The following is a 72,089-nucleotide window of genomic DNA, read 5'->3' on the forward strand; positions in this document are numbered from 1 at the left end:
TCTCTCCCATCACCGCCCGGGGAGCAGGTGCATCATGGTACAAAATCCCCGAAATGATCTGGAGCTGAAATTGTAAAAAAGTCAGTTTCATTCCGGGGTTTGCTTTTTTGAACAACAAAAAAGCGTTGTGGGTTGCAATCTGCATTAGGTAAATTGCAACCTTTTTGTACCAGGCCCTTGTCTTCCGCATAATTAGGTAGGGCTGCAGCAGCTGATCTGCCAGATCAACCCCACCCATATGCCGGTTATAAGATTTGATGCACACTGGCTTCCTTATGATCTCAGCTCTGCCACGTACAGAGACCGCCACCGTCCTCTCTGTGTGGATGGTGGTAAGAAGGTATACATCCTTCTTGTCTCTGTACTTCAGTGCCAACAGCTCCTCTTGGCGCAGAGCAGAGGTCTCCCCCCTTCGTAGCCGGGTGCGTACAAGTTGTCCTGGGAAACCTTTGCGGTTCTTTTTAATAGTACCGCAAGCTACTGTATCAAAGCAATACAGTAGCTTGAACAAAAGGACACTTGTATAAAAATTGTCTAAGTACAAGTGATACCCTTTGTTCATTAGGGGTAATATCAGGTCCCAGACAATCTTGCCAGTGGTTCCCATATGTTCTGGGCAACCTGGAGGGTCAAGGTGGCTATCCTTTCCCTCATACACCCGGAAGGCCTGAGTATACCCAGTCTCGCTCTCACAGAGCTTATACACCTTTACCCCATACCTGGAGCACTTGGAAGGAATATACTGCTTGAATCCCAGCCTTCCCTTATACTTCATCAGGGATTCATCAACGCATATATTCCTTCCAGGTGTATAAGCCTCTGCAAACCTGGCAGAAAAGTGGGTAATCAGGGGGCGGATTTTATACAGCCTGTCAAATTGGGGATGCTCCCTAGGGGGGCACAGGCTGTTGTCGCTGAAGTGCATGAAATGAAGAATCATTTCATATCTCTGCCTCGACATACTCTGGGAGAAAATGGGGGTAGAGCAGATGGGGCTACTGCTCCAGTAGGAGCGAACGGAGGGTTTCTTTATGATGCCCATCAGCATAGTCAATGCCCAGAATTTTTTAAATTCTGGCACATTGATGGGGGCCCATTGCTGCTTTGCCAAATATGTTTCAGGCTTTGCAGCACGGTACTGATGGGCATATAAATTAGTTTGGGCGACAATGTTCCCCAATACATCATCACCCAGAAACACCTCCAGAAACTGTTGGGGGCTAAAACCTGCCACATCTATATTTATGCCAGCATTTGCTGTGAAGGGTGGGATATCTGGCCTCTGGAGATGAGGCGTTACCCACTCTTCAGCGGCAATGGCAGCAACACGCCTCCTTCTAGCAGGGGGGCTGGCAGGGGGGCTAGCAGGGGGGCTGGCAGGGGGGCTAGCAGGGGGGCTGGCAGGGGGGCTAGCAGCCACAGATACATCACTATCAGTTGAGACTGCATCTAATGATGTATCTGAGCATATGGCAGGGTCAAAATTGGGGTCTGAGTCAGACATAGAGGCATCTGACTCTGACGCAAGGATGGCATACGCCTCCTCAACACTATATCTTTTCTGTGACATTTTTGTATCTGTCACAGAAAACCAAAATTAATTAATTAACTAAATGGCCTTTGGGTTTTTTTTAAAAAAAGTACAGCTATGCTAATGCCAGTGATTTATAGCGATCACTGGCAAGCTAGGGGTTAAATACTCTTTAAATTAAATTAACTAAATGGCCTTTGGGTTTTTTTTAAAAAAAGTACAGCTATGCTAATGCCAGTGATTTATAGCGATCACTGGCAAGCTAGGGGTTAAATACTCTTTAAATTAAATTAACTAAATGGCCTTTGGGTTTTTTTAAAAAAAAGTACAGCTATGCTAATGCCAGTGATTTATAGCGATCACTGGCAAGCTAGGGGTTAAATACTCTTTAAATTAAATTAACTAAATGGCCTTTGGGTTTTTTTTTAAAAAAGTACAGCTATGCTAATGCCAGTGATTTATAGCGATCACTGGCAAGCTAGGGGTTAAATACTCTTTAAATCAAATTAAATTAGCTAAATGGCTCTGAAAGGAGCGTTTAGGTTTTTAAAAAATTACAACAACAAAAATTAACCCCTAAAAAAATGCACAGACAGCAAAAATGTAGAGCTATGCTAATGCCAGTGATTTATAGCGATCACTGGCAAGCTAGGGGTTAAATACTCTTTAAATTAAATTAAATTAGCTAAATGGCTCTGAAAGGAGCCTTTGGTTTTTTTAAAAATTACAACAACACAAATTAACCCCTAAAAAAATTCACAGACAGCAAAAATGTACAGCTATGCTAATGCCAGTGATGTATAGCGATCACTGGCAAGCTAGGGGTTAAATACTATTTAAATTAAATTAAATTAGCTAAATGGCTCTGAAAGGAGCGTTTAGGTTTTTAAAAAATTACAACAACAAAAATTAACCCCTAAAAAATGCACAGACAGCAAAAAATTACAGCTATGCTAATGCCAGTGATGTATAGCGATCACTGGCAAGCTAGGGGTTAAATAGTCTTTAAATTAAATTAAATTAGCTAAATGGCTCTGAAAGGAGCCTTTGAGTTTTTAAAAAAAAATACAACAACAAAAATTAACCCCTAAAAAAATGCACAGACAGCAAAAAAAAGTGCAGCTGTGCTACTGCCAGTGATTTATAGTGATCACTGGCAAGCTAGGGGTTAATGGCTCTGAAAAGAGCCTTTGGATTTTAAATTTTTTAACAAATAAAAGAAATAAATCTCTCTCTGCTAAAATACAGGTCTCTCTCTTTCTCCAACAAAATGGCAAGTGAGGAGAGGGAGGGAGATCCACACTGATCAGAGTCAATATTTACAAATATTGACATGATCAGACAAATGGGGTATTTTATTATTTTTTTTTTTTTTTCTAAGAAGGCTCAGATTGGGTGACCCTAGCTTGCCCCTATGGTGAGACAGGCTAGGGACACCCCCAGATGCCCCATGATGCACCGGGCATCGCCATTTTGGAAGCCTCATGGGGGAGGGGGGGGGGGCGCTATATGTGGGCTTTATTATTTTATATATTATATTTTTTTTTTACATTTTTACTTTGATTTATATACTAACTAAGTGCCTCGACCCACCGAGGCACTTAGCACACTAGCAGAGCATCGGAAGCGTGTCCGATCGCTTCCGATGCTCTGCTGCACTGCCGGGCTCCACGTGGAGCAAAACCGGAAGTGATCACTCAAGGGGGAGTGATCGCTCCGGTCCCGGCACTCCGTAACAGCACTGCAGGGATGCCCAGACATCGAGGCATCCCTGCAGTACTGTAATAGTGCCTGGAAGCGATCTTGATCGCTTCCAGCACTCACTTTAGCCGAGGACGTGCAGGGTACGTCGTCAGGCGTTAACTGCCTTTTTTTTTCAGACGTACCCTGCACGTCCTCGGTCACTAAGGGGTTAATAGACAGTTGGTACATAGTATATACATCTAGACATACCCCTTTTCGTTAGGAAACAGAATCCCTTGCTTTTCACTAAACAGCCTTTCAGGAACTTACTACTAGCAAGCACAACTGTATAGCACAATTAATGAATATATTATATAATCATATGCAAACCAATTCCTTACTATTGTTTATTTTTGAATTGGTCCTTAAAACTAACCCTAAAATATTGAATTGAATTTGCCCCATTTTTGGGTTAGTTTTTATGGCCAATTCAAAAATAAACAATAATAAGAAAATACTTCATGGTTTGCATATGAGTATATAATATATTCATATGCAAATTAAATTAATTTAATTACATTTTGGGGTATAACCACCGTCTTCAGATCATACAAAGTAAAACATTCAGGTTTAGTGCTGTTGGTCTAATGCGGTGTCTGGGTTAGTGTGCCATTAAAGTCTATGAGGAAAAGAAGTTAGCACAGTTGCGATATCTGAAAGGCCTGAAGTTACCGCGCCCGACCTTTCCCTCGCAAGCTAACTTTTTACTTTCAACTTGTGTAGGAGCTAAAAGTTTGCTTTAAGTACAGTTAGCGAGCGAAAGAAACAGTTAGCGCACCACTTGTTATCTGGTCGTTTGTGTTCTAAATAAATACTAATAAAGTTTTAATTAAATATCCTGTTCCTATAAAAGTTGTTCTTTACATACCATTTTATCTTGTGCTTTTAGTAATCCTTTGCCTGCCCCTCTTTCCTACTCTCTTTTTTTTTAAACTTTCCACTGTTATCTGCGCCATCTGAACAAATGAGGCTCACTGTTTCCAATGCTTTGTAGGATATAGGGGTGAAACACGCATGTGCGTTAAGACTGCTCATAGCGTACACATCGGGTAATACGTGTGGAGTGGGTGGGAAAACAGCAGTGGGAAAACAGCATTTTGGGGGCAGAGGGAAGGATCATGATTAACATTTTATAAAGTATAAGATTTTTTATATAATGTATTTACACTGAAATGCATGCTTTATATGAATCATGAAAGTTTAATTTTGACTTTATAATTTTCAAAGTTTATCCACTGCTCCCTACTATCTTCACTCTACATAGAGAAGTTTTCTTTTCCTGCAAGGTTACTTACTAGGGTCCGTGGTATTTAAAACCTATTTGTGATAGAAAATCCCACGCATGGCCTATAGAACGGCTTCTTAATTTCACAGGTCTAAATAGTTTAACAGTGATGTATGTGGCCAGGTATGTGATGACGCTGGCACGCATGCACGTTAACTCCAAAATGTGAGCAACAGCTGATGAAACGTCACAGGAAGTGACATGGTTCGCTCTTTTGAAAAGTTTGGTCCCTTTCCAGAACACCGGTACATAGGGAATAACAATAGCTGTGCTCCTTACCTCAATACAAACGTGTTTGATATGTTCAGCGGTGAATAAATGTTAGTCTGTGCCACTCTTAAATACAGTGTGGGTTACGTGGCGCTGACGTAGATGACATCATCAGCCTAGCGTCTAGTATGGGGTCGGTGATAAGAGTAGTCATGGCAACCATAAACAAACTGCTTGCGTGTAAACATTAAATGCTAAATTTTGGTGTATGCTAGAGGTATAGAAGCCACTGGAGGTGACAGGCCACTAGGAAAACGCTAACTAAAAAGTATATATTAAATGTTGGAGCACACTACAGGGAGACTCAACACTAATGCAATGTGTATAACTTCATGTAAAGAGTCAGAGGTACAATTGAATACAAGGGATATTTATGGGAAAATATAAAGAAACAGTACGAGTGTGTGACTAATAGCAAACTGAAGTTAATACAGAGTTTAAGGACAAGTAGGATAGGAGTCTAAAATGTGTGTACTGAGGGTGCTGTATGTGGGTGTGTACAGGATCACATCATGTGCAAGTTAGCTCTAAGGTTTCTGTAAGAGACATGTGGGGGATCTCAGATAGACTAAATGGACTAAATTGTTAGTAGGGAATTGGTAAGTGGAAGATAAACACATAGAGAATGCAATATGTGTTTTTAAATTATGTATCTTTCTATTAGAAACAGTCTTGACAAAGGTCCCTGTGAGGACCGAAACGTTGACTGAACCCTTATCTATGAAAAACTAATAAAATTTATGTTAACTAACTCCTGTGAGTGCCTCTTCTTTCCTTGAAGTTTATATATATATATATATATATATATATATATATATATATATATATATATATATATATATACATACATATATATATGCATATACATATACATATACACACACATGAACCCCAAGAAGCTGTACCACCTTCAAACTGGGCGAAATTACCTCTCTTTCTGGTAGGATCCATCTTTTTAAAATGGTCGCCTTACCCATAATTCTTTATCCCTTACAGATGTTACAAATTCTTCTTACCCAGCAAGATACTAAATTAATTCAAGCTTCTCTTGGACAGTTTATCTGGAGGGGGAAAAAAACAAAGGCTTGGAAAAGCCTATCTGGCAATGTCATTACATAAGGGTGGGTTGCGCCTCCTGGATATTATTTAGTACAGTTGGGTCACTTTGACAAAGCTAATATTAGACTGGCTTGTTGGAATCAATCGTTTCACTGTCCCTGTTCTTGAACCCTGCATTTTTAAACCTATACTTCCATCTTTTTTGCCCCATGCAAACCTTACATCTTTACCACCATATATACAGAATCACATACTATATAGGGATCATTTGGGGGCCTGGGCCAAGGTCTGTTAATTGTGGGAGGTACATAACAGCGAACAAATATTTACCAATTCAAGGTAACTTACAATTTTTACCTGGATATACATTAGAAGTGTTTAGATTATGGCAGTAGAAACATCTCACTAAGATCAATCAACTTCTTAATCCATTAACCCTTGAAATTGTCTCTTCAAGATTTGCAGGTGAGCCGAAGAAATTTTGAGGTAAAATATCTACCTTTTTTACATAGGGATGTTCAAGTGATATTTTCATGTCAGTTTCTTACAGTTATGTTGCATCACTTTAAAGTGATTTAGAATATGGGTTTTATGCCCCTTTAACTACAATTGTGCTCAAGCGATCGCATTTACTTTCAACTTGTAATATGTGCGCAATTTAACTTGCCTGCCAACGAACGCGAAAACCCAATAACGCTTGCACACAAAGTTTGCGCTCTACTGGTAATCTGGCTTTTAGTGTTACTTGAAACCTGAAGGAAAGGGTTAGGGCTAGAAAAAAAATATAACAAAAACACATGTAAAACATAATAAAATATTTTAGCTATTTTTTTCTTTTGACCACTAGAGGGTATACGTTGTAAATAAATACATAGTCAAAATGTTTGTATATAATGTTACCATAAGAACAGAATTACATTGTAAGTTTAAAAGAAATATGTTTATAATAATATTTAGGACCAGATTACAAGTGGAGTGCTAAATATTGCTTTCATGAAAGTGATATTTGCGCTCCACTGTTTCATAATCGCACACGGTAATGTGTGCTGGTATTACAAGTTGTCAGCAATGCAAACGCGAGCTTGTGTTTGCATTGCTGAAAGCATTGCGCTCATGAGACCATGCTTCAATAGGCTCCAATGGGAGCCTCGTTCTGATGCTGTCAGAGATGGCATCATAACCTAAGCACAGCGAAGGGGATAAGTTGCGAAGGAATGGCAGTGAAATACATTTTTATGTATATGATTATATACATACATATTTAAGTGTTAATATGTGTGCATAGTATACATATTAACACATAAATATATGTATATATTCATATACATATATATTTACTGGGAAGACACAGTTCCCACAGACCGCAATGTAAAGGCACTTTTCAATGCCATTTTTTTCCTAACACCCCACACCCGCTTCCTTTAGCTGTTATTTTATTAAAAAGTAAAGATACTACTATGTTTATTTTTAATAAAAAAATATCACACTTGATTTTGGGAGCACTTTGTGGACATTTATAAAATGAACCAGAGATTTGATCTCTGGTTAATTTTATAAGCGCTATAATGCTACCGCAAGCTCTGGGTAGCAATAGCCAGCCACTTGCAATGGCTGACTAATTATTGAGCGCCTACAAATGGGCAAATGTGCGGGCGAGCGATAATTTAGCATTCTGCTTGTAATCTAGCCTTTAATGTCTATTTTAAACTGTGTAAAATAAATTATTTTCCAGTATACATTGCTTTCATCTGATAAAAGGAACTGAGTGGTCCCTTTAAAGGCACAACAAACTAACTAATATGGGCAATACCCAAACATTTGTCATACGCCACTCATTAAAACATTCCTCTGCAGATAGGAAAGGGGCTATGCAATAAATATTGAGCAATGCCCTTGTTAATTAATTGATTCCTATGTCAGACAAATTATAAAAGTTTATCAAAAATGTCTAAACTGCAAATTATATTATAGAAAAATTAAGTTACACATATAAAAAAAAACTATAAAAAAAGCAACTAGTATTTCCAAGTGGTTTGTGGCAAGGATTTTCATACAGGCAAAATGCATTTGAGAAGTGTAATAAAAATAAGTTATGACGTTTTTCTACCAGTTTGGAATAGGTTTGAATTTGAAAATGCCACAAAAAAGCTACGCAATTCAGTTGGCTAGGGGATTCTGATTGAATGCAATCGATACTGTGGGCAGGAAATTATTATGACATTTTACCCTGATCGAGTTAATGATATATTAAGAAATGGCATAGAGGAGAATTAAAAAATAAAGTAGCTTTATACTAATTTAATTAAACATTTATAAATGTGTTAAATAATTTATGTACATGAAATTATAAAGAGAATTTTTAAAATTACAAGATATTTCTTTACACACACACACACACATACATAAATTCTTGAATATGTATATATTGGCCTTGATATGCTCTCTAGTGGTCAAAGGAGAGAATTAGCGAGAATATGTGGCTTTTACATAGACGTGTGCATTCAGTTTCAGACTACTGTGCAAAACAATACATTTTACATTATTTGTTGCATTCATCTGACAAAGAGAAATGAGTGGTCCGTTTTAAAGCACAACGAAATAATTGGCAATGTATAAAAAAAAATTGTCATAAGCGGTTCGTTGAAACATGTCTCTGTGGATGGAAAATGGAAAATGGGATAACGATCAGGCAAATGTCCTTGTTAGTTGATTGATTCCTGCGCATTAGGGGATTACTCAAAAACGTTAAAAAGGTCTCTGCCTGTCATTTTGTCTTCATCTGCCAGCTTGTTTGCCTGTACCAGAAAGATTGCTTTGCTGAAAAAAATGATGGAAATAAAAGATGGGGGAAGAATAAAAGAAAGGATCAAATACAGAAACAGAGAACAAGATAGAATAGAGAAGAAGAGAGAAAAAAGATTATAAAAATATAAAAGATTTTTGTCCATGTGCTGCAGTACCACAGCAGGTCCAATTGTTCCCAAAATTGCCAATCTCTATATTCTAAAATTTTAATAGAGCTAGATTACGGGCCCCATCCGATATGCAGTGTCGCCCGCAAAAGCTGGGTTTGGTATCCTATATACAGCGCCGCATAAAAATGCGGCATGTATATTTCACCCGGTGGACGTAGTTTTTCCCCCCATAGACTAACATATAAAACCTGCGCAATTTGGTATCCAATATCCAGCGCAAGGCCTCCTGTGGCGAAAATGGAGAAAACTTACTCCATTTTCCCCTCACCATAAAAAGCAGCCGTAGCAGGCCTTGCGCTGAGTATGGGAGCACCGTAACTCCCTAAAATGCCTACAAAAAAAAAAACCTAACACCTAACGCATGCGCAATGTCTATCTACCTGTCAACCTCAATCCCCCACCGCAATACCTAATAAAGTGTTTAACCCTCTAAACCGCTGCTCCCGGACCCCGCCGCCACTAAATAAAGTGTTTAAATGTATTACCCTCTAATCTGACCGCCCTACACCGCCGCCACCTACATTAAATATATTAACCCCTAATCTGATCCCCCTACACCGCCGCCACCTACATTAAATATATTACCCCCTAAACCTAAGTCTAACCCTAACACCCCCTAACTTAATTATTATTTAAATAAATCTAAATAATATTAATATCATTAACTAAATAATTCCTATTTAAAACTAAATACTTACCTATAAAATAAACCCAAATATAGCTACATTATAACTAATAGTTACATTGTAGCTATTTTAGGATTTATATTAATTTTACAGGTAACTTTGTATTTATTTTAACTAGGTACAATAGCTATTCAATAGTTAATAACTATTTAATAGCTACCTAGTTAAAATAATTACAAAATTACCTGTAAAATAAATCCTAACCTAAGTTACAAATACAATTAACACTACACTATCAATAAATTCATTAAATAAATTAACTACAATTATCTAATATAAAATACAATTAAATAAACTAAACTATATTACACAAAAAACAAACACTAAATTACAAAAAATAAAAAAATATTACAAGAAGTTTAAACTAATTACACCTAATCTAATCCCCCTAATAAAATAAAAAGCCCCCCCAAAATAATAAAATTTCCCTACCCTAAACTAAATTACAAATAGCCCTTAAAAGGGCCTTTTGCGGGGCATTGCCCCAAAGTAACCAGCTCTTTTACCAGCCCTTAAAAGGGCTTTTTGTGGGCATTGCCCCAAAGTAATCAGCTCTTTTACCTGTAAAAAAAAAGAAATACAATACCCCTCCCAACATTACAACCCACCATCCATACACCCCTACTCTAAAACCCACTCGATCCTCCCTTAAATAAACCTAACACTACCCCATTGAAGATCACCCTACCTTGAGCCGTCTTCACCCAACCGGGCTGAACTCTTCATCCGATCCGGGCACAAGTGGTCCTCCAGCCGGGCAGAAGTCTTCATCCGATCGGGGCAGAAGAGGTCCTCCATCCGGCAGAAGTCTTCATCCAAGTGACATCTTCTATCTTCATCCTTGCGGTGATGAGCGGCTCCATCTTGAAGACCTCCGGTGCGGAACAGCCTCCTCGGCCGACGACTACCCGACGAATGACTGGTCCTTTAAATGACGATTGGTTGATTTAATCAGCCAATCGGATTGAACTTCAATCCGATTGGCTGATTGGATCAGCCAATAGAATTGACCTCGCATTCTATTGGCTGATCCAATCAGCCAATCGGATTGAAGTTCAATCCGATTGGCTGATTAAATCAACCAATCGGATTTTTCCTTCCTTAATTCCGATTGGCTGAATCCTATCAGCCAATCGGAATTCGAGGGACACCATCTTGGATGATGTCATTTAAAGGACCAGTCATTCGTCGGGTAGTCGTCGGCCGAGGAGGATGTTCTGCGCCGGAGGTCTTCAAGATGGAGCCGCTCATCGCCGCAAGGATGAAGATAGAAGATGCCGCTTGGATGAAGACTTCTGCCGGATGGAGGACCTCTTCTGCCCCGATCGGATGAAGACTTCTGCCCGGCTGGAGGACCACTTGTGCCCGGATCGCATATGTAATGGGGTCCAATATGTCTAAAAGTAACCAATTTACTTCAGAATTTAAAGTGAAGGTAAACTTTGATGAATGAAAGCCCGGTTTTTAAAAATACTATTAAAAATAGGGGCACTTTCATTCATCAAAGTTTAGAAATCAGCCAAACTTACCTTTCTTCTTTTCACAGCTAGAGCAGCTTCCCCCACCCGGAGATCTCTAAGTTTCTTTCTAATGACACAGTGAGTCCACGGATCATCTTAATTACTGTTGGGAATATCACTACTGACCAGCAGGAGGAGGCAAAGAGCACCACAGCAAAATCTGTTAAATACCACTCCCCTACCCACAATCCCCAGTCATTCTCTTTGCTTGTATCAGTTGCAAGGAGGGGTAAAAATAGGTGTCTGATTCTTCAATTCTTCATTATTTTTTAAGCAGAGCAAGCTTGCTCTGTTTTTCTTTGGGGTTTAGCCTTAGTCCATGTCAGTCTCTTCAGTAGAAAAAGTGGTGGCTTTCAAGCATTTTGGAACTTGTGGGGTATAATCCCCACTGGGCCTCCCAAGTAATTTCATGATGCCCTTGGTTGAAAGTTTGAGTACATTTACTCAGCCTTTTTTTTTCCACAGGTCCATGTGAGGTAGGAAACCCCTCTCATACCACGTGAGCTGTCCTGCTGCCGGACAGATTTTTGAAGTGCCTGTTTCGATATAGGAGAATTTGGCACTTTGACAGTTAATTCTGTCTAAATATACAATCAGCCTTCTAGGTTAACGGTTTATTGTATGGCAGTTTTGCAGGCACTGGGGATGTTTGGCTCAGTTTATTATGTTTTCACTTTGGTGTACATGTTTTTTGTTCGTGTATTAATGGCCATGGAAGTTGTTATGCCATGCCCACAATAGGTGGGCTTATCTGAGGTAGCAAGGATTTTTGGTGCCCTTTTAGCTGTTTCCTGTTGCTCCTGGGTGTTGCAGCTCTGTTGCATAGCTCCTCAGAGGTGGTTCAGCGTTCTCTCCGGTGCGGCTGTATGGGGGTCCGGATCATTTTCTGACTTTGTTTCCGGCAGCAAGGAAGTCAGGTAGGCACCTCAGCAGAGCTTGCTGAGGTGTGGCGGTGGCCTGTTTTTTGTGGGGCTGTTGCTCTGTTTATATTTAAGTTTATGTCTGAATTTAAGGGACTATAACGTTTGTTTCTCTTTTTGCATTCATTTTGTGAAAAATGGTTGCTGCAAGATTTATTGTGCAGTGTATATAAGGATTTTCTAGTTTAAAACAAAAAGAAGAAAAATGTCTGTTTAAAATGTAAAGGGACAGTAACGTTGTTTTGTTTCATTAAAATTCTGATTTGAACTAACCATATATCCTCAGCAGTAGTGTTTCTTCTCATAAGTCTGAGGAGGAAGATACTTCAGTAGCATCTGAGGGTAAATCCTTCTTCTGAACCTGAGGTTGTTTCCTTTAGGTTTAAGCTGGAGTACCTCCGTTTGTTACTCAAGGAGGTTTTGGCTACCTTGGATGACTCTGAGGCATCAGTTATGGTTATTCCTAAGAAATCTAGTAAGCTTAATACGTTTTTTGATGTCCCTTCCTCGTGGAAGTTTTTCCTATACCAGATTGTGTTTCAGATATTATTGCACGAGAATGAGAGAAGCCTGGGATTCCTTTTTCCCCTTCTCCAATTTTTAGGAAGATGTTTCCTATTGCTGATTCTATTAAGGAATCTTGGCAGATGGTTCCTAAGGTGGAGGGAGCAGTTTCCACTCTGACCAAGAGGACCATTATTCCTATTGAGGATAGCTGTTCCTTTAAAGATCCTATGGATAAGAAGTTGGAAGCTTTGCTTAAAAAGATTTATGTTCACCAGGGATATCAATGGCAACTGGATGCTTGTATTGTTACGGTTACTTGTGCGGCGGCATATTGGTTTGATGCATTGTCTGATTCTATTCAGCAAGATACTCCTCTTGAAGAAATTCAAGAAAGAATCACGGCTTTGAAGTTGGCTAATTCCTTTATTGCAGATGCTTCTGTACAGGTCTTCAAATTGGGAGCTAAAATTTCTGGTTTTGCCATTTTAGCTTGCAGAGCTTTATGGTTAAAATCCTGGTCTGCGGATGTGTCCTCGAAGTCTAAGCTTTTGTCTATTCCTTACAAGGGTAAGACCTTTTTTGGGCCAGGTTTGACTGAGATTATTTCTGATATTACGGGAGGGAAGGGGCATTCTCTTCCTCAGGATAAAATAAATAAACAGAAGGGTTGGCAGAGTAATTTCCGTTCCTTTCATAATTTCTTTGGGAAATCTTCCTCTTCTTCCTCCAAGCAGGAACAGTCCAAGCCATCTTGGAAGTCAAATCAGTCTTGGAATAAGGGGAAGCAGTCCAGTAAGCCTGTTGCTGACTCAAAGTCAGCATGAAGGGTCTGCCCCCGATCTGGGAATGGATCTTGTGGGGGGCAGACTCTCTTTCTTCGCTCAAGCTTGGGTTTGAGATGTTCAGGATCCCTGGGTGGTAGATATTGTGTCCCAGGGTTACAAACTGGAGTTCAAGAATTTTCCTCCCAGAAGCAGGTTTCTTCTCTCCAGGTTATCTGTAAACCAGATAAAAGGAGAGGCGTTCTTACATTGTTTTCAGAATCTTTCTGACATGAGAGTGATAGTTCCTGTTCCGGTTCAGGAACAGGGTCTGGGTTTTTATTCCAGTCTCTTCGTCGTTCCCAAAAAGGAGGGAACTTTCAGACCTATTTTAGATTTCAAGAGTGTAAACAAGTTTCTCAGGGGTCTTTCAAGATGAAAACTATTCGTTTCATTCTTCCTTTGGTTCAGGAAGGTCAGTTCATGACCACAGTGGATCTAAAGGATGCATATCTGCATATTCCCATACACAGGGATCATTACAGGTTCCTAAGATTTGCATTACTAGACAAACATTTTCAGTTTGTAGCTCTTAGTTTTGGTCTGGCAACAGCTCCCAGAATTTTTTCTAAGGTCCTAAGAGCATTGTTGGCCGTGCTTCAATTGAAGGGTATTGCAGTGGCTCCTTATCTGGACAACATTCTAGTTCAGCCTCCATCTTTTCAACTAGCAAACTCCCACACAGAGTTGTTGTTGTCTTTTTTGCGCTCCCACGCTTGGAAGGTGAATTTAGGAAAAAATTCCTTAATTCCAGCTACAAGAGTGGTATTTTGGGGACCATTATAGATTCTCTAGAGATGAAAATTTTTCTGACAGAAGCAAGAAAGTCAAAGATTTTCAATACGTGTCTTGCTCTTCAGTACCTTCCTTGGCCATCAGTGGCTCAGTGCATGGAGGTTATTGGTCTGATGGTTTCAGTCATGGACATCATTCCGTTTGGGGGTACTGGGGTGCTGTCTGGGGTTCATTAAGGGCTCAGGGTCTATGGACTCGGGAAGAGTTGGTTCTTCCAATAAATTTTTTTTGAACTGAGAGCAATTTTCAATGCTCTTCTAGCCTGGCCTCAGCTAGCTTCAACCCAGTTTTTCAGGTTTCAGTCAGACAACATAACGTCAGTGGCCTACATCAATCATCAGGGAGAAACTCTGAGTTCCTTGGCTATGACAGAGGTAGCCAAGATTATTCAGTGGGCAGAGATTCACAACTGTTGTCTGTCTGCTATCCATATTCCAGGGGTGGAAAATTGGGAAGCGGATTTTCTGAGCAGACAGACTTTTCATCCAGGGGAGTGGGAACTTCATCCAGAGGTATTTTCCAGCTTGGTTCTCAGTTGGGGGCTGCTGGAGTTGGATCTCATGGCATCTCGTCAGAATGCCAAGCTCCCGAGGTACGGGTCAAGATCAAAGGATTCTCAGGTTGTTCTGATAGAGGCTTTGGCAGTTCCTTGGACTTTCAGTCTGGCATATGTGTTCCCTCCATTTCCTCTTCATCCTCGGTTCATTGTTTGGGTCAAACAAGAGAGGGCATCAGTGATTTTTTTTGTCATGCCTTGGTTAGAATTCAGTTTACAAGTGTATGAGAGTTAAAGCGCTTAGGTTCAGACCCACCTCTGTCGCTTCAATATAAGAGTGTTCTAGCTCAACCTAATGCCACAAATATTGAACCAAATTTTATATAAAAGCGCCTATGAGGGGGTGTTTAAAACAAATCTTATTTATTTATGCAATATCCTATTGCATTGGACAATTAATAGGTGTGACAATGCAGTTTGCCTTAATGGGTTAATACTGACCTAATGTTGGTTAGAATTCAGCCTGTGTTTAAGTCTACTACTCCACCTTGGATTCTTAATTTGGTTCTTAGAGTCCTTCAACAGGGTCCGTTTAAACCTATGCATTCTTTGGATATTAAGATGTTATCTTGGAAAGTTTTGTTTCTGGTGGCTATTTATTTGGCTCGAAGAGTTTCGGAGCTTTCAGCCTTACAGTATGAATTGCCTTTTTTTATTTTTTGCTCTGATAAGGTAGTTCTGTGTACTGCCTTGGTTTTTTTTTCCCAAGGTTGTTTCTGATAAGAATATTAATCAAGAGATTGTTGTTAATTCTTTGTGTCCTAATCCTTCTTCTCATAAGGAGTGTTTGTTGCACAACCTGGATGTGGTTCGTGCATTGAAATATTATTTGCGGGTGACTAAGGATTTTCACCAGTCTTCTTCTTTATTTGTTGTCTTTTCAGGGAAGCGTAAGGGTAAGAAAGCTACTGCTACTTCTCTTTCTTGTTGGTTAAGGAGTGTTATTCACTTGGCATATAAGACTGCTGGTCAGCAGCCTCCTGAGAGAAAAATGGCTCATTCCACAAGGGCTGTTTCGTCTTCTTAGGCTTTCAAAAATGGAGCTTCTGTAGATCAGCTTTGCAAGGCTGCGTCTTGGTCATCTTTGCATACTTTTTCGAAATTTTACAAATTTGATACTTTTGCTTCAGCAGAGGCTTCTTTTGGGAGAAAGGTTCTTCAAGCAGTGGTGCCTTCTGTTTAGCTTAACTGTCTTGTCCCTCCCTTATCATCCTTGTCCTCTAGCTTGGGTATTGGTTACCAAGAGTAATCAAGATGATCCATGGACTCCCTGTGTAATTAGAAAGAAAACATAATTTATTCTTACCTGATAAATTTATTTATTTCTTGACACAGTGAGTCCATGGCCCGCCCTGTTTTTCAGACAGTTTGCTTTTCTATAAACTTCTGGCACCTCTGCACCTTAGATTACTTTCTTTCTCCTTTCCCTTTGGTCGAATGACTGGGGATTGTGGGTAGGGGGAGTGGTATTTAACAGCTTTTGCTGTGGTTCTCTTTTCCTCCTCCTGCTGGTCAGGAGTGATATTCCCAACAGTAATTAAGATGATCCGTGGACTCACCGTGTCAAGAAATAAATTAATTTATCAGGTAAGAATAAATTAGGTTTTTTAAACAAAACGGCTGCTTTCTAAACTTTGATTTTTAATTGTATTTTTAAAAAACGGGCTTTCATTCATCAAAGTTTACCTTCACTTTAAGTCACTATCGGCCAGATTATGAGTTTTTCGTATGAATTGTGTGGTGCTAACGAGCAGTTTTTTCTCACCGCTCACTTACCTACAGCACTGGTATTACAGGTTTTTACAAACCCGGCGTTAAAAGGCAAAAAGTGAGCGTAGAGCAAAATTGAGCTCCATACCGCACTCCATTACCAGCGCTGCTTAAGTCAGCGGTGAGCTGGTCGTACGTGCTCGTGCACAATTTCCCCATAGACATCAATAGGGAGAGCTGACTGAGAAAAAGTCTAACACCTGCAAAAAAGCAGTGTAAAACTCAGTAACGCAGCCCCATTGATTCCTATGGGGAAACACATTTTATGTTTACACCTAACACCCTAACATGAACCCTGAGTCTAAACATCCCTAATCTTACACTTATTAACCCCTAATCTGCCGCTCCGGACACTGCCGCCATCTACATTATACTTATTATCCCCTAATCAGCTGCCCCCAACATCGCCGACACCTACATTATATTTATTAACCCCTAATCTTCTGCCCCCAATGTTGCTGCAACCTACCTACATTTATTAACCCCTAATCTGCCGCCCCCCATATATTTAATGTATTAACCCCTAAATCTAAGTCTAACCCTAACCCTAACACCCCCTAACTTAAATATAATTTAAATAAATCTAAATAAAATTACTATCATTAACTACATTATTCCTATTTAAAACTAAATACTTACCTATAAAATAAACCCTAAGCTAGCTACAATATAACTAATAGTTACATTATATCTAGCTTAGGGTTTATTTTTATTTTACAGGCAAGTTTGTATTTATTTTAACTAGGTAGAATAGTTACTAAATAGTTAATAACTATTTAATAACTACTTAGCTAAAATAAATACAAATTTACCTGTAAAATAAAACCTAACCTATGTTACAATAACACCTAACACTACACTATAATTAAATAAATTTCCTACATTAAATACAATTAAATAAATTAAATTAGCTAAATCACAAAAAACAAAACACTAAATTACAGAAAATAAAAAACAAATTACAGATCTTTAAACTAATTACACCTAATCTAATAGCCCTATCAAAATAAAAAAGCCCCCCCCCAAAATAAAAAACCTGAACCTAAAATAAACTACCAATAGCCCTTAAAAGGGCATTTTGCCCCAAAGAAATCAGTTCTTTTTCCTGTAAAAATACAAACACTCCCCCAACAGTAAAACCCACCACCCACACAAACAACCCCCCAAATAAAAGCCTAACTAAAAAAACCTAAGCTATTGTTGCCCAAAGCCCTAACCTAAAAAATAAACCCACCTAATACACCCTTAAAAAATCCTAACACTAACCCCCGATGATTCACTTAGAAGTCTTCATCCAAGCAGCAAGATGTCCTCAAGGAAGCCATCCTTCCGACGCCGAGCAGCTCCATCTTCAAGACATCCGGCGCGGAGCATCCTCTTCAAACAACGTCTTCTTCAGAATGAATATCACTTTAAGTGACGTTATCCAAGATGGAGTCCCTTAGATTCTGATTGGCTGATAGAATTCTATCAGCCAATCGGAATTAAGGTAGAAAAAATCCTATTGGCTGATGCATTCAGCCAATAGAATTAAACTTCAATCCTATTGGCTGATCCAATCAGCCAATAGGATTGAGATTGCATTCTATTGGCTGATTGGAACAGCCAATAGAATGCCAGCTCTATCCTATTGGCTGATTGCATCTTGATTGAATTCTATCAGCCAATCGGAATTAAGGTAGAAAAAATCCTATTGGCTGATGCAATCAGCCAATAGGATTGAGCTTGCATTCTATTGGCTGATTGGAACAGCCAATAGAATGCCAGCTCTATCCTATTGGCTGTTTGCATCAGCCAATAGGATTTTTTCTGCCTTGATTCCGATTGGCTGATAGAATTCTATCAGACAATCGGAATCTATGGGACGCCATCTTGGATGACGTCACTTAAAGTGATATTCATTCTGAAGAAGACGTTGTTTGAAGAGGATGCTCCGTGCCAAATGCCTTGAAGATGGAGCCGCTCCGCGTCGGAAGGATAAAGATAGAAGATGCCGTCTGGATGAAGACTTCTGCCCGTCTGGAGGACCACTTCTGCCGGCTTGCTTGAGGACATTTTGCCGCTTGGATGAAGACTTCTCCCGGTAAGTGAATCTTTGGGGGTTAGTGTTAGGATTTTTTAAGGGTGTATTGGGTGGGTTTATTTTTTAGGTTAGGGCTTTGGGCAGCAATAGAGCTAAATGCCCTTTTAAGGGCAATGCCCATCCAAATGCCCTTTTCAGGCAATTTAATTTATTTAATTGTAATGTAGGGAATTTATTTAATTATAGTGTAGTGTTAGGTGTTATTGCAACTTTTTACAGGTAAATTTGTATTTATTTTAGCTAAGTAGTTATTAAATAGTTATTAACTATTTAGTAACTATTCTACCTAGTTAAAATAAATGCAAACTTGCCTGTAAAATAAAAATAAACCCTAAGCTAGATACAATGTAACTATTAGTTATATTGTAGCTAGCTTAGGGTTTATTTTATAGGTAAGTATTTAGTTTTAAATAGGAATAATGTAGTTAATGATAGTAATTTTATTTAGATTTATTTAAATTATATTTAAGTTAGGGGGTGTTAGGGTTAGGGTTAGACTATAGTGGCGGCGACGTTGGGGGCGGCAGATTAGGGGTTAATAAAAGTAGGTAGTTTGCGGTGACATTGGGGGCAGAAGATTAGGGATTAATAAATATAATGTAGGTGTTGGCGATGTTGGGGGCAGCAGATTAGGGGTTAATAAGTATAATGTAGGTGGCGGCGGTGTCCAGAGCGGAAGATTAGGGGTTAATAAGTATAATGTACGTGGTGGCGATGTTAGGGGTGGCAGATTAGGGGTTAATAATATTTAACTAGTATTTGCAAAGCGGGAGTGAGGCGGTTTAGGGGTTAATAGGTTTATTCTAGTGGCGGCGATGGCCGGAGCGGCAGGTTAGGGGTTACAAGTTTTATTTTAGTGTTTGCGATGCGGGAGGGCCTCAGTTTAGGGGTTAATAGGTAGTTTATCGGTGTTAGTGTACTTTTTAGCACTTTAATTATGAGTTTTATGCTACAGCGTTGTAGTGTAAAACTCATAACTACTGACTTTAGAATGCGTTACGGATCTTGTTGGTAGAGGATGTACCGCTCACTTTTTGGCCTCCCAGGACAGACTCGTAATACAGGCGCTTTGGAAGTCCCATAGAAAAAAGGGTTTACGAAGTTTACGTAAGTCGGTTTGCGGTAAGGCCAAACAAGTGTGCGGTACACCTATACCTGCAAGACTCGTAATAGCAACGGGTGTAAAAAAGCAGGGTTAAGACCTGTTAACGCACAACTCGTAATCTAGCCGTGTGGTTGCCTAGAAACCATACTTAGTAACAACATTTAGTAGAAATTAGGTATTCCAATCCTAAATCACAAGCAGGTAAGGACACAATTTAACAGTTTTGTTAGCTTGCTTTCATACTGGCTACAATATAAAGTATTTATTTATTTGTTATTATTGGATACATGCTGCACAGTGCTAGAACATTAGATTTAAGAAAGATACACTTTAGTGAGAATATTATTTTTTTGGATAGTACATCATTATTTTCTTTCAGGTTATAAGCTTTTGTTTAGGCTGCCAGTTTATCAGTAAATCCTATTAGATTGTTCTTACGCTCTGAAATGAGAAATAGTTATAATGCTCTTTGGTTAAAGTGTATATTTAAAGAAGGAACTCGTATTGTTGTACGGGGGAAATCTGCTTGATAAACCAATATGTTAGAACATAATCTGCCCCCTTGGTTTTGAACTTGTTATGTTTAACGTCAATACGCTTGGCGTCATTTCAAACTTTTTTTTTCACGTTTAGTACTTTATAATTTATTTGGCATTTTTATATTATTATTATAGTACTCTACTGATCCTGTGGGGCGTTGTCATGAGCCAAAAATAATATAATGTACAATAATACATTGTGTGACTAACTACGCTTTTAACATGTAAGATAATAAAAAAGAGCATGAAAACCAGTTATCAATAACACAGAATAACAGGAATTAACTACTTTGTAATGTTTTACAAGCCAATAAATAAAATGTATGTATGTCTTTGTTTGTATGTATGTGTATTTTTTTTAAAAAGTGGATCCTACCTTTAACCAAGCTTAACAAATCACAAGCTTAATAAATAAAAAAAAGCTCCTATACGTTTCTTTAAGGTAGAACATTAGGCTAGGTGGGTGGGGGGAGCCGGCCGTATGTGAAATGGCCGCACCTTAGGTGAGCTCCTAAAGGATCACCCCAGATTTAACAAGAAAAAAAAACTACTGAAAAGCCCAGTCTTTACCTCAAAAAATGGCATGCACCATCCTCACAGCTAACTCAACACAGCCGGAGGAAAACAGCAGCCCAAAAACACCCGTTAATGCACATCCGCAACATGGTCGGCCACCTACAACTAATCTAGGCCTCAGCTTCTTTCAGGCCTACATCGGGCCCACCTGGATAGCAGAATATCTCTACCAGCACTGGCTCAAAATGTGAGCCACCATCACAGGAGAGGTAAACATTACGAGCACCCGTGACCGCTCACCCGTAGCGCGATTGGACAGCACTCATAAATCCAGGCCCTGGCCTCATTCCAGCCTACACCGGATCACATCATCATCCTCGCCATCACTGGAGAAAAATGTAAGAATAAAAAGCCACATTTCATAAGGGGTAAGCCCAAGCCTCACCACCGAGCATTAGATGCATTTACACAAAGAGACACCAAGGCCATAAATCTAGGCCCCTGCACACCTTTGATCTGCACAACCATAACACCCATGTTTTCTGCAGCAAAGGGACATACTTATCTACTGAGGCACTGTCTCCCTATTTTAACCTTGCAAGACCATCACCCTCATGGCTACAATCCTCAGCTCTATACACATAAACTAAGTGGTGTAACATGTACTAAATTGACATTTCTTTAGCACTATCGTTGCACCTGACCTGTGTGCAAACTATCTACCACTGCTACATTATTATTATTACCACTACAGGCTAGGCTAACCTACAATCAAGGCTGCTTCAAATCCTTTCACATAATATCCACCAAGAAGTGCACCTACTAAGAAGCGCCTTATTCCATTGCTGCAACAGGGCACCTTCCACTAACCCGTTGCCTGACAGCCATTGACCCTAAAGTGGGCAAATTTTCTACAGCTATTTATAACCTTGTGAGGCATCTATACGTTAAAGAGAAATGTTACCTAAGAAACAAACCAAGCTAGATAAAACACCTAAGAGTCAACATAACACTACTACCTCAATAAATAATTTCTTCAAGCCTCTTGAAAACTCAATTCCTCGTGCAGATAACCTGGAACCAACAGATACCATACCACTGCTCTCCTCTACAACAGAGCCCTATAACCCTGACACCATGCAAGTCTCACAAGTCTTTCTAGAATCACTAGCCTCAAAACAAGACTTCACAAACCTGATTTCACAGGTTAAATCCTGTATTAAAGAGGAGATCTCTGAACTCTGATACATGAAATAGGGGACCCGGTGAAATATCTGGAAGAGAAATCTGAATCTCATCAGTCAGAAATAGCTAGTACAAGTGCAAAATACTGTAATCTCCCAACTTTGAGATAAACTGGAAGACATTGAAAATAGGAGTAGGCGACAAAATATAAGAATTAGAGGAATTCCAGAAACTGTCACCACAGAAACCCTCCACTCCTACCTGCAAGATCTATTTAAACATCTCAATGGCCCAACATACACAGCTATGATTGCTATGGACAGATACCATATAGAGCCCTGAGACCCAGACCTAAAGAATGACTTCCACCCAGCGACGTGATCATCAAATTCCAGGACTTCCAACAAAAGGAGGACATCATGAAACAAGCCAGGAATTAATCACCTTTAAGTTTCCAGGGATCATCACTATCCATCTTTGGTGACCTCTCGCTAAGAACTTTGCAATGATGAAGAGAATTTGCTCCCCTTACCACCCTACTATGGAAAAATAACATCTTATAAAGATGGGGATTCCCACGCCACCTACAACTTACATGGGAAGGTCAGAGGAAAACATGCACAGACCCTGGTGACATCAACAACTTCTGCAAAGAACTGAGCCTAAATTCTCCAGATTGCAACCATTCTCCTGTTCCCCCACAACTCAAAAAGACATACCATCTCTCCCTACGCCTGACCCCAAAGACCAACCTGGCAGATGGCAGCATCTAAAAGATAGAAAAAAGCTATGGGCCCTCATATTGAAAATGGGTGAGACCAGTTGATCTACCCTTACTTTTTCTAGGTTCTTTTTTCTGACGGTTTACAAACCAAATACATTTTATGTTTTTTACTATAATTACTATATTTGTCAAATTGTCATATTGTGCTATCATATTTACTGAGTTTTTTTACCATTAAAGGTATAACGGAATCTGGGGCATCATCAGCCCCCTTTCAAAATTTAACAGTATCATTCCTAACATTATGTTATACTCTTTTTCTTACTACATGTTTTGTTCTCCCACTTAATACTTTAAGTATGGAGATCATGTTAGCTTTCAATTGTTTTAAAAATATTTTGTTTATGAATGATTTGTTTTTAAATGTTATGTTTGAAATGTTTGCACCTCATGTACTGTTCTTGAGTAAGATAATCACAATCTGTCACAGCTTTCCATGTAGAATTTATATAGGGATCCTCTTCACAGCCACACAAATACAAAACCATGACTTTACAAAATAAGGATTAGAAATGTACCCTTATCTCTATTAATACTAAAGGCCTGAATTCTCCATTCAAAAGGTCAAGAGCATTTCACAACCTCACCCACAAAGACAGCAGCATACTGTTTATGCAAAAGACCCATTTCAAACAGGGCAATGAACCCAAATACTTCTCGTCTAACTATCCCAACCAGGTAGATACTTAGGTATATACAGACTTTTATACGGGAAACCAATAACCCTGGTTAATATCTATGCCCTGAATACAAATCAGTCAACATTCTTCCAACAGATGACGAATTCTATCCTTACGTACTTAAAAGGCTCACTTATTCTTGCAGGAGACTTCAACCTTCCACTAAATCCAACCATAGATAGCACAAATCCCCACGTAAAACTCCCAAACAACACATTACACTCTGTCTGGAACATCCTATCTCTTTTAACCCTCCAGAACATTTGGCTATACCAAAACATATTGGCTAAGATCCAATAAGGGCCAGTACCAGGATTTGGTTACAAAGGTAAAGACAACTTTTGCTGCCCCCCCTAATAAATTATATACCCCGCCATTATTGCTTTATAATAAAATGTTCTAGTGTTGTGTTAAGCAGACATAGAGAAAATAGTTTTCCATTATCATATCAAATTCTTGACTGTTAATTTGATTTATTATAACTATAATAGCTATGATGGTTAATTTCTACATCACATAACGTGGAGGCTCTGCGCAACATAGCACATCAGTGGTGGCTTTGCATAATGAATCAAACAGTGGTGACAATATATAAAGCATATGAACCAGAATGCAGGATGACCTCTTTTCTTTTTCATCCTTATACCTAGACTGATACTAGCATGTCTAACAGGAAAATGTGTCAAGCTGCAGGTGGACAAGTTCTCAAACAGAGAACCTGTCCACCTGCAATTGCCACTTGGCAAAATTTAAGACTTTGAAAGAGCTCTGTTTATTAATCCTGCTCTTGGGCAAACAAGACCTCATAATAGCTGGGCATGTCAATCACTTTCATGTTCCGGTGTATACTCAGGACACAGACCCTCGGGGCAGTGGTAGGGAATTAGAGACACCGACCCCTGACCCGGGATAAGAGTATCCTGGACGTGGATAGATTCTGTGATTCATAGTTGCAAGAAGTTATTGTAGAATTCATGGAGAGTGAAACATATGTATACAATATATTCTGTCTTCAATGGAAACATAAATTGATATTGTGACAGTTAATAAGAGTAACTGCAGGATTCATGAGTGAAAACTATAGCAATGTAAGATGTTCAGGCTTCAGAGTAAACTGGTAGAAGATTTACTCATAGATGCAAAGGTTTGTTGCAGGTTCACAGTATATAATATTATATATAGCTGTATGTCCGTAATAAGCAGAGCAGCACAGGTGATAGACAAGTTGCAAGTTTAAGGCATTAAATACTGTTTGTGCATATAATGGAGAATCACAGGAAAGCTGTTTAACTGAACACATAGATGCAGAGTTCTGAATATATTAACATATCTGCAGGAGGATATTTCAGTTATGACAACTTGTAGCAGAGAATAATTATAAAGTTCTGATTATGATGCTGTTGTAGTAATTAGAGAGTGATTACAACCAAATGCATACTTGTAATTTAGAATACATTCAGAGTCTGTTAAGTAGCAGTGTCCAGGAAACAATGGATTTATAAGGATACTTCCGATTGGATGATTTTAGGCATAGCTAAAAGGAAAGGCTGTAGTTTCAATATGCTGGTAAAATCCATGCTGGAACAGTCAACTTTAAAGCTAATGCGATGCACATTTGGCCTGAGATGGTTTAAAAAGAGACTGAGGGAATCAGGTGCATGAATGATTAATTAGGCAGGTAAGTTGAATACAGATACTGCCCAAACAGTATGATTGCCAGTAGCAGGGAAGGCAGTCTTAAAGGGACAGTGATATCAGGCAGGCATATGTTACAATCACCCTGAACAAGCAAATTTGAAGTGATTTATCTTTGTCACCTAGGATAAGAAGTAAAGACTGCTTCTTGAAGGGACTCTAAGCACTAAACACATTTCATGGGTGCTGCCTTTTTGGAACCTAGGTTACACTGCAGGTATCTGAAGGAGAGTTTCTGCACATGTGCACCAAATTACGCCCCCCTCCATTCAGGGGCCTCCTTAGGTGGTCACCTAGTCTGCCTCTTTTGTAGCACCGGCCCTGCATCCAATACTGTTGTTCTTTTGCCATCCTTCAGTTATGCTATTTCTCAATTTTACAAGTAAAGGCAATTCCATAAATCTGCCTATAACATTGACCAGCTGTATATTGTTTACATAATACTTTTATTTTTTTTACTTTCTACAGAATGAAAATGTTAGTCAGCGTTTGATTAAATTATGTGAAACAAATAACTTTTGAGAAAGAAAAATAAATCCAACCAGACTTTTTTCTAATTTGTCTGTACAGTTGATTTTGGCATGTATAGATCATTATTATTATCAGGTATTTGTAGAGTGCCAACAGGTTTCGCAGCGCTATGAACATGGGTGGTATATTAAAAAAAATGATTACAGGGATCAAATGGGGAGAGAGGGTCCTGCCGAGAGTTGCACTGTTGTAGTCAGCTCTTATGAAGGTGAACCACAAACAGCTGGGCTCATAGGCTTACATGCTATGGGGTTTTAGGGGATAGCAGTGGAGATAGGAAGGTTAGTGTAGGTTGTAAGTGTCCCTGAATAGTAGAGTATTCAGTGAGCACTTGAAGCTTTTAAAACTAGGGGAGATTCTTGTGGAGCGAAGCAGAGAGTTCCATAAGATGGGAGCCAGTCTTGAGAAATCTTGTAGATGGAATGTGAGGAGGTAACAAGAGAGGAGGAGAGTAGGAGATTATGAGCGGAGCGAAGGGGATGGGAGGGAGAGTATCTAGAGACAAGGTCTGAGATGTAGGGGGGAGCAGTGCAATTGGGGGCTTTGTGTGCCAGGGTGATCATTTTGTGTTTAATCCTGGAGGCAAGAGGAAGCCAGTGAAGGGATTGGCAGAGAGGTGCGGCAGATGAAGAGCGACGTCCAAGGAAGATGAACCTGGCAGAGGCATTAACTATGGATTGTAAAGGAGCTAGGTGGCAGCTAGGGAGACCAGAGAGGATAGAGTTGCAGTAGTCGAGGCGGCAAAGGATGAGAGAGTGAATTAAAATCTTTGTTGTGTCTTGTGTAAGGAAATGTCTAATTTTAGCGATGTTTTTAAGGTGGAATGGGCAGGCTTTAGCCAAGGACTGAATGTGAGGAGTAAAAGAAAGATCTGAGTCAAGTGTGACCCCAAGACATCGGGCATGTGAGGTTGGGGTAATGATGGAGTTGTCAACAGTTATAGAGACATGGGAGGTGGAGATTTTGAAAGAAGGGGGGAAAATAAGGAGCTCAGTTTTTTAGAGATTTAGCTTGAGGTAGTGAGAGGACATCCTAGATGAGATATGATAGAGACAGTTAGTGACACAGGTTAGCAAGGAAGGAGATAGTTCTGGTGCAGAGAGGTAGATTTGGGTATCGTTGGCATAGAAATGATAGTGAAACCCGTGGGACTTTATTAAGGAACCTAGTGAGGACGTGTAGATTGAGAAGAGAAGGGGACTGAGGACAGAGCCTTGCGGTACCCCAACAGAAAGAGGTAACGGGGCAGAGGATACCCCAGAGACGGCTACACTAAAGGTATGGTTAGACAGATAGGAAGAGAACCAAGAGAGAGCTGTGTCACAGATGCCGAAGGATTGGAGGGTATGGAGCAAAAGAGGGTGGTCGACAGTATCAAAGGCTGCAGACAGATCAAGGAGGATAAGTAGAGAGAAGTGGCCTTTTGATTTTGCTGTAAGTAGGTCATTGGTAACCTTAACAATTGGTGTTTCTGTTGAGTGAAGGGGGCAAAATCCATATTGCAGTGGGTCAAGGAGGGAGTTTAATGTAAGGAAATGGGATAGACGCGCATATACTAGTTTTTCAAGAAGCTTTGAGGCAAGAGGTAGTAGGGAAATAGGGCGATAGTTGGTTGGGGGGATAATTGGTTGGATCGAGAGAAGGTTTATGAGGATAGGTGTGACTAGTGCATATTTAAGAGATGTGGGAACTATACCAGTGCTGAGGGAGAGGTTGAAGATGTGTGTAAGTATAGGGGTAAGGGTAGAAGAGAGGGAGGGGAGTAGATGTGAGGGGATGGGGTCAAGGGGACAGGAAGTGAGGTGAGAGGATAGTATAAGGGCAGAAACTTAATCCTCTGTAACATGGGCAAAAGAGCTAAATTTATGGCTATGTGGGTTTTGAATGATTGTGAGCTTTTGAGGGGGTGGGAGACCGGTAGTATGTTGAGAGCAGATTTAATTTTTGATAGAGTTGATTTTGTTGTTGAAGTAGCTGGCAAAGACTTGGGCTGAGAGAAAAGTTGTGGTGGGATGTGGGGGTGGGCGTAGAAGAGTATTGAATGTGGAGAACAGACATTTTGGGTTTGAAGAAAGAGTAGAGATAAGAGTAGAGAAGTAATGTTGCTTATATAGATTGAGGGCAGAATAGTAAGAGTTCAAGATGAACTTATAGTGAAGAAAGTCAGCAGATTTCCTCCAGTGTCGCTCAACAGTATGGGAACATCTGCGTAGGTACCGTGTCAGAGGAGTATGCCAGGGCTGAGGATGAGTGTATGTTTTCCGAGCTATGGTAGGTGGGTTCAGGTTATCAAGGACCGATGTAAGGGTGGAGTTATAGTGGCAGATGGATTCATCAGGACAGGAAAAGTAGGGGATTGAAGAGAGAAGAGGTTCGAGAGAGCTAGCGAGCTGTTGCTGATCTAATGACTTGATTCTTCTGTGAAGTTTAGTGTGAGGGGTAGAAGGAGGGAGAGTTGTAGGGAGGGAGGTGATGGTACAAGTGAGGAGGTGGTGGTCAGAAAGAGTAAAAGGTGAGTTTGGGAAGTTTGAGATAACTGAAAATCAGATCAAGGGAGTGACCATCTTTGTGAGTGGGAGAGTCAGTCCATTGTGATAGGCCGAAAGAGGAAGTGAGTTGCAGAAGTTGTTTTGCAGAGGAGGCAGAGGGATTATCAACAGGAAGGTTGAAGTCACCAAGAGGAAAGGAAGTAAGGTAGCCAGGTGACAAAGTGATCTAGAAATAGAGTTGTGGAGCCAGGGGGGGGTGGTATATGACTGCAACGCGTATAGAGGGGGGAGAGAATAAGCAAATCATGTGTGTTTTGAATGAAGAAAATGTGAGGGAAGAGAAGGGATGTATTTGTTTAAAGGTGCAACGAGAGGAAAATGAAATACCAACACCACCTCCTTGTCTATTGTCAGACCTAGGAGTGTGGCTGAAGTCGAGACCCCTGTGTGACAGTGCAGCAGAGGAAGCAGTGTCTGAAGGAGAGAACCAGGTTTCTGTGAGACCCAGAAAATTGAGAGAGTGGGAGATAAAGAGATCATGGATAGAAGTGAGTTAGTTGCAAACAGAGCGAGAGTTCCATAGTGCACAAGTGAAGGTGGTGGTGGCTTTAGATGCAAGAGGAATAAGATTAAGGTTATCCAGAGTTTTGTTTTTGAAGTCTATTGAAGGGAACACATGGGTGTGCAGGGCAGGGAAGTTGTGGGGGACCAGGATTAGGGGAGATGTCGCTAGCAGCTAGTATGAGTAAGAGGGAGAGGGACATGAGATGAGATGCGGGTTTGCAGTAGTGAGACTGTTTTTGTGATGAGTTGCAAGGGGGAGAGAGAGTCTTTAGGAATGTGTGAAGTTCATGAATACAAAAGTAAGGTGAGGTTAAGAGAGATAACTGTTTATTTTTAGTTTATGTTTCTCTCTTTATTTCATTATATTCGCTTTAATAGTATAGCACTACAGAATATGCTGACACTAAAGGTTGAGTATACAATGTCTTTACCCCAGTTGAACATTTCCACATTTTGTAGTGTTACAACTTGGAATTAAAATGGATTGTATTTGGATTTTTGGTTTATTTTTATATATAAGTTAAACAAAAAACTATTTTATGTAATACTTGGTAGAGTCACCATTAACTGTGGCTGTGTTAAAATTGATACTATATTACAGTCCTCTGTAAATTGTTAACTTTTCCCTTTTAGTGCCCAATTCTGTTCTATTTCCCTCGTGAAATTATATAGAGCCACTTTTTACCCTGAAAACAGAGTGTCTCGCTAAGGGGGCATATTCTGCATTTTACGTATGGAAGGGGCTACATATTTTAGAAAAGTGCACAATGAAAATCGGAATTACAAATCCTACAAAATGCATAATTTAACTATTCACATGAAAAGATGCAGGAAAAACATATATTGTTATTGTGCATCAAAAATTATAATAAAATTGCTTACCAAAGATCGTATTTGATCATAAATGTTAAATTTGTATGCAACTTACACAGGAATAAATCATATTAAATCGTAATTTAAGTACACTGGAGGTGCAAAACACACTTAGAAATTCATACTTATAAGCAAAAAATACAAAGTGTAATTGTTTTTTCCTTTAAATGGGCTAAACAAGGGCGTTCAAGGAGCGCATATTAAATTTTCTCTCAATTCTCAGCATGATTCTGTAAACATTTTCACCCTACAGATCTCACTGTTTTTTCTTGCAACTTAAATACTGGCAAGCATTTATCAAAATACTCAAAACACTATTTACACTGAAAGGAAAACCTATGCATACGAAAATAAAAGCAAATTTAAGGTACAGTGCACTGAAAACAGCAGATCTTGGTTTGTATTAGGCATAATATTAAAGTTTAAACATTCACTTGTTCTCCTTGTGTACTTTGTCCTCCATTGCAAACTTTTATATAGTGGAGAGCTCTCATTATTTCTATGGGAGACATCTCACAACTATCGAGAGTTGCCCCTGTGAGTGTTAGAGTGGAAAAACAAGTCTAGACGGCAAAAAAAATTAAATCAGCCCCACAATGCTTAACACCACCCTTGGAAGTTTACATTCTCCCAATTTTCTTGCTTTGAGCTTCCTAAATAAAATTTACAGTTTTACAATGTGTGGCTCCCGTTATAATTCATTTGAACAAATAAATAAGAATTTGCCTCTTACACAACTAGACGATGAGACACAAAGATCAGGCAAATAATCAGAAAACTATCAGTAAACAAATATTGTGGTGTTTGTTTTGATCTCTTTGTATAGTGTCTAAGAAAAATAATCATTTATACGTGTAGAATTAGCCTTTTGTAATCTCAATCTATCCTAATATAATATGTGTTTATTTCTATTACTGTAAGAAGATGGCAACACAAGGTTCTGGATATTGCAAATTGCAGTTATTCAAAGTATGATTTTTGGGACCTCTATTTTCTGTTAAATACCAATAATGAAAATATTATTTTAACTTTGAATCATTAAAATCTATTAAATAAAATGAAAGATTTTAAGAACTATACAAAAGGGAAAACATATTGGATACTCAAAACCATGTGGAAAATTAGCATTTTACAATTAGTACCTGTTTTTCTTCTTTTGCTAGGTTACGAGTTGAACGCTCATAATCAGCCAATAGAAAAAGATTTCATTCTATTGGCTGATTTGAATTTGAAAATTAAAATCAGCCAGTAGGAATGTAAGGGTACCCCTATATAAAACGGGTTCCTTACATTCAAAATTCAGTGTGTGGTGGGTAAGGACATCAGGGACAGAAGATCTGAAGATAAAAGGAAAAGAAGGTTATAGGTTAGTCTTTTTTTATTTTTGGGGTTCCTTTAATGTAAGTGGGGGGTTTAGTAACTTTTTTATTTTATTTGCAAAAGAGCTGTGATACCTTCTAAGGGCTATTGTAATGTAGTTTAGTGTTAGGATTTAGGTTTTGTTTTTATTTTGGGGTGGTTTTTTATTTTATTGGAAAATTAGTTTAGTGCACTGTTTCCCAAACTGTGCTGTGTACCGCTCCAGGGGGGTGCCAGAGCTATTAAGGGGAGGTGCTGGAACAGGAGTGGAAGTATTTTTTTTTTAAATTAATGTGCATTGTCAAACTCCCAAGCAAACAGCACTGTGACAAGGAACTGACGTATTTCAGTTGTTAAGGAGTTGATATTATGCTTAATCTCATTTCTGAGTACTTCAAATTTAGGGGATAAGGGCAGGCTTCAGTTATCCTTGCGACTAATAGTTGTGTATCTATTGGTTCATTTATCTGTGAAGTGTTGATACTACTAGAGTGTATGTCCGTTGACATTTCTTGGGTGATTTTGTTTTTTTCCCTCTTTGCCTTGCTGCCATGACTAAAGGAGAAGTTCTGGCTTGTGCAGTGAAAAATTTGTCCATGTGACCGTGGATTAGTGGTAAAAAGGTGAGAGTTTCTAACGTGAAAGAAGGTCCTGAAGAAGGACGATATAGGGGGGAGGCAAAAAAGGATATGGACCCCCCCTAGTAGTGTGGTTGAGGGAAAAAAAAAGGGGAAGAGTAGGGAAGCGTGGGGGTAGTGAAAAAGTGAGAAGTGCGGGATAATCAAGGGCGACGCTGTGAGAAAACAATTCAGTGATGCCAGATACTTGCGATTTAGTCGTAGAGGTTAGCAATTTAATCTTTGATAAAGCCTAAGTTAACCTATTTCATTTTTTTTTTCTTTTTCTTCTCCCTTTTTTTTTCTTTCCTTCCTCTTCCCCTTCTTCTGTAAAAGAATTACAGATTCCCTATAGAAGTAAATTCAATGTAATCTAAGATTTGTTCTTGTATAGTATATAATGATATAAATGTATTTAATTTTTTTCTTTTTATCTATTATACACAACAACCTTACAATGGCTAGGGCTATTTTTGTATAAAACCTAGCTAAATATAATTAAGCAATTACTTTCTCAACCAGTTGAGGACACAAAACTATGTATTAATACAACATCCCACCTCTGGACAGGGTCTAAAAATTGACAGAGGGATTAAAGCTAAACTCTTAAGTGACCTGTTTTCTTAGGCAAAACTTTTATACAGCGATTTACTTGTCCTCTAAAACATTACAGATGCCCTATGGGAGTAAATTCAATGAAAACTAAAATTTGTTCTTTATATAATTTACAGGGAGTGCAGAATTATTAGGCAAATGAGTATTTTGACCACATCATCCCCTTTATGCATGTTGTCTTACTCCAAGCTGTATAGGCTCGAAAGCCTACTACCAATTAAGCATATTAGGTGATGTGCATCTCTGTAATGAGAAGGGGTGTGGTCTAATGACATCAACACCCTATATCAGGTGTGCATAATTATTAGGCAACTTCCTTTCCTTTGGCAAAATGGGTCAAAAGAAGGACTTGACAGGCTCAGAAAAGTCAAAAATAGTGAGATATCTTGCAGAGGGATGCAGCACTCTTAAAATTGCAAAGCTTCTGAAGCGTGATCATCGAACAATCAAGCGTTTCATTCAAAATAGTCAACAGGGTCGCAAGAAGCGTGTGGAAAAACCAAGGCGCAAAATAACTGCCCATGAACTGAGAAAAGTCAAGCGTGCAGCTGCCAAGATGCCACTTGCCACCAGTTTGGCCATATTTCAGAGCTGCAACATCACTGGAGTGCCCAAAAGCACAAGGTGTGCAATACTCAGAGACATGGCCAAGGTAAGAAAGGCTGAAAGACGACCACCACTGAACAAGACACACAAGCTGAAACGTCAAGACTGGGCCAAGAAATATCTCAAGACTGATTTTTCTAAGGTTTTATGGACTGATGAAATGAGAGTGAGTCTTGATGGGCCAGATGGATGGGCCCGTGGCTGGATTGGTAAAGGGCAGAGAGCTCCAGTCCGACTCAGACGCCAGCAAGGTGGAGGTGGAGTACTGGTTTGGGCTGGTATCATCAAAGATGAGCTTGTGGGGCCTTTTCGGGTTGAGGATGGAGTCAAGCTCAACTCCCAGTCCTACTGAAAGTTTCTGGAAGACACCTTCTTCAAGCAGTGGTACAGGAAGAAGTCTGCATCCTTCAAGAAAAACATGATTTTCATGCAGGACAATGCTCCATCACACGCGTCCAAGTACTCCACAGCGTGGCTGGCAAGAAAGGGTATAAAAGAAGAAAATCTAATGACATGGCCTCCTTGTTCACCTGATCTGAACCCCATTGAGAACCTGTGGTCCATCATCAAATGTGAGATTTATAAGGAGGGAAAACAGTACACCTCTCTGAACAGTGTCTGGGAGGCTGTGGTTGCTGCTGCACGCAATGTTGATGGTGAACAGATCAAAACACTGACAGAATCCATGGATGGCAGGCTTTTGAGTGTCCTTGCAAAGAAAGGTGGCTATATTGGTCACTGATTTGTTTTTGTTTTGTTTTTGAATGTCAGAAATGTATATTTGTGAATGTTGAGATGTTATATTGGTTTCACTGTTAAAAATAAATAATTGAAATGGGTATATATTGGTTTTTTGTTAAGTTGCCTAATAATTATGCACAGTAATAGTCACCTGCACACACAGATATCCCCCTAAAATAGCTATAACTAAAAACAAACTAAAAACTACTTCCAAAACTTTTCAGCTTTGATATTAATGAGTTTTTTGGGTTCATTGAGAACATGGTTGTTGTTCAATAATAAAATTAATCCTCAAAAATACAACTTGCCTAATAATTCTGCACTCCCTGTATATCGATATAAGTTTTTTCTTTTTATCTATTATACACAACAACCTTACAGTGGACAGGATTATCTTTTGAATGAAACCCAGCTAAGTAAAATTGAGTAATTGATTTCTCTACCAATTAAGGAAGCAAAGCTATATATTAATACCTTATCCCACCACTGCACAGGATCTAAGTATTTACAAGGAGATTAAATCTAAACTCTTAAATTACCTATTGTCTTAAGCAAAAATTTATACAGCAATTTACTTGTCCTCTAAAAAATTATAGATTACCTATAGAAGTAAATTCAATGTAATCTAAGATTTGCTCTTTCTATAGTATTTAACAATGTAACGGGTTGATTTAGAGTTTGGCGTTAGCCGTCAAAGCAGCGTTAAGGGGTCCTAACGCTGCTTTTTACCGCCCGCTTGTATTTAGAGTCAGGCAGGAAAGGGTCTACCGCTCACTTCCTTTCCTCGACTCCAGGCTACCGCAGATCCCCTTACGCCAATTGCGTATCCTATCTTTTCTATGGGATTTGCCTAACGCTGGTATTTGGAGTCTTGGAAGAACTGAGCGGTAGACCCTCTACCGACAAGACTCCTACTGCCAAAAAATGTCAGTAGTTAAGAGCTTTATGGGCTAACGCCGGAATATAAAGCTCCTAACTATTGTGCTATAAAGTACACTAACACCCATAAACTACCTATGAATCCCTAAACCGGGGCGCCCCCACATCGCCAACCCTCCAATAAATTTTTTTAACCCCTAATCTGTCGACTGGACACCACCGCCACCTACATTAATTATAGCTATGAAACCCTAATCTGCTGCCCTTAACATCGCCGACACCTATATTATATTTATTACCCCCTAATCTGCCCCCCCAATGTCGCCACTAAATAACTACACTTATTAACCCCTAATCTGCCGACCGGACCTCGCCGCCACTATAATAAATGTATTAACCCCTAAACCGCTGCACTCCCGCCTCACAAACACTATAATAAATTTTATTAACCCCTAATCTGCCCTCCCTAATATCGCCGCCACCTACCTACAATTATTAACCCCTAATCTCCCGCTGGAAACGTCGCCGTTACTATAATAAAATTATTGACCCCTAAACCTAACTCTAACCCTAACCCTAACACCCCCCTAAGTTAAATATAATTTTAATTAAATGAAATAATATTCCTATAATTAAATAAATTATTCCTATTTAAAACGAAATACTTACCTATCAAATAAACCCTAATATAGCTACAATATAACTAATAGTTACATTGTAGCTATTTTAGGATTTATATTTATTTTACAGGCAACTTTGTATTTATTTTAACTAGGTACAATAGCTATTAAATAGTTAATAACTATTTAATAGCTACCTAGTTAAAATAAGTACAAAATTACCTGTAAAATAAATCCTAACCTAAGTTACAAATACACCTAACACTACACTATCATTAAATTAATTAAATAAATAAACTACAATTAGCTAAACTAAAATACAATTAAATAAACTAATCTATAATACAAAAAAACAAACACTAAATTACAAAAAATAAAAAAATACAAGAAGTTTAAACTAATTACACCTAATCTAAGCCCCCTAATAAAATAAAAAATCTCCCCAAAATAAAAAAATGCCCTACCCTATTCTAAATTACAAAAGTAATCAGCTCTTTTACCAGCTCTTAAAAGGGCTTTTTTGCGGGACATTGCCCCAAAGTAATCAGCTCTTTTACCTATCGCTAACCTATCGCTAACCCCCTGAAGATCATCCTACCTTGAGTCATCTTCTCCCAGCCGAGCCGAATTCTTCATCCAAGGTACGCAGAGGAGGTCCTTCATCCGGTAGAAGTCTTCATCCAGGCAGCGTCTAGGATTCTATCAGCCAATCGGAATTAAGGTAGGAAAAATCTGATTGGCTGATGCAATCAGTCAATCAGATTGAAGTTAAATCCGATTGGCTGATCCAATCAGCCAATTGTATTGAGCTCCCATTCTATTGGCTGATTGGGACAGCCAATAGAATGCGAGCTCAATACGATTGGCTGATTGGATCAGCCAATCGGATTGAACTTCAATCTGATTGGCTGATTGCATCAGCCAATCAGATTTTTCCTACCTTAATTCCGATTGGCTGATAGAATCCTGGATGACGTCCCTTAAAGGAACCTTCATTCGTCGGTAAGTCGTCAGTTGAAGAGGATGGCTCCGCGTAGGCTCCTTTGAAGATGGCTCCGCTCCGCTCTGGATGGATGAAGATTGAAGACGCCGCCTGGATGAAGACTTCTACCGGATGAAGGACCTCCTCTGCGCACCTTGGATGAAGAATTCGGCTTGACTGGGTGAAGACGACTCAAGGTAGGATGATCTTCAGGGGGTTAGCGATAGGTATTTTTAAGGGGGGTTTGGGTGGGTTAGAGTAGCGGTATGTGGGTGGTGGGTTGTAATGTTGGGGGGGGGTATTGTATTTTTATTTTCAGGTAAAAGAGCTGATTACTTTGGGGCAATGCCCCGCAAAAAACCTTTTTAAGGGCTGGTAAAAGAGCTGATTACTTTTGTAATTTAGAATAGGGTAGGGCATTTTTTTATTTTGGGGGGGATTTTTTTTTTTATTAGGGGGCTTAGATTAGGTGTAATTAGTTTAAACTTCTTGTAATTTTTTTTAAATTTTTGTAATTTAGTGTTTGTTTTTTTGTATTATAGATTAGTTTATTTAATTGTATTTTAGTTTAGCTAATTGTAGTTTATTTATTTAATTAATTTAATGATAGTGTAGTGTTAGGTGTATTTGTAACTTAGGTTAGGATTTATTTTACAGGTAATTTTGTACTTATTTTAACTAGGCAGCTATTAAATAGTTATTAACTATTTAATAGCTATTGTACCTAATTAAAATAAATACAAAGTTGCCTGTAAAATAAATATAAATCCTAAAATAGCTACAATGTAACTATTAGTTATATTGTAGCTATATTAGGGTTTATTTGATAGGTAAGTATTTAGTTTTAAATAGGAATAATTTATTTAATTATAGGAATATTATTTCGTTTAATTAAAATTATATTTAACTTAGGGGGGTGTTAGGATTAGAGTTAGGTTTAGGGGTTAATAATTTTATTATAGTAACGGCGACGTTGTGGGCAGGAGATTAGGGGTTAATAATTGTAGGTATGTGGCGGCAATGTAAGGGAGGGCAGATTAGGGGTTAATAAAATTTATTATAGTGTTTGTGAGGCGGGAGTGCGGTGGTTTAGGGGTTAATACATTTATTATAGTGGCGGCGAGGTCCGGTCGGCAGATTAGGGGTTAATAAGTGTAGGTAAGGTAGCGGCGACGTTGGGGGGGGGCAGATTAGGGGGATAATAAATATAATATAGGTGTTGGCGATGTTAGGGGCAGCAGATTAGGGGTTCATAGGGATAATGTAGGTTGCGGCGGTGTCCGAAGTGGCAGATTAGGGGTTATTAATATAATGCAGCTGTCAGCGATAGCGGGGGCGGCAGATTAGGGGTTAATAAGTGTAAGGTTAGGGGTGTTTAGACTCAGGGTGTTAGGGTGTTAGGTGCAGACTTAGAGAGTGTTTCCCCATAGGAAACAATGGGGCTGCGCTAGGAGCTGAACGCTGCTTTTTTGCAGGTGTTAGGTTTTTTTCCAGCCAGCTCAGCCGGATTGTTTCCTATGGGGATATCGTGCATGAGCACATTTTTCCAGCTTACCGCTACCGTAAGCAACGCTGGTATTGAGGGTTGAAGTGGAGCTAATTTATGCTCAACGCTCCCTTTTCTGAGCCTAACGCAGCCACTCAGACAACTCTAAATACCAGCGTTGTCTTAAGGGTGCGCTGGGAAAAAAAGCAACTTTAGTTACGCAGGTCTTTACTGACAAAACTCTAAATCTAGGCGTAAGTTTTTTTCTTTTTATCTATTATACACAACAACCTTACAATGGGCAGGGGTATCTTTTGTATAAAACCCAACTAGATACAATTAAACAATTGCTTTCTCACACAGTTAAGGACATAAAACTGTTAATACATCAACCCAACACTGCACAGGGTGTAGATATTTACAAAGAATTAAAGCTAGATTCTTATATAACCTGTTATCTTGAGTAAAACTTTATACTGCAATTTACTTGTCCTCTAATTATACAGCCACAGACCTTATTTAAAAGGAAAAGTTAAGCCCTTTCAAAGAGACAAATACATCATTTATTTACACAACTAGTGTAGATCACGTTAACTGGTATTCATATCACACAGACTTTTGGCTCATATTTATGCAATAAATGTCCCAATTTTTCAGATAAACCTTAAGAAGAAAAGACTGTTGTCCTTGGGAAGAGCCAATTTTTGTATTAAGTTAAGTCCAGGGTGAGTGAGACTATCAAAACACCCTTGCTATGAATCCTCTAGATATTTCATGGCTTGTTGGGGTTCCAATAAACAAGAGCCAAGCAAAGTCCAGAGCCACCCCAATGCTAGTTCCAGTTACGGCCCTGATAAATAGTAAGAAAGTACCTGACCCACTCCGTGGGATCTGGGCGCCAAGGCAGCTAGGACAGCTGAGGAGCGAATTCCACTCCGACGAGACTCCGGAGCTCCCTCATGCAGTACTGGTGGGAGGGAGCAGGTAAACTGAGCAAGCCGTCTCCAAAGCTTAGATAGGCACACACCAGAGAGCAAAAAAACCTATGACCAGCAGCTCTGTGGCAGCTCCAAACCAACTCCCTCTCACAGCTTCCGTGTAGGGGGGAAGGGACTGCCCTGCTTCTGGACCACGGTCTACGATGTAGCTGAGCCAGACGGACCCTCAAAATCACAGCGAGACAGCAACAGAGACCGCCATAGTTGGACCCCACAACCAGGATCATGTAGAGATGGAGAGCCACAGGTAAGCCACTATTGTGGCTCAGGAAATTCTTGTCTTAGATACTCAGTCAAATAAATTATAAACTCAAGCCAAACTGCTGTAATCAACCCCCTCACGCAGCACTCGTGGGAGAGGGGTAAGGCTGAATTGCGGGTATACAGAATAGCTTTATTCATGGAGCCAGCCAGGAGGGTCTTTCTGTATCCTCCCTCTCGTATCTTACGTGAGAGGGGGAAAAGATTTGTACGTTTTTAAGGATGAAGCTTCTCCCAGAATTGAACATAGGTACAAACAAAGTTATTCAGTCCATAGATTTGCTGCAATATGCAGCTCAGTGCATTAGTATGGCACTGCAGGGGTGCTGGTAGCGAGATAGAATTGCTAGATGAGCCGCCCAAGGTCCAGGGTGTGTAGTACGAAGGTTTCTGCTAACAGCTCTTGCTAGGAACTGGAGAACAAGCGTTACGTGACCTTACACTTGTGCTCCTCCCACCAGCACACCTCCAGAGCATGTCAGGACTTTTAATTTTAATCAACTTTCCAATTTACTTTTATCATCAAATTTGCTTTTTTCTCTTGGTATTCTTAGTTTAAACTAAACATAGGTAGGCTCATATGCTAATTTCTAAGCCTTTGAGGACTGCCTCTTATCACATGCTTTTTAAATCTCTTTTTAGCACAAAGAGACAGAAAGTACATGTGGGCCATATAGATAACACTGTGTTCAGGCACAGGGGGTTATTTAAGATTTAGCACAAAACAATGCTAAATTTAGGACAATAGATAATAAACAGTCACAGTCATGTGATCAGGGGGCTGGAAGAAGGTTCCTAGATACAAGGTAATCACAGAGGTAAAAAGTATATTAATATAACTGTGTTGGTTATGCAAAACTGGGGAATGGGTAATAAAGGGATTGTCTATCTTTTAAAACAATAACAATTCTATGGTAGATTGTCCCTTTAATATATAAACAAAGACTTATCAAGAAAAAACAGAGATATGGTCTACCATAAAGATCATGTCTGCTAACCATGAAATTAGCAAAGGAAGAAGGTACTCTGCAATCTTTAAAAATGACCTTTATTGCTTCACATGATCCAAAGTACAGAAAAAACTAACGTTTCCGACCTACATTAGGTCCTTAGTCATTACTAAGGACCTAATGTAGGTTCCAAAATGTTGTTTGTTTTTTCTGTACTTTGGATCACATGAACTATTAAAGGTCACTTTTTAAAGATTGCATTTGGGCTGGAGTACCTTCTTCCTTTTCTGAATATCTACAGGGATTTGGCTGACCCTGAACTCTGTGCCCTACTCAAGGTGGTTTGGTGCTGTTCTCTACAATGTTTTGTTTCATAACCATGAAATTAACCAAAGAGCTCTCCTGGGAGTACTGTTAAGGACGTATCTTAGAAAAAAATATGACATTGCCAAAGAATTTGAAAAATCTTTAACAGCAGCATCTTCTGAAAGTAGATCAGACAGATGTAGCGCTGTAGCGCTCTAGTGTATCATGTCCGACAGACATTGCTGAATTTAAAATTGCACAAGCAGTTCTGGTGAACTGCTTGTGCAATGCAGCCCCCTGCAGATTCGTTGTCAATCGGCCGATAGCAGGGGGTGTCAATCAACCCGATTGTATTGCAGACCGCAGCCTCAGAGGCAGTGGACCAGTTATGGAGCAGTGGTCTTAAGACTGCTGCTTATTAACTGCTGTTTCTGGCAAACCTGAAGGCTCGCACGGAAACAGGGGCACCAGGGGCCATTCGGCTCTTTATAAATCGGCCCCCATAAGGTGAAAATAAGCTAGAAATTAATAAATCTCACTGATATAAGGACCCCACACTCCTTGAGTACACCTTCACTAGATAACATATAATGTGTCCGGAGCAAAAGATGGCTGCCGGAAGAGTGAGGGAGAAAGTAAAAGCGAGCAAAGTAACGAGCATGCCTGGACATTTTTAACACTCTCATTGTTTGGGGCCAATTTATCAAGTGCCGGGCGGACATGATTCGCTGTAGTTTGTAAAATGCTTGTGCAATGCCGCCCCCCTGCACATTCGGGGGTGTTAATCATCCCGATCGAACACTTCTTAACTCCGGCTAATTCATCTGCTGCTTGTTAAATCCGGCCCTTGGAGTGATGAGGGCCCGCACTGCACAAACATACCCCTCACACTGTAAATAACAGATCCCAAGCTGTGCTAACTGAAAAATACATTTAGGAGCACAGGAAAATGTAGCCACTAGTTACTTCAGGCATAAGAGTACAATCGCACTAACCAGGACACAGCATAATCCATTTTAAAGGGGCCATGTCAAATAAAAGTTTGAACACACATAAGCAACCCAAATGTACTGACAGCATATAAGTACCTATATAATCCCAAATGTTCCCTGAAATGTGACCTCTGGCTATTATATACATAGGGTTAGATTACGATTGGCGCACTATCGTTTGCGCACAAGTTTTATCTCGTATTACAAGTTGAAAGTAAATGCAAATGAGTTAGCACAATCACGATTTACTCTAGAATGATTACCGTGACTTCAGAACTCTGGTTAACTGTTACGCTAAACAAATAAGTGTTACAAAATAAATCAAAATTAAATTTAATGTACAGTTACACTCATAATAACACTATCTAATAAAAAATTATTCAAAAAAATAGACCAAAACGTTATAAGGGCTCAAAGATATGAGGTCTTAGGTGTAAAAAAAAAGGACTGCAAAGGGCTTTAACAGAGATACACACATATATGTCTTAATATGAATATGTATGTATATATATATATATATGTCTATATATATGTAAATATGTATTTATATTTGTATATATGTATTTACAGACATATATACAAATAAACACATATGCATACATAAATAGACATATACAGTATATATTGTATATATAAGTGCTTTGGAGCCCTTAGCAGTCAAGTAGATGAAAACATGTAAAAGCATATTTATGCAATATTTTTAATAAAGTGTTATACTCTGTATTTACTGTAAATATTATACATTCCAATGTTCTGCACATAGCAGAATATGTTTTATGTATTATGAAATAGATATATGCATATCAGTATATATCTATACCTATATATACACATCTATATATAGATATGTATATATAGGTATAGATATATACTGCAAATATCCATCATATATATTTAGATATCCATGCAAATATCCATCATATATATTTAGATATCCATCATATCCATCAAATATCCATCATATATATTTAGATATCTCCTTAAGAATAAATAGAGCATACTTTGAGCAACTTGTGGGTGTTGGCGGAATGCTATTTTGCGTTTGCGTCTTCTCAAAGTCTATTTGTTACTGCAACATTGCGAACACAAGAGCACAAACTTTTTACTTTCAGCATGAATTTCCAAGCACGAAAAATTACTTCTAGCGGTTTTAACGCTGGAACCTGAGCGCAACCTACTGCACCATTTGTAATCTGGAACATAGTGTTGTGTACCTACTGATAGTCTGAGGGCTGTGTGAGTGACCGAAGGTATTTACCCAGCAGACACTCACTCCAGTGTGCTTATCCAGCTGATACCCTTGCATACAGTAGAGAGACAATCCAATACTGTACTAGACAGCAGAGGATTCACTGAAGGAGTACAACTACATGGCTAAGCAAGAGGAGGCTGTAGGACCAGTTCCAGCAACACATGTGGCAGGCTTGTGCTCACGACTCCTGCTGGAGAATTACATTACACAGCCCAGTACTATCCTATGTCCCTCTCTTCCCTTTACCTTATGAGGGTACCCACGGGATCAGAAAGCCTCATTCCAAAAAGAACCTTCAGCACCTCAAATCATCATCTGCTCCTGGAGAGGCAAAGAATAGACTGGGATATCAGAGAGGTGAAAGGGATTAAAAGTTTGTGCAAGGTTAGTTATCTTTGCCTACCATGAATTGAATTCACAGCAGTAATGGCTTGTAAACTCTTATCACGTTATGAAAGAAAAAATATTTGTCACCTTCAAAGTGTTGGGTATGTTGTGTAAAGAAAATTAAACAAATCACAATAAAATAAATATTTTTTAAGTTGTAACGCTACAAAATATGGAAATGTCTAATAAATACCTTGTATTAGATATAAACTACACCTTTTTCAGCTTCTGTCAGGCCATAACAAACCATTATATAGTCTTGATTGCCTTGGTGTTCCATTCCTGCCAACAATTGATATAGGTATGGCTTTGTTGTCTGGGTGATCCGGTCTTATAGGGTGGCGTGGCCAACCCAGGGGCATTGTTTGGATGGTGTTGGTGCGTTTTATTAGGATGGGTGATAAGTATGTGTTTCCTTAGGGCTTGATTATTCTGCTTCTGATACAACCAATAGTGATAGCAATCAACTGATCTGCAGATCCTGCATGTCTGTTGTACTAGCTTATAGAACATGTCAGCCATCACCAGATTATAGTACTTGCCTAATCATATCCTACCTATTGTACTTTCTTGCCATACCTACCTGTCCATTTCCTACCTATAAAGCCTTTTGTTCACCACATGCCTATAATATCCTACCTCTTCATAGCCTGTTGTACATTACCTGCCTGTAGCACTTTATAGCCGTATATGCACTTCCTGTCCTGATGTCAAATCTATCATGTTTTCTACTGATCTTGTTTAAACCGGCCATCTTTCCTTTGTTTCTGCTATCCCTCATACAGGGCTAGATTACGAGTGGAGCCAGAGTATATTGCAAGGGTTTGCACTCGCCTGATTTACCGCTAGTATTACGAGTTGAAAGTAAACGCGATTGAGTGCTAGAATGATTACCGTGACTTCAGAGCTCTGATTAACTGTTTTGTGAAACATAAAAGCTGCACAAAACACATCAGAAATACATTAAAAGGTACACTTTCCCTCATAATAACAATATCTGATAAAAATTAATTTAAAAAATTGCACACAAAAGTTATAAAGGCTCAAAGATACGAGGTCTTCGGTGTTAGGAAAAAAAAAGGCAGGCAAAGGGCTTTAACATTGAGATACATAAATACATATACATGTCTAAAGATGCACATGTATGTACAGTATATATATATATATATATCTAAAACAAAACAGTATCAGAAGGGGGAGGAAGGTAATTGTCTCTGAAGAAGCGGAGTTACGTTTGAGAAACGAGTAAGGCACGTCCCATTCACGTCACTTTGTTGAACACATCACTGAGCGTTTATTTCAAGCTGCCTGTCATTTGAACTGAAGGACTGTGCTTATTTCAATGGCAACTATCAGCTATTAGGATGGTACATTCCCCTTGGTATCCAGAACTGTCAAAGAACCTTAAGGTGGCCTTGGGACATTGTTTGGATATCGTCACTGTAGCTGATTGATCTGGGAGGATCGTGCTCATTAATTTTATTTATACGTTTGAGGGTAACTTCTGTGAGTAGGTCAATATTGGGGATTGGGCTCACAAGTGTTTTTATCCGTCAATTGTATTAAATATATTAGAGTCCTGTTGTGCACTCTCCTCTGTTCTTTTTCGTTTTAGATACTTCTATCCCTGATTTGCTGTCAGGCCAGTGAGATCTGCCGGACTCCAGAATAGTGTTTACACCTGAGATTCACATTGCTTCTTGGGACTGGTTCTGTGAGATTTTGTATACACTTATCACTATATTTTATTATTGTGTGTATATATATTTTTATATATATATTTAGGTGTGCGTTGTTTCAGATTTCTTATATATATGTGAGATGTATTTATGTATTTATATGTGTATTTATGTATTTACAGACATATATACTCATATAAACACATAAATACATATGTATATATATAGACACACACATATATATACAGGGAGTGCAGAATTATTAGGCAAATGAGTATTTTGACCACATCATCCTCTTTATGCATGTTGTCTTACTCCAAGCTGTATAGGCTCGAAAGCCTACTACTAATTAAGCATATTAGGTGATGTGCATCTCTGTAATGAGAAGGGGTGTTGTCTAATGACATCAACACCCTATATCAGGTGTGCATAATTATTAGGCAACTTCCTTTCCTTTGGCAAACTGGGTCAAAAGAAGGACTTGACAGGCTCAGAAAAGTAAAAAATAGTGAGATATCTTGCAGAGGGATGCAGCACTCTTAAAATTGCAAAGCTTCTGAAGCGTGATCATCAAACAATCAAGCGTTTCATTCAAAATAGTCAACAGGGTCGCAAGAAGCGTGTGGAAAAACCAAGGCACAAAATAACTGCCCATGAACTGAGAAAAGTCAAGCGTGCAGCTGCCAAGATGCCACTTGCCACCAGTTTGGCCATATTTCAGAGCTGCAACATCACTGGAGTGCCCAAAAGCACAAGGTGTGCAATACTCAGAGACATGGCCAAGGTAAGAAAGGCTGAAAGACGACCACCACTGAACAAGACACACAAGCTGAAACGTCAAGACTGGGCCAAGAAATATCTCAAGACTGATTTTTCTAAGGTTTTATGGACTGATGAAATGAGAGTGAGTCTTGATGGGCCAGATGGATGGGCCCGTGGCTGGATTAGTAAAGGGCAGAGAGCTCCAGTCCGACTCAGACGCCAGCAAGGTGGAGGTGGAGTACTGGTTTGGGCTGGTATCATCAAAGATGAGCTTGTGGGGCCTTTTCGGGTTGAGGATGGAGTCAAGCTCAACTCCCAGTCCTACTGAAAGTTTCTGGAAGACACCTTCTTCAAGCAGTGGTACAGGAAGAAGTCTGCATCCTTCAAGAAAAACATGATTTTCATGCAGGACAATGCTCCATCACACGCGTCCAAGTACTCCACAGCGTGGCTGGCAAGAAAGGGTATAAAAGAAAAAAATCTAATGACATGGCCTCCTTGTTCACCTGATCTGAACCCCATTGAGAACCTGTGGTCCATCATCAAATGTGAGATTTACAAGGAGGGAAAATAGTACACCTCTCTGAACAGTGTCTGGGAGGCTGTGGTTGCTGCTGCACGCAATGTTGATGGTGAACAGATCAAAACACTGACAGAATCCATGGATGGCAGGCTTTTGAGTGTCCTTGCAAAGAAAGGTGGCTATATTGGTCACTGATTTGTTTTTGTTTTGTTTTTGAATGTCAGAAATGTATATTTGTGAATGTTGAGATGTTATATTGGTTTCACTGGTAAAAATAAATAATTGAAATGGGTATATATTTGTTTTTTTTAAGTTGCCTAATAATTATGCACAGTAATAGTCACCTGCACACACAGATATCCCCCTAAAATAGCTATTACTAAAAACAAACTAAAAACTACTTCCAAAACTTTTCAGCTTTGATATTAATGAGTTTTTTGGGTTCATTGAGAACATGGTTGTTGTTCAATAATAAAATTAATCCTCAAAAATACAACTTGCCTAATAATTCTGCACTCCCTGTATATATATATATATATATATATATATATATATATATATATATATATATATATATATATATATATATGATTATCTATTTATAAAGCCCATAAAGTTTGTTTTTTAAAAAAATTTATAATTTTGCTTATTTTTAAATAACATTGCTCTGATTTTCAGACTCCTAACCAAGCCCCAAAGTTTTATTTGAAGACCATCAGCTACCTTCTCCAGCTTGCTCCTGTTTGTGTAAGGGTCTTTTCATGTGCAAAAGAAGGGGGAGGGGGGAGTGTCTTATTTCCCACTTGCAGTGGGCTTTCCAACTGCCTTTTCAACAGAGCTAAACTGAAAGCTTCCAAGTACGTTTTTAAACCATTTTATACTGGATTTTTATATCAGTATCTGTGCATCTTATTCTTTATAGTAGTGTCTATTACATGCAGTTATATGAAAATGAGTGTATACTGTCCCTTTAAGTAGATGAAAACATGTAAAAGCATATTTATGCAATAATCATATTTAGTAAAGTTTTTAACTATGTATTTACTGTAAATATTTCATATTCCAATGTTCTGCACATAGCAGAATATGTTCTATGTATTTCTAAATAGATATTCCTATATATCTTTGTATATATCTATATGCAAAATTCCGTAATGCTGGGTACACTGATTTGTGATAAAATACAAAACATAACAAAACTAAACAAATCTAGTACAGGAGGAAGAAGGCCCTGCTCTGGAGAGCTTACAGTCTACAGGTTTAGGGTGCAGAGACATAAGGATGGGGTAGCTTGTCACATCGGTTGTAGTTGCAGCAGTGAGTCAGGCAGTTCCAGAATTATTTTAGTTACGATGAGAGATAGAAAAGAGATGGTAAGCCTCTCTGAATAGGTATGCTTTCAAGGATCATCTGAAGCTATACAAGGTTATATAATCATGTATATATATATATATATATATATATATATATATATATATATATATATATATATATATATATATATATAGGTATAGATATACATTGTAACAAAACCATCAGATATGTTTAGAAATATTTATTTATGATTAAATAGAACATACTCTCACCTAGATTACGAGTTATGCACGCTATAGGGCAATTAACGAACGCAAGAAAAGTTGCGTTATTTAATCCCCTATAGTGCAGCCATTACAAGTTTTTAAAAACCCGGCTTGTGCGTGCGTTATGGTGGTTTTAAGCTCAATGCCGCACAAAAAAACAAGCTCTGTTTTGACGTGCTCGTGCACGCTTTCCCCATAGACATCAATGGGGAGAAGGTGTCTGAAAAAGTCTAACACCTGCGATCGCGGAAAGAAAAGCTCCGTAACGCAGCCCCATTGATGTCTATGGGGAAAAAAAACTAACGTTTAAACCTAACACCTAACCTGCTGCTCCCGATATCGCTGCCACCTAAATAAAACTATTAACCCCTAATCTAGCGCTCCTGATATCGCCGACCACTATACTAAAGTTATTAACCCCTATTCCCCTGCACCCCAACATCGCCCACACTATAATACATCTATTAACCCATATTCCATCGCTCCCCGACATCGCCACAACTAAATAAACCTATTAACCCCTAAACCACCAGCCCCCCACATCGCAACAACCTAAATAAAACTATATATTAACCCCTACACCTAACCCTAACCATAACCGTAACCCCTAAACCTAACCATAACACCCCCTAACTTTAACATAATTACAATAGAGCTAAATTAAAGTTACAATTATTAACTAAATAATACCTATTTAAAACTAAATACATACTTACCTGTGAAATAAAAGCTAAGATAGCTACAATATAGCTAATAGTTATATTGTAGCCAGCTTAGGTTTTACTTTTATTTCACAGGTAAGTTTGTATTTATTTTAACTAGGTAGACTTGCTAGTAAATAGTTATTAACTATTTACTAACTAACTAGTTAAAATAAGTACAAACTTAACTGTGAAATAAATCCTAAGCTACCTTACACTAAAACCTAAAATAACAAAACATAAAAAACACTAAAATCACAAAAAATATAAAAACTACCATTACAAAAAAATTATCCAAAAAAATAAAAATGATTCCTATTCTAATATTTAAAAAAAAAAAAAACACCCCAAAATAAAAAAGCCTAATCTAGAATAAACTACCAAGGGCCCTTCAAAGGGCCTTTTGTAGGGTATTGCCCTAAAGTTAACAGATCTTTTCCTACAAAGAAAAATAAACACCCCCTAACAGTATACAAACCCCCATCCCCCAAACCCACAAAATAAAAATAAAGTAAAACCTAATCTACCCATTGCCTGAAAAGGGCATTTGTATGGGCTTTGCCCTTAAAAGGGCATTTAGCTCTTTTGCTGCCCAAGCCCTAATCTAAAAATAAAAACCCACCCCAAAATGAAAAAAAAAAATAATACATTACACAAAATAACAAACAAATTATCAAAAATAATATAAATTATTCCTATTCTAATACCTATTGATTTTAACAGCCAATAAGATTTTAGCTGCTCTAATTCTATTGGCTGATTCAAATTTTTCAGCCAATAGGAATGCATTGAAGATTCAGTGTACGGCGGCCACCGTATGAAGAGGATGTTCCGCGCCGGATGTGTTCAGGATGTACCTGCTCCACACCGCCGGGATCAAGATAGAAGATGCCGCCTGGATGAAGATTGAAGAGGCCGCCTGGATGAAGACTTCTCACCGCTTAGATGAGGACTTCACTGCTTGGATGAAGATTGAAGAGGCCGCCTTGATGAAGACTTCTCGCCGCCTTTATAAAGATCTTTCAAGCGGGACTTCAAAAACTGTAAGTGGATCTTCGGGGGTTAGTGATAGGTTTTTTTAAGGGTTTTTTTTGGGGTGTTTTTTTGTTTTGTTTAGGGTTTGGGATTGTAAAATAGCTAAATGGCCCATCCAAATGCCCTTTTCAGGGCAATGGGTAGCTTAGGTTTTTGTTAGAGTTAGGTTTTTTATTTTTGGGGGGTTGGTTGGGTGGTGGGTTTTACTGTTGGGGGGCTCTTTGTATTTTTTTTTACAGGTAAAAGAGCTGTTTAACTTAGGGCAATGCCCTACAAAAGGTCCTTTTAAGGGCTATTGGTAGTTTATTGTAGGCTAGGGTTTTTTTTATTTTGCGTTGGCTTTTTTATTTTGATAGGGCTATTAGATTAGGTGTAATTTTTTATTTTGGATAATTTCGTTATTTTTTGTAATTTAGTTTTTGATATTTTTTGTAATTTAGTCTTTTTTAATTTTTGTAATTAGATAGTTTATCATTTTTAGAGTAGTGTTAGGATTTTTTTAATGTGTAGTTTAGTTTTATTTAATTGGTAGTTGGTTTAATTTTAGTTTAATAATTATATTAATTTAATTGTTAGTTTAAACTTATTTTTTTTAATTTGACAGGTAAGTTTTAATTTAATTAAAGATAGGGAAATTGTAATTGTAATCTAAAGTTAAGGAGGGTGTTAGGTTTAGGGGTTACTAGTTTAATTTAGTATATTTCATTGTGGGGGGCTTGTGGTTTAGGGGTTAATAGGTTTATTATATTGGCGGCGGTGTAGGACTTAATAACTTTAGTATAGTGGGGACGATGTGGGCGGACGGCAGATTAGGGGTTAATTATATTTAAATAGTGTTTGACTTTTATGGGGGAATACATGAACGCACACACAATATTCATGCAGATTTTTGCGTCCGTCAGCTTAGCGCAAGAGCAAAAACAGTTTAGTTTAACTCATAATATGAGCGCAACCCAACAAACGAAAAAATCTTACTTTTAGTGCAATTAATGTTCAAGCGGGAGCGTTAGTTTGCGCTCCACTCCTAATCTGGCCCGCAATGAGATACTTATACATTTCTGACATGTCTGTGAAGGAGAAGCTTCTCCATATAACATTTTATTTAATTATTGCTTTTTGCCCCAAAACCTACATCATGGGGCTGACTTATCAAGGGCTAAATGGCCCTGAATACCCATGTTTCTGCGTGAGCCTTTAGGTTTGCCGGAAACAGGAGTTAATACACTGCTTGTGCAATGCTAAATGCCGACAGCGTATGCTGTTGGCATTTAGCGATGTCGGGCAGACATGATTCGCTACAGCGAATCATGTCCGCCCGTCATTTGATAATTCGACCCCTTGTGTCATTTACTGATCATTTACTAAACTTTAAATTCTATCTACCATTGCTATGACAACTTTTATTATTCAAATATTTAACATATGTACCAGTATCTTTTAGACTGAATCAACCTGTAATAATGTGCGCAGAAAATGGCCAACATGACAGTAAGGGATGGTGGTCTAAAACCAAACGGCTAGATTTGGAGTTTGGCGGTAGATGGGATGCTAACGCTACGCGTGTTTTATGTCTAACGCACGGCATTGTTTGACTCCAGTATTTAGAGTACAAAAAAGACCATCTAACGATGCTCCTAACGCGTGTATGTCACACGCGGAATCCTGCCCGCGTTAGACAGTCTCCCATAGAGATCAATGGAAAAGCAAAAAAATAGCTTTTTTCACCTAACACTCGATCTCGCGAGAAATACGCACGGCTCGGTCATATGACGCATACCACATCATGCACAACAATAACACGCCGCAAATGTCACAACAACAATCAATCAACAAAGCACACAAGCATTACACATTCACAAGCGGGGGGATTTGTAATAAAATTTAATACGGGGAATACGCATATACTTTAAGATGCGGAAATTCGCAAAATAACAACAAGGAATAAAAAATATATACATACACTAGAAAAATAATCGCATTCAATATCACACATACATATACAACACTTCACTAATACCACACCATCGCAAATTCACATTTAAACAGAATACTATTGGACAATGTTAGAGAAAACGACCACTATGACATCATCGCATTCTACACATTCCACAAATACTAACTCCAAATGAGCACGCGCAAATTCACCCAACTAATACACATTGCACTAATATTAATTGCTAATAAAGCACACCTGAACACAATTTACAACGGAAATCGGTACATCATTAAACATTTACACAGGGTATATAAGCACCACACAAGCAGGGCTTCTTTGACTGTGTTGCTGGTGGGTCTTTGGAGATTGGAGGTTTAAGATTAGAGAGTTTGTGCATTATTGTGAGTGAGTTAGTGTTAGCGTGAGAGAGTCAGTTGTTAGTGTTATCGTGAGTGAGTTAGTGGGAGTTAGTGGGAGTGGGAGAGAGTCTGTTAGTGGGAGCGTGAGTGAGTTAGTGGGAGTGGGAGTTGTTAGTGAGAGTTGTTAGTGAGAGTTAGTGCTAGTGGCAGCGTGAGTTAGTGGTAGTGGGAGTTAGTGAGAGTTAGTGGGAGTGTTTGTTAGTGAGAATTAGTAGTAGTGTGTTAGTGAGAATTAGTAGTAGTGTGAGTTAGCGAGCAAGTGATTTTTCTGTACACTTAACACATTTACACGCAAACACATTCAATACATACATACACTTATCAATAACACTACATACACTCCATACCCCATACCCCCTCATACTACACTCCATACCCCATTCCCTGTAGTCCCATTCCTTTTCATCCCATTTACTCTTATCCCATACCCCATACCCATCCCATACCCATCCCCTAGTTACATTTAGTTTACATATCCTCCTTTTAGTCTTCTTCTTCTTTTGGTTTATTTAAATACTCCTTACCCTCTTTGTTTTTTTAGATCCCTCTCACACTTTCAGCACTTTTTTTGTCTTTTTAGTTCTTTATTTTGACCCCCTTTCATTTCATCACACTCACTTTTTGTTTGATTATTTGGGGTTTAGTTTAGGGAACAGATGGAGGGCAGGCAGGGGAGAGGTAGAGGGGGGAGGAGAGGGAGGGGGAGAAGAACAGGGCAGGAAGGGGGGCAGGAAGGGGGGCAGGAGGCGGGGGTGGAAGTGGTGGGTGGACCCAGCCACTTGGTTCAAGATGAACAAGTGGCTGGGCCCAGTGGCGGACAGAGTAGGGCTTCACAGTCCGGGAAACAGAGGGCATCGTCACAGGGGAAGGCCAAGGCGACTAGGGAGGCAAGGTTTTCGATGGAGGAGAAGGAGGCCCTCGTAGAGGCCTATATGGCCAGGCATAGGAGGCTGCAGCACCAGAAGACTACCCCGACTGACAAGAGGAGGCTCTGGAATGAGATAAGGAATGCAGTCAATGCAGTGGGTGGCCGGAACAGAGATATGGACTCTATAAAACATCGCTACCGGGACTGTAAGATGGATCTCAAGAAAAAGTTAAGCCTGGAGGCCCGACATTCCGCAGGAACCGGAGGCGGCCCTGCCCTGGAAATAGAGTACTGCCGATGGGAGTAAATGTTGCGGCCCAGCATCTCCGAGGTGGATGTAGTCGGTATCGGAGGAATTGATACCGGGAACCTGCCATTCTCATCTGACGGTAAGCTCATTGAAGAATAAATTCACATACGAATGTATTTCAAGGGACACTATACGCAAACCTTTACTTTCATGATTGAGGTAGAGAATACAATTTGACAAAACATTCAAATGTACTTATATTACCTAATTTGAATCATTCTTGAGATATATTTTAATGAAGAAATAGCCATGCACACGGTGAAACAATCATAGGAGGCAGCTATATTCAGCTAACAATCAGCATCTTCTAAGCATATTTAGATATGCTTTTCAGCAAAGAATATCCAGAGAATGAAGCTAATTATATAAGAAAAGTACATTAGAAAGTTGATTATAAATGTATGCTTCTAAATCATGAATGATAAAACATTGGGTTTCATGTCCCTTTAAGGATCAGATTAATGCTATAACGTTGTTTACACGCATTCAATTACTTAGCGGTTACATCAGTATCTAGGCTATAGGTTAGGTGTGCATTTAAACAGACTGAAAACAAACGCTAAAACATTCAGATTGACCAGAGATATCACAAACATGGTTTAGAAAATGCGGAAATCGTATTGATTGTTAGATTTCAAAGTGGATTAATGATTCTGCATTTGTAATTGTATCGTAAGCTAAGTCATTTAAAGCTTGATTTGCAAATATGCTAATATATACATTTTTTTTTTCTAATATACAGAGTCTGGGGAGGAAGCAGCACAACAAATACAGCCTCCTCCATCTCCCCGGGATGAGAGTGGTGGGGAGGAATTTCCACTTCGGAGGGAAGAGGCCCCCCGTGACGAAGAGGGCACGGAAGCAGATGAAGAGCCCCCGGAAGCAGAGGAGGAGGCCGCGGAACCAGAGGCCCCTCAAGGACCCGCACACCGCCGTGCACGGGTACCCCGCCATGCACGGGTACCCCGCCAAGCACAACAAGAGGAAATAGCGGAGGTGCGGGTTCTACTGGACTACATAGACCAGATGCGTAACTCCCGGATACAAAATATTGAAGGCCGAACTCGAATTATTGATGGACAAAACCAAATAATTGAAGGCCAAAACCAAATAATAAATATACTTAATAGAATCGAACAAGGGCAAAACAGAATCATTAATCTACACCAAGAGATGTTCAATTTTTTCCGGGAGGCGCATGCTGGTCTGCCTCCTGGTCCGCCTCCTGCTGCTGGGCCTCCTGCTGCTTGGCCTCCTGCTGCTGGGCCTCCTGCTGCTGGGCCTCCTGCTGCTGGCCCATCTCCTCCTGCCGGCCCATCTCCTCCTGCCGGCCCATCTCTTCCTCTTCAGCCATCTCCTCCTCTTCAGCCATCTTCTCCTCCTCAGCCATTTTCTCCTCCTCAGCCATCTTCTCCTCCTCCTCAGCCATCTTCTCCTCCTCACCTTGGTCATCCCAGTACTCTTCCTTCCACTCTTCCCACAACATCTCCAAGGAGAACTCTTCGGAGTTGGCAGTTGCCCCTCCCAGAGCCTCAGCCCCGTGGGAAGAGGGGAAGGAAGAGGAAGTAAGTATTTTTTTTCATGTTTAATTTTTTTTTTATTTAATGTGTAATGGATAGGTATGTGATGATGTGGTTTTCATACACTTGTGGACCACACTCTGTATATAATCTACTTCTATGGGACCGGATCCATGGAGGCAGATTGTTTGCAGAGTGTGGGTTATAAGTGTGTGAAAACCACATCATCACATACCTATCCTTGTTCATGATATTGATTGGTTTCTGTGATGTGATGTCCAAACTGTTTCCCGAATCACAAACAAAATTACCATTACAATTATCCATGATGGCATATTACTGTTTGAATGCCAATAACACAGCTTAAAGGGACAGTCAGAAAATTATTGATTACAAAGAAAACACTGTATTACGCATTATCAAGTTGGAAACAACAAAACATGTAGAAATACGTGTGACTTATGTGCTTACCCTTGTATCTATGACTATGAAAAATGACCACTTATTTGTTGTTCTGACATAACAACATTTTAGATATCAATGATCAATACATGGTAAATAATATGCTGTATGAGCACAAGGTTTTACATATACAAATGCTATCCAAATGCCCTCTAGTGGTCAAATTGCATAATGATTACATGCACTCTTCAAGCTCGAAGAAATGAGCACACGAACCTCATAGGTTTATCTAGCAAATTAAAATAAACACAGACAAATGATTAATTGGTGAGAAACATTTGATATCATTGATATTACAAAATTGACTTTTAGAATAATGCAAAACATTATTTGTTTTCTAAACTGTCCCTTTAACAAAATTACATATGCTAACATATATTTGAAGATTGTTGGTATATCTACATGTACTTGTTCAAACAATATTTTTTGAAATCAGATTTATATTGGCGTGTTAAATAAAGTCTATTTTCTTAAAGAGACATTATTGTGTTAATTTATTTTTAGAAAGACATTTGTTTTAACAATGAATATGGTTTAAAGTCCTTTTAGGAGTGGGGGGTGAAAATATGCTAACAATAATATATTTGGAGATTAACCAATGTGGAACTCATACATGATACAAAAATCAACATTTGCATTAAAGGGACAGTATACTATATTTTTAACAGAACTGTATGTAATAGACACTACTAGAAACAACAAGATTAACATATACTGATATCAATATTACAAAGCTTTAAACACTTTCAAAGAAAATCGTGTTAGCTCTATTGAAAATATAGATGAACCCCCATTACAACCGTAAAACAAGACAATACACCATCATACACAAAACAGGAGAAAGCTGGAGATGGTACTCACATGAAACTTAGAGGCTTGGCGAGGAGTCTGAAAATTACTTACATTTTATTTGAACAGAAGCAAAATGAAACGTGTATTTGTTAAACAATGGACTATCTAACTAGAGAACAAATTAAAAGATTTGATTTATAATGTGAGTGTCTAATGAACCTTTAATAAAATATACAACGAAATTACATTTAGAAGAAGTCGGCATCATATATTTAGCATATGATAAAGATAAATGCATATTGATTACTTTATTCAAACACAATAGCGCATATTTATGAATTAGATATCTTTAACATTAAACACAACATTCATTTTTCAGAAAAAGGAACATATTGTTGACAAACATATTAAACAGCATGGACTATAGAGATTTGCACTTGCCTCGAAATATCATATGCATGAAAACATTTTGCTTTAGTTCGTTTATTCAACCAGACATCCAGCAAAAGAGAATGTGGTGGTCTTTATCAGCTACGGGTCAACAATGTAACATGATGCAAATAATCCATATTCGCAAGGTTTTTAAAATTGGCTTCATTCACAAACGTGTTTAACGTGCACAAACAAATATTGCGGGACTACGTAATACAATCAGACGTTTTTTTACCTTTGCATGTGACGTCTTAATTAACATGGCGCTTCCTTGATCACGTAAGAACGCCATCCAATAAAAGGCACATTCTTGATCACGTAAGAACGCAAACCAAAAAAAGGCGCATCCTTGATCGCGTCAAAACGCAATCCAATAAAAGGCACATTCTTGATCACGTAAGAACGTCAGTCAATACAAGGAATCATTGGACAGCCTGGCAGGTGACGTCTTAAGCAACATGGCACATCCGAGATCGCTGAAAAACCGCATCCAATACAAGGACTCAGTTGACAGCTTGGCATATCAATAAGAAACGTATTTATATTTTAGTAACTAGTATGTGTGTAGATTGCTATCTAGGAATGTCACAAAATCATGAATCATCTTTTCGGACTTGACTGTCCCTTTAACTATAGCTATGGTGTATATCTTTAACATTTAAAAGATACACATGAGAAATACATATGCCATTGATGTTTTAAGATATGTTTAGATTGTTTTGGAATAACAATAATGACACATGTATTGATTAAACGGGTCATTTATTCAAGTTGAAATATGGTCAGCCTACCTATAGCCATATATGGGAGGAGAAGTATTTTGTTAACATATTTGTTAAAAAAATATTCATCATCTAAAATATGCGCATAACACACAGAGATTTATTTGGTTACACTTTTACAATAAGATAGAATTGAAAATGAAATACATGTGCTGTCAACATTACAATAAGATTGTTTATTAATAAGATTATATGTCCTTGTTCATGTAAAAAGGACAAAAACGCTTTAGAAATGGAAATACATTCATTAACAATTGTGCTCACCATCACTTAAAGGGACATTATTTTGTTTTTAAAAATAGGATACACATAGACAATACTATTTCAATAAAATGAACACTTTACAGGGATTATATCATTGTATCAATCCTCAGATCATTTGTTAAAGGGGCATCAATTCATGCAGAGTTTCTAAATACACACATGGATGTGAAAATTGAAATATACATATATACACAAATAACAATCTATATATACATATATAAAAGAATTACTATGCTAATCATAATCATGCAATGATAAAGCTTTGAGAAAAATATATAAAGACAAATAATAAAATTACATTGGAGATGTTAATCTTAAAGTCATTTACAATTGTATTACATATATGATTCTTGAAAATCCATTATTTTTGGTAGGTCCCTTTAAGGATCAACCAGATAAACTAGAGATTCCAATCAATAAAATGAAGAATGAGGACAAAGAATCGTGCAATGATATGTCTTTTATTAGTATGTAAGAAAACATCAACGTTTATAAATAATCTTGTAAAAATAAGGAATATTTGAGCCATATGACAAGGTAACAGAGTGCATCACAGTCCATGAAGAGAGTTGCCAAGGGCCAGCATAGCCCCATTGGAGACATATGACAAGGTAACACAGTGCATCACAGTCCATGAAGAGAGTTGCCAAGGGCCAGCATAGCCCCATTGGAGACATATGACAAGGTAACACAGTGCATCACAGTCCATGAAGAGAGTTGCCAAGGGCCAGCATAGCCCCATTGGAGACATATGACAAGGTAACACAGTGCATCACAGTCCATGAAGAGAGTTGCCAAGGGTCAGCATAGCCCCATTGGAGACATATGACAAGGTAACACAGTGCATCACAGTCCATGAAGAGAGTTGCCAAGGGCCAGCATAGCTCCATTGGAGACATATGACAAGGTAACAGAGTGCATCACAGTCCATGAAGAGAGTTGCCAAGGGCCAGCATAGCCCCATTGGAGACATATGACAAGGTAACACAGTGCATCACAGTCCATGAAGAGAGTTGCCAAGGGCCAGCATAGCCCCATTGGAGACATATGACAAGGTAACACAGTGCATCACAGTCCATGAAGAGAGTTGCCAAGGGCCAGCATAGCTCCATTGGAGACATATGACAAGGTAACAGAGTGCATCACAGTCCATGAAGAGAGTTGCCAAGGGCCAGCATAGCTCCATTTGAGACATATGACAAGGTAACAGAGTGCATCACAGTCCATGAAAAGAGTTGCCAAGGGCCAGCATAGCTCCATTGGAGACATATGACAAGGTAACACAGTGCATCACAGTCCATGAAGAGAGTTGCCAAGGGCCAGCATAGCCCCATTGGAGACATATGACAAGGTAACAGAGTGCATCACAGTCCATGAAGAGAGTTGCCAAGGGCCAGCATAGCCCCATTGGAGACATATGACAAGGTAACACAGTGCATCACAGTCCATGAAGAGAGTTGCCAAGGGCCAGCATAGCCCCATTGGAGACATATGACAAGGTAACAGAGTGCATCACAGTCCATGAAGAGAGTTGCCAAGGGCCAGCATAGCTCCATTTGAGCCATATGACAAGGTAACAGAGTGCATCACAGTCCATGAAGAGAGTTGCCAAGGGCCAGCATAGCTCCATTTGAGACATATGACAAGGTAAAAGAGTGCAACAGGCACAACAATAAACTTAGAAAAAGGCCAAATGGCAACAATAACAAAAACATCAACATGTGGACGGAGGATTCTTATCTGCGCCCTTGGAGCATCTCCAGATCCTCCACTTACTGGTCATCCTCTTCATCGTCCTGTGCATGTCCAGCTCCGGATTCAGGCCTTGAATTTAATAGCATGATCTGCCGCAGAGTCAAATCCTGAACCCGGAGCTGGGCCTGCATGGTGTCGTTCATCCCTCTCAGGACATCTGCGTTCCTCAACACGGCCTGCTCTACTCGTGCTATACCTTCTAGCATGAGCCATGCTGAGTCACAGCCTAAAATAAAGAATACATCAAATATTAAGGATAATTACACAATAGACGAAAAAATAAGCAAAGATACATTGTCATCATAAAAATAAATCATTCTTTACATCAATTTGTGTAAATTGATTTTTTACACATTAAATATGTTATTCAGACAGACCAAAATCATTAAAGGGACAGTTTACTCAAACATGTTGTCCCCTTTAATTGGTTTTCGATTATCCACTTATACAGCTTGAGTGTATCAAATATTGTTAAAGGATTTACATTGTACTTACATTAGCAATTTAAATATTTTAATTATACTGTGGTAGGCACACCTATCCTTAAACATTTTGGCATTGAGGACAAGCTGTGTAAACATAGCAACCTGAAGAAATTACATTCCCACTGGGTTAGACAAGAGATAATGTATCAACATTTGTACATAAATTGTTGCATCCAAGTAGTGGTGATTGGTATATGTAGTGATATCAAATTAAAGGGACACTGAACCTAAATATTTAATTGACTGATTCAGATAGAACATGACATTACAAATATGAAAAAATTAAACATATTCTTTAAATGTTAGAATTCTCTAGCTAGATTTTGAATGCAAGAATGTAGGTTTTTAGGGCAGGCCATATTTGTTTATCAACTTTGGTTGTCCCTGCTGGTTGATGGATACATTCATCCAACAATAAAGAAATGATGTCCACAATTATTTTCAATTTAAAATTAATTCTAGGCATTTCTTTGTTTCAATAAAGATAGCAAGAGAATGAAGAATAATTCATAAGAGTAGTAAATTATAAATTTGATTAACATTGCATGCTCTATTTGAATCACAATAGAAACAATTTTCCTTCAGTGTACCTTTAAGTATCTTATAATGTTGATTTTGAATGATACTTACAGCTGTGCCTGGGAAGGACAATCCGACACCCAGGACAATGAAGGTTAAGACAGGGGGGAGGGATGGGATTGTGTTGGGGAGGGATGGGATTGTGTTGGGGAGGGATTGGGTTGGGGAGGGATGAGCTGCTGCTCCGGGGTAGGCCGTACAGCTGGGGAGTGGTGAGTTGGGGTCTGTGCAGCTGTACGGCCCATAATACGGGGAGAGCGGCGAAGGGTGGTGAAGGTGCGTTTTTTGGGAGGGACAGGAAATGACAAATGGGAAGGGCCGGCAGGGGTCTGGGCCTGGGCAGGGGTCTGGGCCTGGGCAGTGGTCTGGGCATGGGCAGGGGTCTGGGCCTGGGCAGTGGTCTGGGCATGGGCAGGGGTCTGGGCCTGGGCAGTGGTCTGGGCATGGGCAGGGGTCTGGGCCTGGGCAGTGGTCTGGGCATGGGCAGGGGTCTGTGACTGGTCAGGGGACTGGGCAGGGGCGGAAACCAGATGACCAGAGGTGGAGGATCCATATGAAAAAAATAATCCAAATATATTAACATCTCATACATCATGAAATCAAATCAACGCATTTCAAATTGATTATGTTTTCAATATACTTCGAAGTGTGTTTGAATTTCTAAACAATTATGAAATGAGGATATGGTATGCATATAGGCACTCAGATGAATATCAATGACTGCCTGTACAATTATAACATTATTATTGTGTTTTGGCCTGGAATATGCATGTGACATAATGATGGCATGAATTATAAATTTAAAAATAAAAACAAACAACAACAAAAAAAATTTCATGCTGCCTGATATAGAAAGGGGGCAGTAGTGTATTTGAACAGACAAATAATCTTCCTTTTTAAAGTGCAAAAGCTGTAGACTTTGAATGTCTTCAATAAAATGATTTCCAATAAAGCAACATGTTGGAAACATGATAGATATATTTCACATACCATCAGACTTCAAGGCAGCCTCTTCCTCCTCCGTCACACATGTTAAATCAATCTCTGTAAAACATAACATGTTGTGTACACGTTAAGATCAGATATTATAACATATGTTACTGTTGATCAAAGACACACATCAATGTTGCATTAAAGATATACACACCCAAAGTTATGATTTACATCATTTTGATGGAGCATACAAATTACATTAGATTTGTTATTCTCAATGATTCAGATTTTCGATGTATTGTTTGTATTAATTTAAAAATCTTAAAAGCATAGTACATAGAACATTTAAGATTTCTCATGTGTGTATCACTTGATGACTGTTGTCAAAAATGAACATGGAAACAAACATATGCTATACATCTTCTGAATAACAAATGTGTAGACTAAGAAAGTTTTAATTCTTAATATTTCAATATTCAAAGAAAATTAATATATAATCAGAGGAGTAAATTATATGTTTGTTTCAAATGTTATGCTTCATCAGAATCATGCTCATAATATTGATTACCAATACACCTTCAATGACATATAAATGAGTCAATGGACTTACCAGGAGACCGCAAAGGCGGCTCTGTGTCACTGCTGGATTCCTGTGGGCTCCCCACACCAACTCTCTCTATGAATGATATAGATATATATTAGTGAACACATTTGGGATATCACTAAATCACATCTGTAGTGAATTTTAAGAATAATCAACTTGAAAATGTGAAGAATAGAGCAGTCATTAAACAAAAAAATGCGTGATTGAATCAAGGGGATTCTGTTAAAAATGATGAATTGAACATATGTTTAATTTCTGACTATATTAGACATCAAACTCATCTCATACAATGCTATTGCATATCTAAATATACCCATTGATCAATGTTCTTAAAAGAATACACACAAACCACATTTTGAATAACAGCTGTTGACAAATATAAACAAAGACATGTGGCACATCGAGCCATTTGTGCAATGTACAGTAATCTTGTTTAGGACACAACACATATTTATCACAATACAAAACAATGTTTATTAATATTGCATACTCTATCTGAATGACAACATTAATAATTTTAGCTCAGTATCCCTTTAATATAAAATTATATTGATTTGACAATGTTGGTGTTAATGAATTCTCTACTCCATATGTTGATGTAATGAATGGGATTGAGCATGCAATTCCAATCTAATATGTTATTTAAGGATATCCGAAGAATTATTTAATTTTCATCTATTAAAGCGACATTAAGCTCTAAATGTGTAATTGTATACTTTTTGAAACTATGTACTACTGTTATCTGAACACATGATTTTAACTTTTGCAAATATGCCAATTTATGCATTGAAAAACAGCCGGATAATACCAGTAATGCATTGTTTAACCTAAACCAAAATCCATTAATTTTTTTATGAACTAAAACAATAGACTGAACCAATGTAGCTCATAAAATGTTTTAACAAAACAATAAAATCACGTTTAAAAATAATTCTATGTAAAATTTAGTTGGCATATCCCTTAAATGACGTGATCAATTTTAATAATTGAATCTATATTTTTAAAATCTAAACATATGCAAAATTGTGTGTATTATTTAAAAATGTATACAAATAAGATTAAGCAATACACAAGGGAAGAACATAAATTGGACATTCAAAGAATCTTACATTAAAATTAAGACATCCAGAATAGATGGGATATCTTAAATTCAAAACCAAACCAGAGTAGTCATACAATGTAATCCAATTTTTTATTTTTATTTATTCTTATTTGCAAAAAGTTTTAAAATACATTTTGCAGATACATATAAATATTGAACAATGTGGATTTAGTATTTAATGTTCTGTCCATGTTTCTAAGACAAATGTCAATTAAAATGAGACATACCATACTGTGACAAGCCCTGCCTTAAGGATCCAGCACCAACATCCAGATCTGTAATATATTAAATGAGGATTGGATATCATTAATACAAATCATGCCATGTTTAAAATCTAAACATTATTAGCAAATCAATTTAAAAATATTAATCCTTTGGTAGTCCCATGAGTTAATTGTTTCCTCAATTCAATTCATGATAAATATATCCTGTACTCTTATTTTCAATCAGTTGTGTTGTTTACTGTAGCTTTAATTATTTTTTGGTGTTATTTCATTCTCATCAATTGATGGGCATATGTTATAATTTATTTGGATTCTTCTTTTTTTATTATGTATAATATTGAAAATAAGAATACTGTATTCTTCACATATATAATAATTCACATTTAATTTTTACCAACATGTATAAAGCAATGCCACTTACAGCAAACCCATGTTAACGTGTATGCGAAATTCCATTTTCGCAATCATTGCGCAATGATTCCATGCGGGATTACGCATCCGTCATTTGACCAACATGTATAAAGCAATGCCACTTACAGCAAACCCATGTTAACGTGTATGCGAAATTCCATTTTCGCGATCATTGCGCAATGATTCCATGCGGAATTACGCATCCGTCATTTGACCAACATGTATAAAGCAATGCCACTTACAGCAAACCCATGTTAACGTGTATGCGAAATTCCATTTTCGCGATCATTGCGCAATGATTCAATGCGGAATTACGCTTCCGTCATTTGACCAACATGTATAAAGCAATGCCACTTACAGCAAACCCATGTTAACGTGTATGCGAAATTCCATTTTCGCGATCATTGCGCAATGATTCCATGCGGAATTACGCATCCGTCATTTGACCAACATGTATAAAGCAATGCCACTTACAGCAAACCCATGTTAACGTGTATGCGAAATTCCATTTTCGCGATCATTGCGCAATGATTCAATGCGGAATTACGCTTCCGTCATTTGACCAACATGTATAAAGCAATGCCACTTACAGCAAACCCATGTTAACGTGTATGCGAAATTCCATTTTCGCGATCATTGCGCAATGATTCCATGCGGAATTACGCATCCGTCATTTGACCAACATGTATAAAACAATGCCACTTACAGCAAACCCATGTTAACGTGTATGCGAAATTCCATTTTCGCTCTGTGACGCATATTCTGTAGAGCGCAAGACACATCATTCCTATTTCATGTGTCACTAATCTAAAATCAGATATCTAAACATCATATGTAGTGTATGTTGTGAGATCTGTATAGGTTTAGTATCTGACTATATACAATTTTTAAAAAAAAAAAATCAAATATTAAGATATTATATGAAGTTGGATAATTACCTGGTTCAGATTCTCCATCTCCTCCCAGGCCACCGGACGGAGAAGCAGCTGCCCTGGCCCCCGCGTTAGGACTTTCAGATCCCGCAGCTGGGAGGGAAGAAGAGGAGGCCGAGGATGGCGAGGATCTAAATATTTTGGGACCCGGAGATTGAGGAGCTCGCACAAAGTCACCTCATAAGGGAGTAGGTACAGTTTCCGCGGGGCCTCTCTTTTGCCCCCTCTTTTACGGGCTTGTACCCAGTCCCTTATGAGGTTGACTTTTTTTGTTAACCGCAACCTCATATCTCAGAATCTCCTCATGATCTGATCCTGGGTCCCCTGGACGTCACACCCCAATCTAACCGCATTGGTGATAGACTCCCAGAGGGCCTTCTTAACATGCGCATCTGTCAACCTCCTCTTGTTCCCAAACAGCTGGGGATAAAAGTCCTTGACGGCGTGGACCAGTGCAGCGCTCTCCTCCTTGGTGAACCTGGGAGCTGACATGCCTGCTGGGTTGTCGAATATAATTTTTTAAAAATATTATAAACTGCCTGCAGGCATTAGAGAACTGACAAAGATGGCAACGTGTAATGGACTTTTATATGGTGAAGTAAACATGAGATGCACCATGGGACAAGTTATCTGTACATCTGATTGGATAAAAGTTTGAATTATTGTTAGAATGTCTGTGAGACCATCCTGACTCAAGTTGTGTTTGTGTGATGAACTCTGATTGGCCGTTCCTTAATGTTTCATATCTTAGTAACTTCCTTACACATACCTCCTGGTGGTGCTGTAACTTCATTTTTCATGTAGACTTATTTGTAACTCATGGGCCTGTCATGCGGATATGTGTGACGCAGATTTAATATCTGTGATCCGTTAAATATTAATGATTAAATTCTCTTTAAAATCTAATACTGTCACATTATTAAATGTTGTAGACATTTCTCGGTTTAATAACGGTCTGTTTCTTTAATACAAATACACATTTAATATTGTAAGTCTTTATTGTTCATAAAATCCATTTCTTGACTTATTGTGAAGTATTGATATTGCTCTATTAAATGTATTTCATAATGCACATTGATTGTGTGCTATTGCGTGACATTAGACTCTAATGTTTAAAGATGCTAATCTGGTGTTTCAAGATGCGTTTCCCACGCAATATTTCTGAATGTTCAAATTCAGGTTATAATGTCAGTAACTTGGATAATCTGTTTATAAATGTTAAACTACAGGTTTGTTTGTTATTAGTAAATAAACCCCGAGCTTGTATTTGTCTGAACTGCTCATATATGTTATTGTGCAATGGCGTCTTTATTTTTAAATAGTCATTACAACCAAACAATGTTATCTAATGATCTGTAGAGATAGAAAATTGTTTAGACTTTAAAATGTAAATCAATTTATCTTAGTATTTAGATATCCTCAACAGAAGAAATTTAAATGCACATGGTTGAGCCAATCACATAAGGCATCTCTGTGCATCCACCAATCTTCATCTACTGAGCCTATCTCGATATGCTTTTCAAGCAAAGTATGTCAAGATAAGAAGAGAAGTAAATACACTCTTTAAATCTCTTAAAGGGACACTGTCCAAACAAATTTAGCGTTGGTGATTCAGATTGAGCATGAAATGTTAAGCAACTTTATATTTTAATCCGATTCTCAAATGTTAAGAATTATCTTGTTATCTTTCTTTGCAAATCAATAATGATATTTTAGATTACGGACAATTGTTGCAAAAAACCTGGGTTGTCCTTGATGATTGTTGGATAAATTAATCCACCACAAAAAAACAAGTTCTGTCCAGAGTACTGAAGCAAATAAATTATCTATTTAATGCCTTATTTTTAAAGTAATGATAGCAACATCACAAGGAACATTCATAATATGAGACAATTTTTAAAGTTGCTTAAAATAGAATACTCATTCAGAATGTATAAATCAATAATTTTTTTAACTGTCTCCCTTTAAGTATATTTTGAGTTCATGTCCCTTTAAATAAACATTTCACAATAATGCTTGAAATATCAGAAACCTAGGCACCTTCCTTTTGCTAAATTAGTATAACATATGAGTAAAGCAAATTTAGATTAACTTCTGGATTGTTTTACACACTGACTGAAATATATTTTGTAAAGGAGGTATTTCGGAGTCTTCAGCTTAGAGGGACATTAAGCTATATGTTATGTATGCATTTTGGATAAGATTATAATATTTGAACAACTTAATATGTTTTGGTATTCAATCATTAGATTGTAATTATATATATTCTTGGATTAAATACATATCTACATAGGCTATTTTGATGCTGATTGTTGGTTGCACATAGATGCCTTATGTAATTGACTAAGATATGTGCATTGATGTATTTTTTTCAAAGTATATTTAAAGACTGAATGTAATTCTATAGTACTTTCTAAATATGTTTAAATTCTTTTATGAATTATTTAAAAATCAATACACAATATACTTTGTGAATGTCCCTTTAAGGACCAAAACATTTGGAATGTTGATTTAACATTGTCAAAATAAACTAAAGGGGAATGAAAATTATATATAGATATGTGATGTCTAACCCAAGAGGTAAGATTTTAAAAACTACATAATATTAATAACTATAGTTAAATGACTCCACTAGAAAATGAAATCGATTAACCTGACATCCAATAACTAGCTTGTGAAAAATATCAAGTTAAATGACCTACCATTTATAAATGTAAAAATTTAAATAATTTAGCAAATAATGTTTTGAGATACCTAAGGAAGATACAAGATCTTATAAAATTAATTTTACATTCAACAGCACTGTCACTTTAATGTAATTGAACCACTTCCCCTTCTTAAAAGTGAAAACAAATAATTTATGACAAATTTTGACTACATATCCGAATTTTAACATCTAAGAATTTCAAAAGAAAAGCATCGATGGATCTCACTCCCCAATTAATGTTAAAAAAGATAGTTTAATGTAATATTCTCTGAATCAGTGGATTTTCTAAAATTAATGCATTATTTGATCTTATGCATGTGCTTGTCAAATAGACAACTACCAGTCATGGGAGTCAAATTGTTTTTTATTGACAGATTATATGGATATTTATTATAATCTGTTCAAAAGAGTGTATTTAATAATAAAATGTTTATTATTACCATTTAAAAAATTAAAAGTTTCTGAAACAAAAACAAAAAAATATTCCTGGAAGTCATCAGATGACAATCTGAAATTAAAAAACAACATTTTAACAAAGTTAATACACACGTTGTCAAATATTCATAAAATACATTTACAATCATCTTGTGTCTATGCTCTAACTTTGTTCAACATTTTTTCAAGATATTTATTATTTAAATTAAAAAACAAACAAAAAAAAACACCATTATATTGTGTAATAAAAAATAAATTAAAATATCTGAATTTCTAATTATACATAATAATGTATATCACATTTCAATAATATATATGTTGAACATAAATGTCATATTTCATGTCCATTCAAATACCTCAATATCAACTATAATATGTATTCCTTTTTCGGATTGTGATCCCTAAATATCTAATGATGAAATAAGTATGACTAATGTACGTAAGCTACCAATAATCAACATTCTTCCTGTGATTCTTAACTAGCATGCATTGGTACACCAACCTGGATAATGTATGGTCTTTGAAAGTCAATTCAGGGGTAAACAGTTGATCTTCAATAGGTGTCTTATTCATCATTTCAAAAATAGAGGACTGTGAAATACCATCTAAAAAAGTAAAATCATCTAAGTGTCTGATTGTGATCCCTAAATATCTAATTAAGAACTAAATATGACTAATGTATGTAAGCTACTAATATTCAACATTCTTCCTGTGATTCTTAACTAGCATGCATTGGTACACCAACCTGGATAATGCATGGTCTTTGAAAGTCAATTCAGGGGTAAACAGTTGATCTTCAATAGGTGTCTTATTCATCATTTCAAAAATAGAGGACTGTGAAATACCATCTAAAAAAGTAAAATCATCTAAGTGTCTGATTGTGATCCCTAAATATCTAATTAAGAACTAAATATGACTAATGTATGTAAGCTACTAATATGCAACACTCTTCCTGTGATTCTTAACTAGCATGCATTGGTACACCAACCTGGATAATACATGGTCTTTGAAAGTCAATTCAGGGCTAAACAGTTGATCTTCAATAGGTGTCTTATTCATCATTTCAAAAATAGAGGACTGTGAAATACCATCTAAAAATTAGAAAATCATCTAAGTGTCTCCAATAGGATGCCTCCACAGCCTTATTCTATCAAATAGTTGGCACTTACCATGTGAACATGTCTTTGTATGGTTTTCAAGGTCAGCAGATTGGAAAGATAATGCCAGACATGATCCATTGGTATACTTCAATTTCAATCTTGGCTTTTTCCACTGTCAGTCTGGGCAATCTTCACTGTCAGGCTTCTAATTCTTCCCTTTCAGTCTTTAGATTAATCATCTCCCTAATGGCAGAAAAAGTTTAATAAAAATTACTACAAGTGTGTGAATCATTTCTGTACCCCTCTCCCACCCCCCATTTCAGACTAATTTTCTGTCACTAGCTTACTAAGCGTGTGTAGCATCTTGTGTTATGTTCTATCAAGTGTGAAGATGAGTCATATTGAGCAGAACAAACCTCTAATGTGTGACATTGAACCATAGTCATGCTAGAGGATCCCTTTCTGAGTATTTACATTTTAAGTAATGTGTAAACTAAATACTAGTTTCGAAAATGTATGCCATATGATGTATTTGTGTACAATTCATGCCAGCAACAGTCCATACATTTATACTTACCATCTGATGTCCTCTTTAAAATCCAGGTGGCAAAGACTCGCTACAGGACCCAATGCCCAGAGCATCACCTATATTAATAAATGAAACACATTTTTAGCATTTGATGAACAATCCTAACATGTTTGCACAATTCTCTACTTGTCATTTCCCTAGAGTTCACATCTATTGACAATACTCCAGTCTAACTTCTATTCTTTACCGTCTAAAGTTGCGGTTGATGATGTCTGCTCTGACATTGAGCCCCTCGTCCCGGAATGGCCCCTCTAGAACAGGATCATCCTCCTCATCTCTGAGGAGGTTTCTGTCCGGCCGGACAGCCTGCAGCATCCCAGCCCGCTGTGCAATATTATGCAGGACGCTACAGGCTACAACGATCTTAGCCACCTTCTTTGGGTTGTACTGGAGGGCTCCTCCCGACCTGTCCAGGCACCTGAACCTCATCTTCAGGAGCCCGAACATCCGTTCAACCACCGCCCTGGTTCTCTTATGAGCCCTATTGTAGCGCTCCTCAGACACATCAGTCGGGCTACGCAAGGGGGTAATGAGCCAAGGCCGGCTCATGTACCCAGAATCACCTATAAATTATGAACAGAACATAATTCTAACAGAATCCTCAAAATAGTATTTGGAGTCCAATAAAAAGTTTTGTACACGATAATCCAGTAACAAATGTTTATTTTAAAATAAAAAAATCTATTTCAATATTATTCTCTATCTTCCCATTTCATCTAAGACATGCTACATATGCGTATTTCTCCTAAATCAAGCCTTGTGTAAAATGCAAACTACATGGTTACATTGCATTCTCTATCTGAGCATTTAAGGTAAGACATGCTACATATCTGCATTGAACTAAAAGACATTAGCGGAAAGAGACAATGACATGGTTAAATTGCATTAGCTAATATCTTCCCATTTCAGCTAAGACATGCTACATATGCGTATTTCTCCTAAATCAAGCCTTGTGTAAAATGCAAACTACATGGTTACATTGCATTCTCTATCTGAGCATTTAAGGTAAGACATGCTACATATCTGCATTGAACTAAAAGACATTAGCGGAAAGAGACAATGACATGGTTAAATTGCATTAGCTAATATCTTGCCATTTCAGCTAAGACATGCTACATATGCGTATTTCTCCTAAATCAAGCCTTGTGTAAAATGCAAACTACATGGTTACATTGCATTCTCTATCTGAGCATTTAAGGTAAGACATGCTACATATCTGCATTGAACTAAAAGACATTAGCGGAAAGAGACAATGACATGGTTAAATTGCATTAGCTAATATCTTCCCATTTCAGCTAAGACATGCTACATATGCGTATTTCTCCTAAATCAACCCTTGTGTAAAATGCAAACTACATGGTTACATTGCATTCTCTATCTGAGCATTTAAGGTAAGACATGCTACATATCTGCATTGAACTAAAAGACATTAGCGGAAAGAGACTATGACATGGTTAAATTGCATTAGTTAATATCTTCCCATTTCAGCTAAGACATGCTACATATGCGTATTTCTCCTAAATCAAGCCTTGTGTAAAATGCAAACTACATGGTTACATTGCATTCTCTATCTGAGCATTTAAGGTAAGACATGCTACATATCTGCATTGAACTAAAAGACATTAGCGGAAAGAGACAATGACATGGTTAAATTGCATTAGCTAATATCTTGCCATTTCAGCTAAGACATGCTACATATGCGTATTTCTCCTAAATCAAGCCTTGTGTAAAATGCAAACTACATGGTTACATTGCATTCTCTATCTGAGCATTTAAGGTAAGACATGCTACATATCTGCATTGAACTAAAAGTAGACATTAGCGGGGGGAAAATATATGGTTAAATTGCATCCTATAGCTGAACATTACGCTAACATTTTAAAACTACAGTGGCAATTGTCAAACTAATTAACCATGTTGTGCACAAATACTCACCAATGAGATAACCAGGGGGCATTTGTCTTTCCTCAAACGGTCTCCACAGGGACGACAGAGAGAGGATGCGGGCATCATGACTAGCCCCTCCAAAATTCGCACACACATTCATAATCCTCATCCGTGCGTCACAAACATACTGCACGTTGAAGCTATGAAAATGTTTGCGATTTCTGAAGGGCAAGTCATCAATTGGAGCACGCAGCGCAATGTGGGTACAATCTATGGCTCCCAAGACATTGGGCAATTGAGCAATATCAAAGAATTCCCGCTTCAGCTGCCTCCAATCACCATAATTCTGTGGGAATCCAATGGGGGGTAGTTATCAAGCCGTCTACTTTTCTGGCTTCGCCGGCCCAATACGCCCGCCTAAGCTCGCCTACCTTCGCCGCCGCGGACCTGAAAAAATATGCCTAAGTTATCAAATAAAGCTGTCAAAAAGCCACGGGGCGATGAGCAGCGGACTGTGACAGTTATCACTCATCCGATCTCGCTGCCCTTCGGCTTTTTCCCAGCTTTATTGCTAGCCTGTCACTAAGCACCCACACTAAACTACACTGTTCTATCCCTATACCGGCGCAACTCAATAAAGTTACTAACCCTAAACCGCCGCTCCTAGACCCTGCCGCAACTCTGATAAATGTATTAACCCCTAAACCGCCACTCCCGGACACCGCTGCCACCTACATTATACCTAGTAACCCCTATCCTGCCCCCCCTATACCGTCGCCCTCTATAATAAAGTTATTAACCCCTATCCTGCTGATCCCGCACCTTGCCGCAAATAAATAAATAGTTTAACCCTTAAACCGCCGCTCCATGAACCCGCCGCAACCTATATTAAACCTATTAACCCCTATCCTGCCCCCCCTACACCGTCGCCACCTATAATAAATTTATTAACCCCTAATCTGCCCCCCTACACCGTCACCACCTATAATATATTTATTAACCCCTAATCTGCCCCCCCCTACACCGTCGCCACCTATAATAAATTTATTAACCCCTAATCTGCCCCCCCTACACCGTCGCCACCTATAATATATTTATTAACCCCTAATCTGCCCCCCCTACACCGTCGCCACCTATAATAAATTTATTAACCCCTATCCTGCCCCCCACTACGCCGCCGCCACTGTAATACAATTATTAACCCCTAAACCTAAGTCTAACCCTAACCCTAATGCCCCCCTAACTTAAATATTAATTAAATAAATCTAAATAAATTAACTCTTATTAACTAAATGAATCCTATTTAAAACTAAATACTTACCTTTAAAATAAACCCTAATATAGCTATAATATAAATAATAATTATATTCTAGCTATCTTAGGATTTATATTTATTTTACAGGTAACTTTCAATTTATTTTAACCATGTACAATAACTATTAAATAGTTATTAACTATTTAATAGCTTACCTAGCTAAAATAAAGAGAAATATACCTGTGAAATAAATCCTAACCTAAGTTACAATTACACCTAACACTACACTATACTTTAATAAATTATTCCTATTTAAAAATAAATACTTACCTGTAAAATAAACCCTAAGATAGCTACAATATAATTAATAATTATATTATAGCTATCTTAGGATTTATATTTATTTTACAGGTAACTTTGTATTTATTTTAGCTAGTTAGAATAGTTATTAAATAGTTATTAACTATTTAATAACTACCTAGCTAAATGAAAT

The sequence above is a fragment of the Bombina bombina genome, chromosome 1, assembly GCF_027579735.1.
Source record: "Bombina bombina isolate aBomBom1 chromosome 1, aBomBom1.pri, whole genome shotgun sequence".
NCBI lineage: Eukaryota > Metazoa > Chordata > Amphibia > Anura > Bombinatoridae > Bombina > Bombina bombina.